Here is a 60,948-nt window from a genome sequence, read left to right on the forward strand (position 1 = left end):
TTTGATACCACTGCTGAATATTATTTTATAAACATTCAATATTTCATCAAATGTGTTCTGCCAGTCAGAGTCACCTCTAGGTGCAGATGTGTGCACTGGAATAGGCAGGCAACGCAAACAATAACCGGGGGTGTCGCCAAAGCAGCTAGCACTGAAATCTTAAAGATGATAACATTAAATTTGGTCATTAAAGGGACAGTTTGTAAGAATCAGAAATTGTTTGTTGACAGCTACAACGTTAAGTCAACGAAAGTCAGCGTCCTGTTGCTCGCGCTTGTGCTCGCTCTACATAGACATGAAGGAGCATCGCTCAAAACAGTGAGGCGACACACGTCAGCTAAAAGCACAATATTACTCTATATTTCAGCTGCTTGGCAGTAATGTTAGCTGACCAGACCAAGGTCTCTCCATGAATCAATGCTGATCCTAGTGTTGGCTTTTCCTGCCTCAGCCTCCCGACCGCGGCCGGAGGGAACAGGGGAGACGCCGGAGTTTTGGTCGGAGACGATAACGTTTCTCTCTGCGGAGCCCCGTCACTTCACAAGACACGGGAAACCTCTGTTGGTCTGGAGGAGCTGCAGCAGTTATTTCTGCACAAACGTCCACTGAACATTCACTAGATATTCTCAGAGCTAAACTAACTCTTCTGCAGTGTGGAGTGTGTGCGCATGCACGTGAGAGGTGGAGCGAGAGAGTGAGAACGCGCGTGGTGTGTGAGTGAAGGCAAGCAGGCCGGCAGAGGAGCAGAGGAGCAGAGACTCCGGTCCTGGAGACCAAAGCTACGGTCTCCCCCACGTCATCCGACTGCGGCCAACACTGTTTAACAGACGGGCTTCACCAGATAGAACTTTGCAGTTTTGGTGCATCCGCCTAGTTTGTGTTGGAGTCTGAGTCTGAACAGCGTAGCCACATGTGAGCGCGCATGGGACACCGACCCACAATGATTTATACGTGTAAGAAGTTACAAACAGTCCCTTTAAAGAATTGTGACCCAGATATGTAGTAAGCGAGACATGTAAATATACAGTATGATGATAGAACTGTTTCTTAATGACCCTAAACATATTTTAGCATTTCTGATCTGCAGTCTGTGAAGTTCACCTTACGACTATAGCTGTTATCGATAAGTCTGTGATACGGTCAGAGTTATCAGTTGGGTTCTACTTTTTAAAATAATTTTCAATACAGTCATATTTTTTTGCCTCCTCCGGGTAGGGAATGAGTCCTTACCCCAAGTGAAGGAGTTCAAGTACCTCGGGGTCTTGTTCGCGAGTGAGGGGACTATGGAACGTGAGATTGGCCGGAGAATCGGAGCAGCGGGGGTGGGGTATTGCATTCGCTTTACCGCACCGTTATGACGAAAAGAGAGCTGAGCCGGAAGGCAAAGCCGAAATGGGTTTCCTCAGGAGGGTGGCTGGCGTCTCCCTTAGAGATAGGGTGAGAAGCTCAGTCATCCGTGAGGGATTCGGAGTAGAGCCGCTGCTCCTTTGCGTTGAAAGGAGCCAGCTGAGGTGGTTCGGGCATCTGGTAATACTTGGCCACATTAGAACAATGTAACGTCACTTACACAGTGTCATTCATTCAGACTTGTGTAGCACCAAATAACTGCACTGGTACTCCTCGAGGTGAAGAAGGTTTAATAGGTATAAAAAGCTGCATGTTGACATTGGATAGCCATCAGCTCCTGATGCTCGGAAAGCCAAACTTTACACAACAAATTAAAGTCTCTCGTGTTCATCAAGAAAAGCTCTGCACACAAGCCCCAGTCTGCTTGTCATTAGGCAGTGTGAACCTATGTCAACCAAACACTGCAATACAACACTGTACTCATGATACTCAGCATTGGTATCAAAGTCAAGTTTCTGGTTGGACGACACTGTTCCTGTATGTTGTGTATGCATTGAATTGGTCTGTACCTCCAGTCTGCAGCACACACTGCTGTGAGTGTAATCGAGCATGTAAGAGAAAGTATAGTTGCTGTTTGACTGTATGTATGCGCAAATCCACTGTATGTGTGTGCGTGTGTCTGTGTTTGTGTGAAGGAAGGAAAGAGAGCGACTGTTTATGCTGGCTTGTAAGGGCGTCTAGCTGCACTTGCAGGACTTGACCTTCATGTTGGAGAGCTGCTCTATTTTGGGGGTCTTGCCAATGTAGTAGAGGATGGTGAGGGGCTCCAAGTCCTGGGAGACGCAGCAGGGCGACGCCGAAGCTTCAGGGTTGATGGTGTTATACAGGCCTAACACCTAAAACACAAGAATCAGAGCCAAAACATTCATGCTCAAGTTAATGACCCCACCAACTCTAATCTTGTTTAACCTTTGACCCCGTCCCTCATACAGTACCTTGGAATGCTGGGTGTCGGCACTCCACAGATATGGACAGGCCCCGGCACAGAAGTTGGCCTCATAGCCCTTTGGCTCGTGGATCCATCTCCAGCCCAGGTCCTTCTTAAAATCGATGTAGAGTGACCGTAAACAGCAGTTGTCCTGAACGTTTCTGCAAAGAGGTGAATGGGGAGAGGTGAATTGTGGTGCAGGAGGAACTGAGTTTCTGCTCCGGTCTGACTTTGGTGCATACGGCTCAGTACAGATTGAGGGTGGAGACAGGATCAGACAGCTGAAGAGTCAGGTATTGGTAGACTTTCACCCCCTCCTTTTTAAAGGGTCTGTGTCCACCAAAGTGTTTTTTTCCCAGCTGAAAATGCCATGCTCTCTTCTAAAAAACGCCCAGCTGGGAGCGCTTCAGAGCGCACAAGGTAGGGTAGTCTACTTGCTCTGAATGAAGAGAAGGCTGAAGCACGTAAGAAGAGAAGACAGTATTCACCGACCCATATTGATTCATACGTGTAAGAAGTTACAAACAGTCCCTTTAACAGAGCGCTCGTTTATTCAAAATTCAACAAAACACTCCATAGGGTAAGTGTGCAGTAGATCTGATGAGCAGATCTCGAGATATGTGAGGTTAGATGAGTGATGTTTACCTCTCTAATATGATGCAGGTTCCTACATGACTACAGCTAAACCAAATGAATCTACAATTATAAGATCATGATTTGATTTCTGCAGCCCGTAAAATGGTTAAGGGAGTCTGTCTCACTCTGCCTTCAGGAGCTGCTAACACGCGGATGAATTTCATTACTGTGGCTTTTGAAGGAGAGCTTTATACCCATGCATAGACAAATGTCTAAATGGTCTGGAGTGTGAATTCCAGGTTAGTATACCTGGAGCAGTAGGCAGCATCCAGGGCTCTCTTAGATCGATGGTTTGTGTGCTGGGACTGGGACTGGGACTGGGACTGGGACTGGGACTGGGACTGGGACTGGGACTCCAGCCGGTACGAAGGCAGCAGCATGAGGAGAAGGTGTGGAGCCCGAGTGCTGTGCCGCCGCTTCTTAAACATCTTCAGGTCAACGGCATGGATGAAGCTGTCATCAATACCTGGAAACATAAAATAGATCAATAAGCTGCATCTTATATGCAAGTACTTGTAGCGATTAGATTTATTCTGATCACTATTTATCAGTGTATAGAGGCTGAAGGCATTAATATGCTTCAACATGCTTGTCAGAATGCAAAACAATGTCTGCAACACCCCCGCCCCCCAAAACCTTCCCTAAATCATAATCGTGGTTTGAATTTGACTCAAGCTCTCTTTGTTAATTCTTCAGAGAACTACCTCTGTCACTTTTCATGTGAACCACCAAGCGTAATGCCATGAATGCCTTTCGAGGAGAGACGGTCCAAAAGGGTGCAACGTTATCCCTCTGCATTATGGCAGGCTGTTTGCTCCCACCCTCGTGTTTGGCCATCAGAACAGGTTTAAAGCCACGCTGACGGCGCTGTGAGGCTGTACTCAGGCACAGTGGCTTTGTTAGTATCAGCATGCTAACATGTTCACAATGCCGAATGTTTAGGTGGTGTATCAACTACATCATTAAACACCATCATTAAACACCATCGTAGTCATCCAGTCCAGCCAATGAATTAAAGGCTTGTGAAGTAAGTGTGAGCAGCTGCCTACAACTGTGATATCTCTACACCTTACTGGTGTTAATGGAAGATGTGCATACTGGGCAATCACAACAGTAAGAACCAATGGTCTTGGAGCTGAGAAACCAGGTAGGGAAGTCAGACACTATTATTCATAGACATGAACGAGCATCGCTCAAAACAGTGAGGCGACACACATCAGCTAAAACCACAATATCACTCTATATTTCAGCTGCTTGGCAGTAATGTTAGCTGACCAGACGAAGGTCTCTCCATGAATCAATGCTGATCCTAGTGTTGACTTTTCCTGCCTCAGCCTCCCGACCGCGGCCGGAGGGAACAGGGGAGACGCCGGAGTTTTGGTCGGAGACGATAACGTTTCTCTCTGCGGAGCTCCGTCACTTCACAAGACACGGGAAACCTCTGTTGGTCTGGAGGAGCTGCAGCAGTTATTTCTGCACAAACGTGGAGTTTGAGTCTGAACAGCATAGCCACACGCGAGCGCGCATGGGACACCGACCCGCAATGATTTATACGTGTAAGAAGTTACAAACAGTCCCTCTAACATTCTCTAAACTGTAAGAGCAACCGTCACAACTGTTTGATGTGACATCACAACTCAACAGGTTGTAACTCACCCAAAACACTTCATTCATGTTTCAAAACCGAGTTATTGTGTCAGTAAATTGGCACCAAAATGAAAAGTTGTTTTGTCATCGTGTGAGCCGTACTGCTCAAAACTGTTTAGATGTTTTTTCACCATCAACCCTGGAAGTGTTTCTTACACACATATGTTGTTGTTGCTGTTTTATTCTACTTTTTGTTGACACTAACTGCTTACTGTACTACACCAGAATGTCTAGCAAGAATGCTGTTGTCTATCTCACTGAGCTGTTTAGATTCCCATTTCAACAGTAGGTCAAAGTTTGATCAACAAGACGTGCAAAGTGGTTATTGTGCCAAATTGTAAGAGCTGACTCTTTTGCACACACGTGCCAAAACATGTTCAGCTCGCTTGAATGAACGACAAATTCAAATCAGCTGTGAACAACAAACTAACTTGTTCAGAGATTTGAGTTTATTGTTTTGAAAAAAAATAATTCTCATTCAAGAATTGAGCCAAAGCGAATGAGAAAAAACTGGGACTTGTTGACATTAATACAATAAGTAACTTAAAGAATAATAAAAGAACACTTATCCTTGAACATGCCTTAAGAATTTTCTGAATCAAATAACCTGCAAACCGTGCCTCCAGCTCCTCACTCTTGTTGGGAATAATGTAGTTATTTGATGGTACAAACGTGCAGCACGGGCAGTGCAGGCTGATCTTGAATCCACTGTTTCTGTCTGTGGAGAAACAAAAGTCACGACGAGCAGATGCGACGATGTACCGATGCAATGAATGATGAGTAATGTGCTACAGTGATGGAAGGAATATGCACTCACCTCTGTGGTTTAGCCATTCATTCACTGCCTCTGTCACGTCAAAGGACAGCCACTCTCCCTCCGTCTGTGTTTGTACCACCTTGCTGTCAATATATCGCTGTGTTGGGGACGTCAGGTCTTTGTGTCCTAAAATCTGAGTGCAGACAGAGGCATGAAAGGTCAAAATTGTGAAACAAATGATATTTTGAGAATGCTGCCACACAGTCAGATGGCATCTCATTTGTGCTACTCTACCAACCATGAGTTTACCTTGACCTTAACCTGTGGCCATGTAGCACAGTGGTAATTTACTGCTAGGGGTGTCCGTCGATGTGTGTCATATGCTCAACATAACCCAAGCTGCAGGAAACACCCCAACATATAAGTGTTAATGGGCAAAAACAGATGAATGTTAAAGCAGCACAGTCTTACGGCGAAGCGTGTAATAGACCCGCCTGTCCACCAGAAAAAAGTGTGTCGCCAAAATGTGAATATTAGATAGATAGACAGATTGATAGATCGACAGATACTTTATTCGTCCCTGTGGGGACAGCAAGGGAACATTTTTCTTTTGCATCATGTGGATGGCAACGACTTGGAGGTGTTGAATCGGCCTCCAAATTCTCCAGATCTCAATCCGATCGAGCATCTGTGGGATGTACTGGACAAACAAGTCCGATCCACGGAGGCCCCACCTCGCAACTTACAGGACTTAAAGGATCTGCTACTGACGGCTCGGTGCCAGATACCACAGCAGACCTTCAGAGGTCTAGTGGAGTCTATGCCTCGACAGGTCAGGGCTGTTTTGGTGGCAAAAGGGGGACCTACTCAACATTAGGCAGGTGGTCATGATGTTATGGCTCATCAGTGTGTATATATATATATATATACATATATATATATATATATACACTTGTGTGACCACCGTGTGACTGAGCTTTTCAACATGCTGTCTTTGCTTGTGGTAAGGCGGTACGGTGGTCAGCACTGTCGCCTCACAGGACCGCAGGTTCAAACCCGGGTCCTTCTGTGTGGAGTTCTCCCCGTGTTAGCGTGGGTTCCCTCCGGGTTCTCCGGTTTCCTCCCACAGTCCAAAGACATGCAGGTTAATTGTTGACTCTAAATGTCCCGTAGGTGTGAATGTGAGTGTGAATGGTTGTCTGTCTCTATGTGTCAGCCCTGTGATAGTCTGGAGACCTGTCCAGGGTGCACCCCGCCTTCACCCAATGACAGCTGGGATCGGCTCCATGCACTGCAGGTATTAACATAATACACAATACATAAACATAGAAGACACACAAGCAGCCACAGTAGCTTTGGAGGACAGTTGGTCGAGGTATTGGTTGAGGTCTAGCAGCCTGCTCTTTTCTCTCTGATTGATTGGCCAGGTCTGGGAGGGGAAGTGAGAACGTAACCAGATGCTGGACAGACCTCTGCTATTCTGCTATTCTGCTGTCCTTCAGAACCATGTGTTTGTGTTGGCTCATCTCTGCCTAATGTGTAAAACACAATCCCTGCTGCTTTCATTGAGATCTCATGTTAGGACTGGTGTGGGAAACCTGACAGAGGAGACACTGAAGCTCAGACACAAACAGTATATATAGAGAAAAGAATCGCAGGTATACAGTATGTTGGTGATAAAACAGATTTTATGATGTGGTGGTTTGAGGGCTAACAAAGAGAGACCTCTCCAAAATACTAAAACAAGTGGCAACGAGGAAGGAAATATATTAAAAAGCCTTTGTCGCAGAGGCTAAATCATTAAAAAACAACATGTTTCGACCACTGTAGGTCTTCCTTAAGGTTTAAAAACAAACAGACAAAGCAAATGTGGCCTCACCTACAGTTTATGGTATCAACAACCAATGGGAGGCAATCACATGATCACCATATTATAAAACATTACAAAAAATCACGAAGAAATAACAGAGAATAATTTATGTCTACTCTGCAAAACAAATGTGGGAGCCTGTACAGAAAGAAGAAAAATATATATAAATACTTCTTATTCCCAGAAAGCATGTAAAGTCTATATCCTCATTAAGACCAGGATACTTTAAGACAAGGTTCCCCAATTAGTTTTCCCCAAGGGCCAAATTATGTCAAGCATGCCAAGCCAAGGGCCAAAACATCCGTTTTTTTCCCACTGCGTCAGAAGATCCTTGTGTTCCGCTGACATTTCCTCCAGCAATGCTTTGAAAAGACGATGTTGCAGACTAGAACTCTCCCGAACGAAATTCACCAGTCTCGTCACAGTATCCATCACGTTTTTCATTTCCCCACACAGTTTAGTGCACAACGCTGATTTGTGAATAATGCAATGAAATGTCAAGAGTGCTGGATTTACGCCGGCAAGCCTGCTTACCAAGCCCCTGTGTTGTCCCACCATCGACGGAGCCCCATCGGTGACAACGGATACAAGTATTCTCACATACAAGCCATTCGTCTCGAAAAACTGTGTCAACTTGTTAAAAAACTATTTCCCCTGTCGTGCGCCCCGGGGAGAGAAAGCAAACAGAGCAGCTCCTCCCGTAAGATCTTCCAATCAAAAAATCTTGTGAACTCGGATAGCAGTTCGGTCACAGGACGAGTCGATGGCTAGTGATATTGCTTCTGCTTTCTTTAAAGGGACTCTATGTAAGAATCATAAATGTCTCGTTAACAGCGACACCTGTGGCCGTTAAGTCAACGAAAGTCAGCGTCCTGTTGCTCGCGCTTGTGCTCGCTCTACAGACATGAACGAGCATTGCTCAAAACAGTGAGGCGACACACGTCAGCTAAAAGCACAATATCACTCTATATTTCAGCTGCTTGGCAGTTTTTCTGTGTATAGACATGAATAAGTGTGTGTGTGTGTGTGTGTGTGTGTGTGTGTGTGATGAATGTGTACAAGGTGCATGTTATCGGGTCTCCCTCTCTGAACCCTTCCTCCCTCACACATTTTCCGGCGCTGTGTTTGCATGAGAAAGTGTCTCTGTTTGGCGCTGTGTTTAGCCCAGCTGTCACCTCCTTGTCTGGATGTAAACATAACATGGGAACTGGCTGCTGCAGACAGACAGACAGATAGCCAGGGGTGACTTCAGGGCCAAATCACTAATGTCAAACCTTCACTGTTTTTTTTTTTAATTTTATTTTATTTAACCTTTATTTAACCAGGAGTAAAAACTCATTGAGATTAAAAAATCTCTTTTCCAAGAATCTCCTGGCCAAGATGAGCAGCAGCACAGTTACACGGTTGCAGACATAAAACAAACGAAAACGAAGACAAATTGCAGAAAAGTGTCGAAAAAACATTCATCAGCATTCAAAACATCTGCAGCCAGATGTGCTTGTTTCCAAGTGTTTTAGAAGCACTTAAAAGACATTCAGTGAGACCAGCTGTTGAAATTTCAGGTCATTTTGTAGCTGATTCCAAGAAGAAGGAGCAGCATACTGGAACGCCCCTTTTTCCCAGTTCAGTACGGACTATGGGGACAGTTAATAGGATTAAGTCCTGGGAGCGAAGACAGTAACTTTCCGTACTTTTTTGAAGGATATAGGTTTGTAGGTAAGATGGAAGCAGACCAAGAATATCCTTATAAATAAGAACATGCCAGTGGTTCAGTCTACCGGTGGATGAGGCAGACCATCCTACCCGAGCATACAAAGAGCAGTGGCGCGAAAGGGCTTTCAAATTTGTAACAAATCTCAGTGCTCCATGGTAGACAGTATCCAGCGTGCGTAGGCTCTGAGAACATTCATGCATGTATATAACATCACCATAGTTCAGCACAGACATAAATGTGACAGCTCGAGAGGAAAAGCAACACTTGTTTCTAAAATAAAAACCCAATTTCAACTTTAGTTTTTTCACCAGCTGCTGAATGTGAGGCTTAAAAGACAGAGAATCATCAATCACAATTCTACAGTCTACAGACCGGTCTCTAGAGAGCTCCAGCCGGCTCATAGCGGTCTGTGAGCGTGACCGCCCGGCTGGAGAGGTAGCGACCCCGGCAGGCGTTAAAGCTTGCTGTGACGGAAGTTTGTGGAGCTTCTAAACTCCGAAAACGTTGGAACAAATGTTCGATTCACCGTCTAATATCGTAAAACTGTCAATATTCTAAATCTACATAGTTGATTTCTCGCCTCAAACATTTTCAGAAGTGAATTTAATGATGAAATACATAAAAATGTAAAAAAACAAGCCGTTTTTGTTGTAACCGCAGACTGTAGCGGTCCAGCACTTTGCATTGTGGGATATAGTAGTAATCATCACCGACTCATTCAAATTTCTTGGCGCTTCAACACAGTCTCACGGCAGTTCGTGAAATGGTCACATCATTTAATCTATTTGATTTGTGTACATAGACACAAACTTCCTTTTTTTTTCATGACGCTCAGCACAACTTTCAACACGTGTCAATTTCTGCTCCAGTCTTTTCAAAATAAAACTACTTAGTTAGATTAAGGAATAGATTGAGTTGGTTAGGCTTAGGCAACAAAACTACTTAGTTAGGTTTAAGAAAAGATTGCGGTTTGGGTTAAAATAACGCCGGAAGTGCCGTAACTTAGGTATGGAAGTTAAGGGACATGAACAACGGTCTCCTGGGTGAAAGTCCATCCTCCCTGACCTCCTCCCTACGAGGCGTTTGGCGCTCTTTATACTTCCCGGTTCACAATTACGTGGATTACCCATGAATTGATTTCGTGCTGACCATCACAAATTCTTTTTTAAATTTGTGTCAATGTACACAAATCAATACATTCAATTTCGTGACTATTTCACGAGCTGCTGTGCGACCAGGCTGGGCTCACAAATGGAACAGACCATATTACCAAAAAAAGCCCAGCAAAGACTTTTCCTAACACAGCTCAAAAAGCCTCCTCGGTCAGTTTTACACAGCCATCACTGAGAGCACCTCACCTCATCCATAACAGTTCGGTATGGCAGCATGTGAATAAAGTCTGTTGTGTTAGTCCTGTGTCTAACGTGATGTTGATTTCTATGTTGTGATACTGTTGTTGAGCTTACCCACCATGCTGTACCGAAAGAAAATTCCACCGACCTTGGTCATGTGGTCATTAATAAATGATTGATTTGATTATCATTGGAGTCAAAATACTTGCTGAATCTGAACAGTGCAAATGATGTCTCCTCGTGTATGATTGATTGTAGTTCTGCCTTATGAATCAACATTGCATTTTAAGTCCTAATTACTGGGGCCCTGCATTTTGTTGCGATTCTAATATTGGAAGTTCTAAAATTAAACTGTCTTCATAATCATCCTCTTCTTTTGGGCTGTGGAATATCTAATTATCCATCCTCTACAAGTTGCTTTAAAGGTCCCATATCGTGCTCATTTTCAGGTTCATACTTATAATTTTATGTTTCTACTAGAACATGTTTACATGCTGTAATGTTAAAAAAACAACTTTATTTTCCTCATACTGTCGGCCTGAATATACCTGTATTCACCCTCTGTCTGAAACGCTCCGTTTTAGCGCATTGTGATGGAATTGCAACAGAATTGCGTTGCTAGGCAACAGCTTGGGTCCATGTTTACTTCCTGTCAGCTGATGACATTCACATACACTTCAACAGGAAATAAACTGGGACATATTTAGAATGTTTACGTTTAAATCTGTGTAAAGGGTCTAAATATTGTATATTTGTGACATCACAAATGGACAGAAATCCTGACAGCTTGTTTCAAATGCAGAGTTTCTGAATACGGGCTGTGTGTATTTCCCTGTGGATTGAGCGTTTCGATACTTTCTCATTTATACAGGACTTAAGCCTGCGTTATAATAAAAAAACATGAAAATCTCACTTTTTTATAATATGAGACCTTTAAAAGCTTCCCATACAATTTGTATTCAAGGATCAGAAAATTCATGACAGAGCTTGTACCCAAGCTTCTGTCCAACAGTGATGACGTGTCACAGATAACTCTAGAAACAAGATAAACCACTAGAAAGCCACTATTTCACATTTTCCAAGTCACAATGTTAAATAAATCAGGTGCCAGACCCTCCTACATGCATGAGATCTCATATATGGTTTTTTTAAGACACATCATGTACAATATGTCCCCTATAAAAAATGTAAAATAACAATGTGAATAAGTCTTAAAAGCAAGTAAAAAGTAAAGTCAAAGCATGAGCCTGAATAAATCCCAAGAGTAACTCTCAATGTTAGGGATCCCTGGCAGCTCCTGATATCAGCAAAGAGAGAAAGGGTGTGTACCTGGTAGAGTTCGATGCGCTGCTCGGACACTCGGGCCCCGTGGTTTTGAAGACGGAAGATCCTGAGCTCAGCCTTCACCAGGTTCGAGGCGTTCGTTTCCATGGAAGACACGTCAAACGTTAGCCGCCTGAAGTAAGGGTTGAAGTCGTCTCTCCTTCGAGAGATGACATCTACAAAAAAAGGAGAGAGAATGGCTGATTTAGGATATAGTATGACAGAGAGGACATTTAGTTAATGCTCGTATCTCATCATTAGATTCAATTGGCGTCTGTCGGAGTCAACATAAACCCACTCACTGTTTGAATCATACTCTTGACCTTGTTTTGACATATGGCATTGGAATTACATTACGTTACGTCCCCTCCGTCCCCTCCCCGACAGTAAAGATCAGAGTCAGCACTCTGCACATGTTTCCTCACCGTCACATCCCTACCAATGACCATTACAGGCATTGTACGGTGACTTCGGTACTGTAGAAAAAGAGTACTGTCACTTTTTAAAAATGTTGGCATCGATTTGGTACCGAAGTATCGGTTCTCGTGACATCCCTACTGCACAGTATATAAGGGAGGACATCCTCCCTTGGGTTGTTACCATTCAACAACAAGAAAAGTTAGTTTGTTGTAGCAGCTCTGAAGGACCCGTGCAGCAATCCGTCGCACCACTGCAAATTCGCATCACTTCAGTTAGTTTAATAGAGTAATGCACACTCAAAGTCCTGGAGAATATGTACAGAAAAATTCAAAATGGCTGTGGTTCTTGAGGCTTTTTTGTAGAGCACATGGAGCTGGACATGTGAGCCAAATTTCAAGTCAATCAGACTTAAGATGTGATGGGGCTGGCATTTAAACGTTTTCACCTGAAATTGAAATTCTGTCAACCAGGTTTTGAGGAACACGTTTTGGTATTTGTGGCGCCCCCTATGGGTCTAGCTGAAGCTGCTTTGGTACGCCTATTCCCAAACACGTACTGAATATATCTACCGAGATGTATGATGATTGGAATAATGGTCAATGAAATACGGCCAATTTCCTGATAAGCTCCGCCCTTTGCGAAGGTTGGTCATTGGTCAACATCTTCAAAACGCGATGAGATATCAACAAGCTTTTGATAACCTTTGATGAGCTTCATCCAACAATGATCCAGTGTCCGTTCGGGGCTTGACCTTAATAAACAAATCTTTGAGGTGTAAAAACTGTGGAGTGTGCCTTTAAGGATCAGCCTGAATGCTTATTATTACTACTGGACTTTTAAAAGGGCCAGTTGAACCTTGACACCCTCAACCAAATAACACGACCTGCCTCAGTACAACAGCAGCCTTGCACAGTAGCAGCAGAACAACCCCCCTCAGATACTACTGAGAACCATGTGTTTGGAACTGTTTGACATGCGCTTACACAGGACCGGGGTGACACACTGACATCCATATGTGTTGCCTTGTCTGACAGATGCTGCGGAACATACACACATGTACAGTGTAATACTGGAAACCATGTGTGCGGCGGAGGAGTGTTTGACAGCGTCCCACAGCAACGATGAATTAGGGGCCCCGCGGGTCTTAAATTGATGTCTGTAACGTAAGGCAGAAGCAAAGGATTAGCAAGACACTGTGGTTTGTTTAGAAAGAGAAGACAACCACAGCAACCAGCCACACACATGGACTGGGACCAGCTGACAAAGGCCAACACAGAGAGAGCAGAGAGAGAGTGTTTTCAGACATTTTTTAATGTGGTTGAATATTGCCATTGCTTTGATAATACTGTCTCTGATTAACGACCATAATGACGATATGAATGAGTATCAAGAATCTTTCTATATAACTTTGAGACTGAAAGTCAGTCTTTGAATTCCATAAACTGGGTATCACTGTAAAGCTGAGATTCGTGTGGATCCAATGAGCCCAACTGTATTCATGTGTGATGATGTTAGTCCCCATAGGAGACATTTATCTGTAGTGAGACCATTTTTTGAAACGTGACCTCACTGTATAAAATGACCTGTGGTGACCTCTAGGATAATCACAGCCTCATGAAACTGTACAGCCACAAACTAGAGACCTAGAGCATTCAGAGGATGGATGGCTTTCCTAGCTACATTAACAATAAGGGGGTTTATGAGCAGTTTACACAACACAAGTGCTCGACATCCAATCGCCGAAAAATACAATTCTTGCAAAAATCTCCAAATGTCAAAATATTTTGATCCCAAATCACAGCACGGCTTTTTCTATGGTGTTCCTCGAGGTGTTGGTGGCTTAATGTGGTATCTTGGAGGGATTGTTTTTATATTTTTTTTAAATTCTGAAGTGGTAAAAATTTTTAAATTTAGCACCAAATCTGTGTAACAAATGCTATCAACCCCAAACATTGCTGCAACAACTTATGAGACATGATAGAGCATGGGGATGATCATCATATACTTCTATTAAAAGCCCTTATACACTTTCTGATTCATGACTTAAACAACCTGACACACAGTGCTGAGCTGCATCTGACAGCAGCTGACAGGTCTCAGTTCACTCACACCCACTGAAATAATCTGACATGTACACAAGTAGAACTAGAATGGCACTCGGAGAGATCAAACCTCCGCCAAGCTGCCCGAGTACAATTGCCCCTCCCCCCCTCTCCGTGCAGCTTGCGCCATCATCCACGTGTATTTTTGTTTATGTTGAGATCAGCTGTACGTAGCGGAGCATTGTAAAACACTTCATTCAAACTGGACAGAAACAAAATAAAACTCACTTAAACCGTCGTCGTTACTCTTTCCAACAATCACCAAGTGTGCTTTGGTCGAACTCGACTGTAATTTCACAGAGTTTAATGAGAAAAAACGCAGAATCTACAGGTATCCCCCCTCCCTCCGGCCCCCACTCTCGCTCTGTCTCTCTCTCTGCTGGCAGAAGGAAAGAGGCAGGGTGACGCGTCATCAGTTACACTGCGCATGTCTTAAAGCCTGTGGTATTAATGCACAGGTTGAGCGGAGTTAAATAAATAAATAAATTCCCGAAGCTGGATCATGATCCGGATCGCCACCAAAATTTCATTCAAATCCATCGCAGACTTTTGGAGTAATCAGACAAACCAACAAACCAAAAAACAAACATTACATAACCTCCTTCCTAGGCCTTCGGCCTTGGCGGAGGTAAAAATAAAACCAGTATGAATATAGTGACCAGGTCTATTGACTGCGATCGGGGAGGAACCTCCACACCACATTGGAGCTGGACTGCACTGACAGGCCAATATGTGATTTCTGCCAAGTTCACAGCAGGGCCTAACAGGCTCAGTATGAGTGCTGAGCTGCATCTCAATTGAATCTTCAGGTTCCCAGCTTTCAGATGATGTACACCACTTCTATGTGACATCTGCTGTTGACCTGCTATCTCCCCCTAAAAACCCCCTGGACCCTCCTAAAAAAGACAAAAACAGGTCTATATGGGTCTAAGGGGGTTAACTGTATACTAGTTAACCAGCACTTCTACAAGCAATTTGAAATGTTGCCAAAAGTGAAATGGAAACTTCAGAGATGCAATCCACCGATGAATGTTATTACCACAAGCAGATCAACAAGAACCTGATCACACAGAGATGCAGGGCCCCACAAACTATACGACTTTATGGGAGCTCGTGACCTGAATGAACTCTAAAGCAATTATTTGATCAAACAAGCACACATCAATGTTTAATCCCTCCGCTCCTTCCAGCGACGATCAGTGGCAAATATTGAGCAGTACGAGTAGCCGAGGCAGATCAGCCAACACTAACAATGCTCTTACTTGTTTCCTTCCCGTTCGCCAACGGAGAGAAAGTCACACTTCCAGCTCTTGGAGGAACCAGCTGAAGGCGAACTGTTTACACATACTGCTGCACGGTCTCATGAATGAGGCTGCTGTGCGTCCAGCGCTGCACTAACACAACACTGGACGCATTGAGCAGAGGCCACACTGACATATGCTGTGGATGGCAGACACACACACACAACATCCACTAGTCATGATGGACATTCACTAATAAAGCCTAGTACTTGGGTTGGACTGATATCTGCTTTCTCGAAGGCTGATATCAATATTTAATAACTCTGCATTGAAACACAGACTAAATTAAATAAAACAATCTTTTTGGTGGGTTAGCAGCTCTTTAAGGTCGAGTGAGACAGGTCAGGTTTCAGTTCACTCACACCCACTGAAATAATCTGACATGTACACAAGTATAACAGTCTGTTGAATGTGATCGGGGAGGAAAAGAAGAAAAAAACACAGATAAAAGAGTCTTTTTTAGTTTATTTTGGGCAAACAAACGAACGTGTTTCAGCTGTAAGCCGTCATCAACTATCCGTCAACAAGGAAATAAAAGCCCCTCGTCTACAGACCGGTCTCTAGAGAGCTCCAGCCAGCTCATAGCGGTCTGTGAGTGTGACCGCCCGGCTGGAGAGGTAGCGACCCCGGCAGGCGCTAGCTAGCTGTCACGGCTTTTTGTGGAGCTTCTAAACTCCGACAACGGTGCAACAAATGTTCGATTCGCCATCTAATATCGTAAAACTGCCGATATTAATAATCTACACAGTTGATTTCTTGCCTCAAAAATTTTCTGAAGTGAATTTAGTGATGAAATAGCTAATTAAAATTAAAAAAACAAGCCGTTTTTGGCTGTTGTTGTTGTAACCGTAGCATGTAGTGTTCCAGCGCTTTGCATTGTGGGATACAGTAGGTGAGGCAGACTGGTCCGATGCATACTGGAGATTTTTTTCAAATCAGTACGACATCCGGGTATTTTTGGCATACTGTAGATTTTGCTTTTGTTCGCATACTACATACTGCATTTTGGCCAAATCAGTACGTACTACTAGTATAGTATGCGGTTTCGAATACAGCAATCCTCTCTCGCAACAACAGAGGCGTGACCAAAACAGTCAGAAACAACCAGCAATACAATGAAAGATATATATATATATATATATATATATATATAAAAGCCACTCCATAAAAATAGAATGGTGACAGACTCATCAATAACACATAATTGATATACATTTTCTGTAGCCTCTATTGAAGGAAGACATAAATTAAATAAATCTATGCTTACAAACTGTACAATATAACCTCATAAATGCTCATGAAAGGCTCGTGGGCTGAAAATATCCAGCACTGTTAGAGCACAGAAAAAAAAAACCCAAAATACAGGGAATCAATCGCATGTAAAGTAGAATTAAGAGCTATGACCCCGTAAGACAGTAAAAACTTTTTCCAGAGTGTACAGTGAAAATGCCATAAAAAAAAAAAAACATAGAAAGATGTATAAAGATATCATATGAAATATAGTAGAAACATGTGTTAAGATATCAAGAAAGATATGTAGACAAATATATGCTAGATATCATAGAAAAATGTCATCAAGAAATATACCAAAAAAAATCATGGAAAAATATATTGAAAAATATCATTGAAGAATGTACTGAGATATCATGGACAAATATAAAAAGATATAATATAAAAATATGTAATGTCAGATAAATACAAATATGTACAAGAATAAATCCAAGTACATAATTCATATGAAATATAAATAGATTATAAGAAGCAACTGAACAGCAGTTTGATCGGGAGGAACCTCCACCATATGGGAGCTGGACTGCAAAAATCTGACTTTTGCCAAGCTCACAGCAGGACCCAACAGCCTCAGTATGCTTCAGGCAAACAACGTGTCATTGTACAACGTGTCATTGTACAACGTGTCATTGTACAACTTGTCGTCCAACCATGACTAACTGAGCTAAAGTGTTCATACGGGTTCACCGGAAGGTGATAAGCCCGCCATCATAGCCTTCCCCCATAGCATCCCGATGCCTCTCTCCAAGAACTCTGTGTCGTTGTAGTCTCAACGTAATGAATCGTACACATGGGGGGATAACAGAGCCCACTTTCAGGCAGTCCCCTTTGAAAGACATTCATGGAGTTGCCCTAGGTTGTTCACACAAAAAGCAACGGAAGTAGTTTAGAGTAAAGCTTGTGAGGAAAGTCAAACGATGCCTACTTTAACAACCCTACATACCTGACCATTCACTGTGTGAAGTGGGTGTAATTAAGATAAGATATTCCTTTATTAGTCCCACAGCGGGGGGACATTTGCACATTGTTAATTTGTGTAATTGTCAGAGATCATCTGAGGCCTGTACTACGAAGCGAGTTCAACATATCCAAGGTATCTTCTCGTTATCTGGTTTAACTAACCCTAACAACCGAGATCACGCTAAACGGTCTATGGTATAAAAGCGGATAGAAACCTTTATCTAATTGCGTTGGAGGACTGCTGTTGGAGTGCAGTCATAAAGAAGCTTCTTGCTGCCTGCAGATAACCCAGCAGTTGGGTTAAAGTGACCCGGCTGCTGGGTAGGTTCCACCACACGGTATCGGAAGAGAGGAGGACTGCACTGTTTCAACTGTCAAAGAGAATGACCCAGCCAGTAACCCAGCGGCTGGGCTGCACTAAAACTACCCAGCATAGTGGGGAAAAAACCCAATAAAATGACCCAGCAGGCTCAACCCAGCGTTTGGGTAGATAAAATAACCCAACATTTTAGTATGTACAGAGCTAGAGTCAACCGAAATGTGGAAAAAGTTAAGGGGGAGTTACATGCTGGAACTATTTCTTGACAAAACAACACTCCTAAAGTCTGTTTGTCACAGTTCAGTCAGCAGGTTTGATATCATGGACCAAAACCAAAAACGTTTGGTGAACAGCAATGTATGTTTTTTGTTTTTAATCTTTGGACAGAGCCAGGCTAGCTGTTTCCACCTGCTTCCAGTCTTTATGCTAAGCTAGGCTAACCACATCCTGAGTCCAGCTCTGTACCTAACACACAGACGATGAGATTGATATCCATCTTCTCATCTCACTCTTGTAAAAGAAATGTTGACACTTGGTTATTCTAGCATGAGGAGATCTGCAGGGAAATTCCAGAGGTTGGTTGACAGTGGGGGTCGTGAGCAAAACACGGCTCGACTGCCTGCAGGCAGCGGTACGCATCAGTCAGCCGGCATTACCACTGATTTATCCAAACTTGACATGAAAATGATCCACCACAACTGGCGCCGCTGTGGTCGGTCTGTGAGTGTATGTGTGTGTGTGTGTGTGTGTGTGTGTGTGTGTGTGCATCGCTCCATCATATTGACGGGACTAAGACAGGAGTGAGGTGAGTGATGTCATATCACACAGTGACATGGATGCTGTTCTTTCATACAGTTCCTCCCTCTGAGAGAGAAGCTGATGTCACATGAGAGCTGTCACACACAGCCAACACTGGGCCCCCTGATTCCTGTAATCAGTCACTTCATTACTCATCACTCCCATTACCTCAGATACCAACGGCAAAGCACTAAAACATGTGCTACAGTATGTGGACATAACACAAGTTAAAGTAGTACAGACAGTTTATGAGTGACTGTCCTCTGTTGGTTAAATTAGCAGTTAAACAATGAGAGCATGGAGACCACAACCATGTACTTTATACCCCTGCTAGCCCTGGCTCTGGGGCTTCATGTTAATGTTTTAGGCTAGTAGTTACCAACATTTTTCGGTAATGCCGCTCGCTAACGCCGCTTGCAAACGCCGCTAAGAAACGCCGCTTGCAAACGGCACTATCACTTGCAGGCGTCCGGTCGGGACGAGGCCCTGACTATGGATTGGTTGAAATGTGGCAGTGGCAGCCGCCGAGTTCAATGAATGGAATGGAATATTGGTCAATCTATGCGCTTTCGCTAGCAGCACATCATTCAGAAACTGAGAGTAAACTTTCTAGAAAATGCTTCAGAGCTCTGTGTTTGCACTTGAATACGACGAGAAGAGGGCCGGACAGTGGGCAACTTGAGAGGCGGGCTGTAGGTTGCCCACCCAAACAGAAATTAGAAACGAAGCTGGTATTTTCTGTGCTATTTTTCCATTAGCTGAACAACCTTTGGATGGGCTGAGCCCACCCCTACCAATACCCATTTCCAGCACGAGCTTCCAGCACGAACTGCAGTACGAAAAAAAAAAAAAAGCAAAATGATGTGGGGGTGGTGGCCAAGTAATGTAATCGGTATATGCCCGAACACCGGTAACACGACTACCGCTGCAAGCCTACCTTGGAGTTCATAGGAAACCTGTGTGAGGATCCATCAAATGCAGGCTTTCTTCCTGGAGGGAGAGGGCTGAGAGTGCTGTGCTTGGCTGCTCTCTCCTCCCCCGGCCGGCAAACTCTGACTGGTGGCTTTGTCAGCAGAAACCACTGGCTTCACGGTTCTCTTCCGCTCTGCAATGACAGAGTTAGTACCACTCGTTCCGGACTTCTGGCTAATCTGCCATTATGACATCTTTTCCATATGAAATGCAATGTGAAAACAGCATTAGGCTGCAAGAAACCTATAATTAGAATGGTCACTCTTAAATATCCTTATTTCTAATTGAGGTAATTTCTGGTAAATTGAATTACAGAATATTATCCTTCTGGGTATGTTCTGGAAGGACTTCATAGACTGTTATAATTGCTCTGTATAACAAGGCTTGGACCCAAAAGCACGACTCAGAGATCAGGCAGGTGAAGATAAAAGTTCAGTTGTATTGACGGTCTGAACAGGCAGGCTAGTAAGAGAAGGAGTACTAATCCAGTAAGAGATCAGGTCAGGGCTGGACTGGGTCAAAAAAAAAAAATCAGCCTCGGCATTCTTGCCATGACCGGCCCAATCACACTACCCATCATCACGTTCCCTTATACCAACCGTGCCACACAAGGTTTAAGAGAGAGGAAACATGATCAATACTTTCAACAGGTGGCATTGAAAAATGGTATACTCCACTGAGATGAACAGGGCTTTCCACAAGGATATGGAGTAGCCAGCCAGCGGGGGGGTCCTGGGTGGCGTAAGAAAACTTTCAGCCATATTTTTGCCATGGAACACTAGTAGCAAGCACATGAGACGATCTGGCTGAGAATGAATGGAAATGGACTGGTATATATATACGGCAAGGCTAATAGGGAAGTGGGAATAGGTGTGCAGGAGGGCAGGGAAGATCAGGTGATATACAGGGGTTACTGCAGGGCTGCATAGACTCCCGCATTACATTACATAACATAACATTACAAATACACAGATGCAGACAGCTCGCTCAGCCTCTCCCACCCACACCGCCAGCCTTCAGCTGTGGATATAAATGACAGCTCAGGCTGATCGGAATACTTAAAAATATTCCTGAATTCGGATCACCACCACACCCCTCCAAACAATTTCATTCAAATCCATATCGAACCTTTGGAGTAATCCTGCTAACAGACAGACAGACAAACCAACAAACCAACTCCGGTGAAAACATAATCTCTTTCCAAGGCCCTTGGCCGAAAAAATTGAAATCTGCTTCTATCCACCCTGTGTGTTGCCTTTGTGCTCTGCCTGTCGGCACCTGTGTCCGATCAGACTTGAAGCTGTTGTTGGCACTTACTCACGTTGTTCCCTCCTATCTAGATCCTTGCTTGTGTTGTACGAACTCTCAGATGTACGTCGCTTTGGACAAAAGCGTCTGCTAAATGAAATTGTAGAACTGTAGAATAATTGATTCCCAAACTGTCTGGAGTTATGAAAGCCCCAAGAAAAGAAAAGCTCTCTTTATAGTAGCTAGATTTTGCATTCCTTGTTTTGGTGTTACATAAATTCCTCAAGTATCTGTGGGTTTCTCAGTCAGCAGAATCTTTAGACAAGTGGTATTTGGCCCAGGCTTCATCCCTTTATTTGAAAAGGCTGATTAGGGTCAATGTCTACCTTTAACTTTTTTTTTTTTTTTTAATTAAAGTGCAAGAAACATGAAAACTAATAGTGCATTACAAGAGACCTACAAATAGTGCAGTGCAAGTGATCAACGTGAAAAACAAACATATAAAGCATCTGAGAAGATCAAAGAAAGACAAGTGCATATGCCAATAAATAATAATTAAAAAGAAGTTAATGTTAATAATAATAAGGAGAGGGAGAGTGGGAATAGAGTGGGTGAATAGGGTGGGTTGTTGAAAAAGAAGGTTCAATGTTTGTTTGTAGCCTGAACGTGAAGATGCCTGTGCCGTTTATAGCCTGAGAAAGATGATATCTGGGTGTTGTTGTGCGTGATGTCTGCTGGTAAATGAAGCTTTTATCAGATTAATAATAATAATAATAGGCAAATTATGATAAAAGCAGCTATCATATTTATAAGACATAATTATGGCAACATAACAACAACAATAATAATATTATCATTATTATTAACACCAATAATAATCATAATAAATAATAATAATTCATGATTACCGATTAACAGTTAATGATAAACAATATAGATAACAACGTATCCGCATCAGATGAAACAACAAGGGGAGGCAGAATTTGGCGGGTAAGCATGTGTACAACTGTATAATTATGTGGCACTGCAGAGAAAGAAGAGAGAAGAAAAAGAAAGAAAGAAAGAAAGAGAATGAATGAAACAATATGTGTATACCCATTCATCCTTGCATTGTGGATTGGAGATCAGGCGATGGTGGAGGTTAATTTATTAATGAATTCAGACCAGGTTTTATAGAAAACAGCTGTTTTATGATCGAGGGAGGCAGACATTTTTTTCCAGGGATATATGATCTATTAAAAGATTCTTCCACTGTATGATGTTTAGGTTTTTTTGGGGGGTTTTTTTTAACGTTTTTGTGCTCGGTGAGGTTATATGAAATCCACACGTGGCTAAATATGACCTTTGAATTGGAGTAGTACTTGGGGGGGGGGGGAGGGTGATGATGCTTCACTATTAAATGGTTAAAAACAGTTGGATTTTCATTAAATATGGGGGTTAATCTGGAAAAGGCATTTGGAAATGCACATGCAGTGTCTATTGTTAAAACATACATTTATTATTAATAATAATAATAATAATAATAATAATAATTTAATAAAAGCAAACATAACATTCAGATCTGATGTCATTCAATGTTCAATATATTTTACATAAAAAACATGGTATATCCATGGTAAATTACAGTGTTCGAATTACACCGTGGAGGGAGGCTAGTGTACACAGAACTGTACTGTACTTTGTTATTGTCTTCTATAGTGGTTATTTGCATAAAAACACAATTCAAATGATTATGAATATTTAAGTATTTGCTTTGATTAAAAAAAAAATCTTGGTAAGTTGTTATGAAGTAAAACAGTTCATAATTCTCTCTCTCTCTAATATCTATTTTATATTGATGTGAAAACATCTCCTTCAAACAACTGGATTTATTCAATTTAGTTATTATTATTTATTCATTTATTCTCGACAACAACTTAATTTTACGAGATTAAAATTGAACACATAATGATAACGTTATAATTTACCTTCACCCAATGGTCATTTTTCCTGAGCAGACTTTGAACACCTTATAATAATAACTCAATGGCACCTCCGTTAACTTTAGTAGCTCCGTTATTTAACCCAGTCAGGACTGTGCTGCCCACCAGCTGCTAACAGCTAACGTTACTAACTCTCCTCCTGCTGATTATAACATGGGTTTGTTGTGCACAGTGTCACATTATCACCCCCTTAGGTTTAGTGGCGCTTTTCTTTCTCTCCGCTGTGTCTCCAGTCAAACAAAGTGAAACATGATACGCCGTGCGTATTAGTCATTGTGCAGCGTAACTGTCAGAAAGCATCAATAAGATGAAAGCGATAGTCACGGAAGCATGAGATACCAAGAAAGTGGACAACTATGGTTCTCTATTCCCATCGCTAGTGTTTTCCCTGCCTGCCAAAGTGGTGGGTGTCCTGATGATTTCAGACCCTGGTCATAACCTAATGAAAGCTGCTGTTACAAAATCTGCAACAGTGTGGAAAGACAGTCCCTCCCAGCAGCCTCCTGACATCAGCTGAGTTGTGGATTTGTTGTGTCAGTTACAGGTTGCAGCTGACCACACTCTCTGGTCTTTCCACACTGAGCCGGACTCAATGGTTTCTGAGAAAAAAGATGCAATGATTCAGCTGCGGCTGGACTCAACTCTACAGGGCAACTTTACGCACTGTCAGGGAGTTGGAGGTTGCATGAAAGGGTCATTATAGTCTTGGCCAGGGGCTGAGGAGGACACCTGCAGTGGGCAAACATCTGACCTTAAAGAGAGGAAAAAACAAATTCAGCTAAAACTGTTTCATTTGGAGTCGGTTGGTGAGGATTTAGGCAGCCTCGATACTCCACTTCAGCTCTTTTGACTAATTCTAGGCCATGAAAGGATTTTTTTTACCATTTCCAATTTTAGTTTCCAAACCTCTGTTCTCTTTCATGACCTGAACAGGTGGCAGCCATATTATTCAGCTCTATCCATGAGCGGAACAATAACAGATTCAAAGTGTGGGAATACATAAATGAAAACATTTGCTGCGAAATAATTATGCTGTGATCCCAAGTTGTTAGGAATTCAGCTGTGACTGCATTAGCAGATGTATTGGCATGAAGAAATCCACATGTGCACGTGTCTCCTCAGCACTGGTAGCGGGTTCTGGCACCGACATCATCATCATTATCATCTTTCTCCTCACACACACACATATGGTGATATTATTAGATGTTTTGTGTAATATTTGAAACCTTTCAGTTACCATGGAGACCTTTACTGCAAAAACATGTCGACTTAATAAAACATAACATTAAGCTGTATAGATTTTATGAGGAGATATTCTGTAATGTTTTTTCTCATTGTAAGCATGTCGCAGTGACCATTTCTGTTTGTGCAAAATTCCCCAGAACTCAGATTTATTACCGGATGCAAACTGTGTACTACCTCAGAATCACTTTTACCATTTGAGAATGGAAACAGGGACTAAGTATTGGTCTGCAGGGTTGAAACGCTGGGACTGACTTGAGGGAAAACTATTTGACCTACTTTTGAGTATTTCTCACTTCTGCAAGTCAGACAGGGGAAGAGCTTTCATTTACACTTTACGGGTGTCCGTCGATCCATAAACACAAAAACACGTGGATGAGTCCCGTGGATGGACTACAAGTGAGACAAAACATTTACACCTTTTTATGGATTCTCACTCTCGTCACTCTCCCACTCGCCTTCTCTGGCTAAAATATGTCTCAAACCAACTCTCACAGTGCTTTGGACAATCTCATTTCAATACATCGCTGATGCTTCTTGTGTGGCGGTACTGATTCCCCCAGACTTCAGCTGATCAGGCAAAAGACTGAGAACCAGTTCCCATCCACATAAAAATACTAAATAAAATGCCTCCTTAAAAGGGACTGTTTGTAACTTCTTAAATGTATAAATCATTGCAGGTCGGTGTCCCATGCGCGCTCGCGTGTGGCCACGCTGTTCAGACTCAGACTCCAACACAAACTACACGGAAGCACCAAAACCGCAAAGTTATATCTCGTGAAGCCCATCTGTTAAACAGTGTTAACTCTTCCTGCTTCAGCCCCTCAACCATATTCAGAAGACGCGGGGGAGACTGTAGCTTTGGTCTCCAGGGCCGGAGTCTCTGCTGTACTCTGCTCCTCTGCCTGCCTTCACTCACACACCGCGCTCGTTCGCACTCGCTCTCTCTCTGCACTCTCACGTGCATGCTGCTCACTCCACACTGCAGAAGAGTTAGTTTAGCTCTGAGAATATCTAGTGAATGTACAGTGGACGTTTGTGCAGAAATAACTGCTGCAGCTCCTCCAGACCAACAGAGGTTTCCCGTGTCTCAAAAGGGCCTAAAACAGACCAGAGTTCCTGGCTTGGCTGATAATATATGTTGCAGTTAGTAAAGGAGAGATCAGAATGACCCTGGGTGTGCAGTTTCCCACCTCTCTTAAGCCCTACAGAAAGGGCATCGTCACACCCTGATTGGCCAAGAGGGGACGCAGCATGTTAGCGATCCCATATAAATGATATTATAATATACTACCTCAGCGGTAGTAGGTAAAGCACAGCAATGCCTCTACTTTCTGAGGAGGCTAAGAAGAGCTAACCTCCCCCAGAAGCTGCTGCTCAACTTCTACAGATGCACCACAGAGAGCATCCTGACCAACTGCATGACAAGCCTAGTAGAGCAGCTGAACCGAGGCTGCCAAAAAAAGCCCTGCAGCTTATTGCAAAAACAGCACAGGACATTGTCGCACTGAGCTGCCATCACTTGACCACCTTCACAACACTCGCTGTATGAGAAGGGCCAAAAACATCATCATCAAGGACATCACTCATCCCAGACACAACCTGTTTAAGCTCCTCCCACAAGGCAGGCGCTTCGGATCGATCCAAACACGCACAAACAGACTTAAAAACAACTGCCATAAACCTCCTGAACTCCGACATCTCCTCTGTCTGAGACGAACACGCGGAATAAGAGCTGTCGGAATGTACAATACTAAACATGTATGAATCTACTGTCACAAATGTGAACTGTTTACGGACATGTGCAATAACAATATGTTGGACACTTAATGCAATAATCTAGCATCTGGCAAACTGGCATCTCGCCAATGTACGTATTGTATTTTTATATTGTATTATCTTTTATATTTTTTTACATTTATATTGGATTATCTTCTCATTAGCACCTATGGGACTATCACAATCTAATTTCGTTGTACTACACAATGACAATAAAGGGCTTGAATCTTGGATCTTTAATACTACTTTGATACGATTCGGCTTCGATCCGATTCAGTTCAACTTAATCAATCAATCAATCAATCAACATTTATTTGTATAGCCTTTTACAACAACCAAACGGTACCCAAAGTGCTTCATATTAACATCAAAAAATAATAACAGGAATAAAAAAGCGTAGGGAAAATGTCACAGTGCTACTAGGTATTAAAAGCCAATCTAAATAAAAAGTCTTGAGCTTAGATTTAAAAAGTGCTCGGTCAGTGATAGTGCGTATATCAGGGGGTAACTTGTTCCATAGTTTGGAGAAGTAACAGCAAAAGCACGATCACCCCACAGCTTATACCTCGACCTCGGGTCTTCTAAAAAAAAGTTGACCAGATGACCGCAAAGCCTTGTTATGCTCGCGGAGAGTTAAAATCTCGGACAAATAAGGCGGGACGAGGCCGTTAATGGCTTTAAAAACAAACATCAAGAGTTTAAAATGGATTCTAAAGCGGACTGGAAGCCAACAGAGTGAGTAAAGTACGGGGTGGGGGGGTAATGTGTTCACGTCTGAAAGTGTTAGTTAAAAAGCGAGCAGCAGCATTTTGCGCAAATTGGAGGCACGCGAGGGGAGACTGGTTGAGACCAACATACGGTGCATCTCAATAATCAAGTCTCGAGCTAATAAAGGCGTGAACTGCATTCTCGAGATTGTGGTGTCGATTGAGGAAGGGCTTGACTTTAGCCAGAAGACGAAGCTGGAAAAAGCTCGTTTGAACAACAGAGTTAATCTGTTTATCAAATTTCAAACAGCTGTCAAATGTCACCCCCGGATTTTTTACTGTTGGTTTGAAATAAGAAGCCAGAGCACCAAAAGCTTGAGACTGCAACATTAGTCATGCACGAAGTACCAAACATGATGTATTCAGCTTTACCTGAATTTTAGTTTTATTTAGATATATATAAATAAATGTCAACTCTCTTGGGTTTGAGACTGTATTTATGGTTAAAAAGGTGTACCCAACATGAAGACCAGAGAGCTGTCTACGGGAGAAGAGCTGAGAGAAGATGGAAAATCAATCAGAACCATTCCACAAACATTGGCCATAGCCGGTACAACCATTTGGAATGTCCTGAAGAAGAAAGAAACCACTGGTGTACTGAGCCACAGACATCTAAACGGTAGACCAAGGAAAACATCAGAGAGGGCCAAGGACCACGCTTTCACTTTGCGCACAAGCAGAGCCGTTTCCTCAGCAGAAAAAACGCTCGCTTCTCCAGTTTGCTGAATTCGGCATTTAAATAGCAACGTGCTGGCTTTTAAGGGGGAATTGGTGATGACACTCTCATTGGTTTAATAATGTTACACCCAAAACATACCTATGAGTAATTTAAGAGACTAAATACAACCCAATTTCACCTTACTTTGCGCCCAGATTATGCGCCGCTTAAAGGGACTGTTTGTAACTTCTTACACGTATAAATCATTGCGGGTCGGTGTCCCATGCACGCTCCCGTGTGGCTACGCTGTTCAGACAAGACTCCAACACAAACTACACGGAAGCACCAAAACCGTAAAGTTGTATCTAGTGAAGCCCGTCTGTTAAACAGTGTTGGCCGCGGTCGGAAAACGGGGGGAGACCGTAGCTTTGGTCTCCAGGGCCGGAGTCTCTGCTGTACTCTGCTCCTCTGCCTGTTTGCCTTCACTCATACAACACGCTCATTCTCACTCGCTCTCTAGCTCCACTCTGCAGAAGAGTTAGTTTAGCTCTGAGAATATCGTCTGGTCAGCTAACATTACTGCCAAGCAGCTGAAATATAGAGTGATATTGTGCTTTTAGCTGACGTGTGTCTCCTCACTGTGTTGAGCGATGCTCGTTCATGTCTATGTAGAGCGAGCACAAGCGCGAGCAACAGGACGCTGACTTTAGTTAACTTAACGGCCACAGGTGTCGCTGTTAACAAGCAATTTCTGATTCTTACAAACAGTCCCTTTAACTAGCAAAAGTGGAGATGGACACGCCCCTGTTATCTAAACGACAGCTCCAAAATCGACACTACAAAAATCTAAATAAGGTGGCGGCTGGCTGGAGGGAGATCACCTCAAAGGTGCATTGTAATAGGTAATTGTACCCTCTACCGTGTGCCAAGCATGTAGAAGCACTACGGTGGCCGACCTGAAAATGAGAATGCCCCTGTCCGGCGGCTGAGTGGAGTGACGGGGGGGTTAACTCCGGAAAAGAGCAACGTTATCGACTCCGGCCCAAGAAGTAAAAGTTAACACAGTGGTTTGTCCGTTCTGAGCTACTGTAGAAACATGGCGTATTTACATATGTACAACATACTTATTAACATTATATTCCATTTCTGCCGATAGATCCCCCTAAATGTTACACACTGGTTTCCTACTTGCTGTTTGGCTATACTGTGTGTCATTTCCAGTATATATATCATAATATGAAACATGTGTTTTCCGTTTAAAAAGTACAAACATGGGAAGATAGCAAGTATTATCCATATTTGAAATGGTTAGCCTCCATCTCCAGTCTGATAGGCATGTGTTTTGTTTACACAATGTAACAGAAGTGCATATTTAACAGAATAACACTGCTATGCTGTTATAAATAAATAAAAAGACCACAAAAAGTTAGTTGATTTCTTATTCTGTCAATAAGAAGACAACAACAAGGTAATTATTATTCATCTTTACAATAAGTTATGAGTTCTGTATTATAAACAAATAAAGATAATATTGAAATCTTTACATGCATTTTTGGTTACGACCACTAGAGGGTTCAGTGAGCCCCCTGGACCAACGCAAACTGTGGCTGTGGATGTAGCACGTGATGGCAGCAGCAGGATGAACTTGGAAGTCCACAGAAACATTTTGTCTGCCAATTTAAAGAGAAATGCATCCAAACTGATCAGACAGCAACACCATGACACCAACATACACTGACAGGAGATCATTAGGGGGGGAAAGTAGACTGGTCAAGTCAATATGGATATTGGATATTTAGTCTACTTATTATCCATATAAAGTTTTTGAGGCGAGAAATGAACTGTGCAGATTTTGATCGTTTACAGTTTAACAATGTTAGTTATGTGTCCGGGGAGTTTATTGTGAAGGGAGGAACATAAGGTGTGAAGCGATGACGCGCTGTTATTGACGAGGCTGCAGACTACGGAGCCTCCGTGTTATTCATTTATTATCTTCATAAAGTATAGGAGCAGCGTAACCCTCGGCTACACAAGACTGGAACTAAAGCTGGCAGGAGGCTGTGTAGTCTCACTGTTTAGGTTAGTTTGTCATGTATCTGACTGGTAAACTGATCAGCTGTGAGTGACATCAGCAGAGGACAGGAGGAAGGACTGATACAGACTGATGGAGGACAGAGGACAGGAGGACAGGACTGATACCATAAAAAATTAAACTACAGGGCAAACAGCAGCATCGTTTTGCATGTTGTGTCTTTTGAATAAAAGGCTATTTTTTCAGTCGTATATTTTCATCACCTTTAGTACAGACTGACTGAAACCAAAAGTATCGAGGAGGGCCAAAAAGGCTTTACACAGAGGATCATCAGCCTTGTTCAGGTGAATACTGAAAACACCAATAATTACGACCTCATCAGAATGAATAATAGTGTTCTCAAAAGTCTGTAGCCAGGCGGTCTGTATAGCACCACAAGATGGAGCCTGCTGCCCTGGACAAGGCTATATATAGTTAATGGAGATGATTTTAATACAGTGAGTTGAATTTAATATCGTGTTTGGAGGTTAAATTAAAAAGAGATTAGTAGAGTAAAGCAACACATACACCTTGTTTAGTAGCCCTAGCATCATGGGCATAAGAGAAATCAGGTGGGGAAGCTTCATTTAATGGTAAGAAAACATAAACCAATCATATCCGGGCCGTGTTGAAGAATCAACTCATTTATCAGTAGGGCTTTGGTAGACAACGATGTGATATTATCTGGTCTTTTTAGGACCACAGCTTTCATTAGTAGAGCTGGAAGTACTGAGCCTCACCGCAGTAACTACGATTTTGGTCAAAATTGAGTTATTATGACTGAAATTAAACCTTCGAATATCTGTTGACAGAATTTCCTAGTTCAATCTTGTTCAGTTCTAGAGAAAATAGGGTGCAAAAATTGCAGGTACTACAAAATCCAACCAAATCCACCACGGTAAACCGCAGTAAATGGAGTTAGTGCGCTTTGCCTCGGGTTCCCGGAGATTTGAGATTCTATCCGGCCGAGGAAAATCGCAGTAGGTTACTTTATTACTTTTAGGTTTGTTTCCTAACACTCCAGAGATTTCTGTCAGAAACGAAGCCCTGAAGGCAAACCTCTTCCACGTAAAAGGGCAACCAGAGTTTGTAATTGTTGGAAGACTGACCGAGACAGTTTTACTTTGTTTCTGTCAGTTTGAAGAAGTGTGTTTTACAGAATGATCAGTGATGTAAAATTACTGTTTCTGTCAATAGAGTTTTCTGGCGTTGAGGAGAGAATATTAATTGTATGTTTTGTACATTGATAAATTATAACAATTGTCCAAACCCCTGTTGAGCAAAGTACTCCTGCAAAATGTCCTGTTTCACCAAGACACTGGCCTGGAAGAGCTTTTTGCCTTACCTTACCTGATAAAGTGAATACAACAGTATAATAATACTGGGTAGCTTAAAATGTTCTGTTACTACTTTTAAAACAGACATCTATAAATAAAACTCTGCTCCATGCACAGGTTGTCCAAAGCTCCGCCTCCGCCCTCGGTGACACCCATGGGTGACAAACAGCGATCAGAGGAGAGGGAGAGGGAAAGAGAGAGAGGAGAGAAACAAGCGTGATAGTAAATGACAACAAAACCGTATCTTTGTAGATTACAGCACACTTGTAATGCTCTGCAGAAGGATTCATATTTTGTTTTTCTAATGATTCTGTACTGAGGTGGGTCACACAGATATTGATATTGAAAAGATGCAGCTTTATATATATATATATTTATAATAAATTATAAAGTTCACAAAAAGATAGACCCTCCTTGTCTGGCTGCCTGCACATGCCGAGCTGGTTGCTATGTGTAAGGTACACTATCAGCATATTTATCTCCTTCATCACAGGCTAGCGTTTTATTGATTTCATTATTCGGCTCCTTATTTACATCATTTGCATGTTTACATTTATTGTGCAACCACTGAGAAACTGATGACTTTGCTAACTGCTTGTACTGTTAGGTGGAAGGGGTGTTGCTTGGTGTGGCGAGGATGTTGGTTGCCAATAGCTCTGGTTTCACACTTGAGTGGCCACTTGTGGCCATAACCTCTCTGGTCTCGAGTCCCACATCAGTTAGTTTCTGGATCGTGGTGCTGTGGAGGCAGTGTTTAGTGTATCCTGCGGTTTTCCGGGCTTGCTTGCATATTCTGGGCAACATTGTGGAACCTCCCCGTAACGTAGTGCTGCATGGCGTTTAGAAGGTGGATTTGTATTCTGGAGATAAAAACTAAACTCCATTCAAACCTCAAAGTATTCCACATCTTTCATACATTGTTTGTATTCTTCAACATTTAAAGCAAGCAATCCAGTTTAACATCAGCTTTTCAACATCCAGCATTTAACTGAAAAGTGTCCTAGCAGAAGTTTAAGACATACAACAAATTACAAAGGAGATTTTTAATCTCAATGAGACTTTTCCTGGTTAATTAACTTCTAAAATTCACACTACAGTTTCTTCAGAAATTGCCTTCTCTAGTTTGTGATTGATGTTCTATTTCAGTGTCTTTTTTAGGAGACTATTACAGTAACTGTAACTGTAAGTACAGATTTCTTTTTTCAACCAAAAAACAGGCAGAGGAGCTGCATGTAGCCTGAGAGACGTAACCAAGGGGGAATTACAGCTGCAAGCGGCAGTTTGCGGGTTCAAGAATTTTTTCGCTCAACAGAAGGACGCCGCTGATTTGCGAAAATTAAAGCTGCGAGCAGCAAGTCAGGAAAGTTACTTTAGCTGGTTTAATTCTGAGGGGTGAGACCAATCATAAACTTGTTTTATCATTACAATGTATGCAGCCTTGCAGTAATTGTACAGTCAATGTCCTGCCAGTCATTGACTGTAAATGACTTATGGCCAAATTTGCGCCATACCCATGCACATGTTCGGAGCTGATTGCGCCCCCTTTAGAGCGATTTCAAAATAGTTTTACACACGTGGATCAACATTGTTATGAAATATATATCCTGTGAGTTTTGTATTGATTGGACAAATAATTTCTGATGTGCAGTCTGATTTGTGTTATGCCACGCACATTTTTTTCATTTGTAGTTTCCCCTAGTGGTTGATTTGAAAAATACTTTCAGGGTATGTTTCAGGTACTCTTGTGGACATATCTTGCAAGTTTTGTGATTGTTGGCCAAATGGTTGTTGCCTTAACTCTGTTTATGTGCTGAGCCACGTCCTTTTGAAATTCATTGTTCAATATCTTCAAAATGCAATGATATATCAACAAGTTTTATGCAGCTTTTGAAAACGTGGTCCGATTATAATCCACAGAAAATTTGATAAAGATTGGATCTGTGGTTTAGGAGATGTCCAAAATGTGTTGGTCAAAGAGTCTTTTTTGTAGAGCACATGGAGCTGGACATGTGTGTCAAATATTAATTCAATCGGATTTACGGTGTGAGGGGCGTGGCCTTTCCGAAATCGTGTGTTTGGGCGTTAATTACAGCGCCACCATGCAGCCGATTGGAGTCATATTTCTTTGGAAGCACATGCACATCATTTCCAGTTATTGGGCCAAGTTTCATGTTTCTAGTTCATTCCAGCTCACGGCAAATTGAGCCTCTGCGGCAGACAACAAATAATAACAAACCGGCACAAACTCAACAGGGTTCTGCCCCTTGAACCCTAATCAAGCCCTGACACCAGTGCAAAATAATGTTTGAAGGCAACTATCAATATTTTTATCAACTAAGATCTTCTCTCATCTGGATTTTGGCAGCTGGACAATAAGAGGACAAAGTCTGGAGAGATTTTAGTGAGATAATCCACCTAAAACATGAACCCCCCCCCCCCCCCCCCCCCCCCACCCATCCCCAGTGTAAATTAGACCCTTGGGCAGCAGCAAGAATATGAGAAGGAAAAATCATCACATGAAACAACATATGATTATGATATAAGGTAAATGTTTTCACAGTTGAAGAATAAAGAATCTGTGAATCAGATTGTTGTACGGCTTATAGAGTTGATTTATGGAAAAGGAAACCGGACAAATTGAGAGAGTAATGGCGACAAAGCAGAGGAAGAGGAATGAAAGAATGATAAAGAGTGCAGCAGATAGGAGCAGACGTCTACAGACTCACAGCGGCCAAGAGGAAATGAAGGAAACAGCAAGAGGATGGGGGACAGGAGGAGGGGGAAGGAGGTGTTGGGAGTAAAGAGAGTAAAAGAAAAAGCCTGAGAATGAGACGAGAGGCTGAGAGCAAGAGAGGAAAAGAAAAGGATCTACAGTGAGGGAATGTGAGCTCCCGCCTGTCTGGGTCCCTGCAGACACCTCCGCCCAGCCACTCACCTGCCAATAGTAAATTGAAAACAACTCTGCACATAATCCCTGGGAACTAAAAATACCCAGCGCTTTGAAGGCCCCTCCACCACAGCCTGTCAGTCTCCACAGGCCCAATTCCCAGCAACAGATAAACACACATATACACAACGCAGATACATGCTGGTTATGCACTGTGACTGGGATTATTCAGGCATGAATTAAAACAGAAGCACACAAATGCGTACACAGAGATAGAGGGATGCAGATTTACCCTGCATGTGCACATATGCATGGGAGGTGGTGGGGTTTCGGAGTGTTTGTACAGCTGTACAAATACAATAAAATAATCTGATAATCTGCACCTACCAAATCATCATTTCTATGTTTTCAAACTGTTCAAAGCTGTCTCAAAAATTAATCAATTTATGCACCGATTCACCAGTGAATAAATTGGAACAAAAAAGGTTCCGGTACTCTGAATTAGGGCTGTCACTATATACATTTTTCTCAATACGATTATCATGATAACGTTATTATCGCGATATCATTAAAGAAATGACGCAATCACTTAAAATACATCTTTAACTTTATTTGGTCCAACAGACCTCAATTAGGTTAGCCAATTTTACTTAGCACATAAATTAGTTAGTTAGTTAACATAGTCATTCACCGGCGGGGTCCCAGCTAGCCAACACCGCCCAGCTCCAGCCGGCCGGCCAACACGCTCACTCCAAGTCATTCAGAATTGCTCTGGGTGACTACATCAGCTGGCTAGCAGGTTGAAGCCGGGCAGTGCCGGCCAGCCGGGACCCGCTGGTGGTGACGGGTGGCTCGGCTTGTTGGAGCCGGGTGGTGTTGGCCAGCTGGAGCCCGCCAGTAATAGCAGACAACCCAGCCAGCCAAAGCCAAGCAATGCCAGCCGAGCGGTTCACTATCACTGGCGGGTCTTGGTTGGCTAGCATTGGTTTGCTTCAACTAGCCGAGCTACCCACCACCACCAACGGGTCCCAGCCAGCCAACACCACCAACGGGTCCCAGCCACCCAACACCACCAACGGCTCCCAGCCAGCCAACACCACCCAGCTTTAGCTAACGTTAGCTAGCCAGCCAGCTCACGTAGTCATTCACTAACCAAGATTGCTAACGTTATACTCATATAACTCAACTGACATGTTTAGCTATGCCAAAATTACAACTTAGTTGCTCTACGGTGGCGAAATGAGCAGCATGATGATTGTGACGGTGACTATGCAGCATGTTTGAAGTACTGCCTCCTTTGGCTAATACTGTAGCCCACATTCCCTGCACACTGGAGCAGTATCAAGATGGACTTCTTTTGTTTTTGGCCAACCCGAAGAATTCCCACACTGCAGAGTTTACGTGTTTAGCAGGGCGTCATTTTGACAGAATCACAAAGACAAGACGAGCGCTTGCTTGTGGTGTGTTTACTTTATAGTCTGTTTGTGGCGCGCGTGTAAGATGTCATGTCTGCGACAAGCTTTTATTTACTGCCTGCGGGAGAACACAAAAGAGAAATAGCTAAACCAAGAGATAAATGCCATTGTCCTTGTTAAACACGATATATCCTGGCTGGATTATTTACATGTTATTACTATTTTCATGTTTTTAATACCGCGATTACCGCAAAAAAACGGTATAGAGCGACACCCCTACTCTGAACCAGCAGCTGCGTGGCATGTGTCTGCTATCTTAGACATATACTGGTAAGATTGTTGTACATCTCATGTGAAATTTATTAAAAAATATGAAAATAAACAAATTCTTAATCAGCATATCACAACGGTGCAAGTAGGGATGCTCATTTTTAAAACTTTTCTTAACTGATAACCGACCCTCGTTAACCGATTACTAACCGTTAACCGACAAGATTTGTGCCTCGAACCAGCTGCAGTTTGACGGGAGTCCCCAGTTCACCGTCCGGCTGTTAAGGTGGACCAGCTTCTCTCCTTAAAGTGACGAGCCGCTCCTCTGAGCCGCTCAGCTTTTGAGTTAATTATTAACATTTCTTTTAACTGTTTTTACCGATTGCGTTAATCGGTTAAAATACTTAATGTCGGTTAACAGTTAAACAGTTTATTATGGACATCCCTAGGTACAAGTAATTTGTTTTTAAACAATAAAAATTCAGTAAATTTCCTTCATGATTGGAACTAGAATGTGCAAAATATGGTTAAAGGATACAAGCATGTTATGGAGACGCCATGTGTACAGTAAGACTGCTACTAAAGACAAGGCCTGAATATTTGGGACCAGTGCACCACCTCTAGCCTCGGTGGGACTGAAGTAACTGAAGTCCACAGGGGGAGCACCCTGTCATTGTTTGGTGTTCAGTTGGACTGACGTTAAACTTGGCGTGATCAAAGCTGTCAAATACTTGCTGGAATAGCTCACTTCCACTGTTTCTGTATAGCAGCCAGGCAATTAGAAAGCATGGCAGAGACACACACACATACACACACACACACACGGTGGTGTGTGTACATGCAGAGTGGCAGCAGAGCAGACAAACATTGCCTCATTACTCAGTGAATGACATACACCTTCGTGACCACAACGCCACCAGGCTCTGCTTCACCAACCTGTTGCATAACCCAAGACTGAGCACCGGCACAGCCAGAGAGACCGTCCAAACCCCCCCTCATCCAACGCCCGACCGCAGCCTGTGCACCAAACATCCTCCACCCCTTCCCCCCGCAACTCTGCTAAGACTATCATCTTACACAGGATTTGTGCCGTTGCTGTAAACAATACAGAAAGTGCTGGAGGAGAACTTGTTATTCTTTTAACTCTCTCGCTCAATTGCTCTCTTTCTCTCCCTTCTGTTACGCAATGCTGCTTGGCCACAGTGGCTGAGCAGTTCAAATGGCAGCGGAGTCCAGGTCTTGCATAAGTGAACAGAGATGGGCTCTCAACAACAACCCCGTGGTGAGGTCCGTCACTCAGGCAAATGCCCCGAGGTCTTAAAGTTTTCAGCTCTCCCTGCAGCTGCCTTCTCTCTCTCTCTCACTCCATCACAGGACGAGAGGATTTCAGCCCAATATGGAAGAACCGGATTATGAATTGGGAGACAAAAACAACAGTCATCACAATCGAACGCTGGCACTTTACAGGAATGAAAAATGACGGTTAGTTACTATGCAGTCTGTTTGCAGCAACGCAGTAATAACACCATGACTGCTAGTTCTATTACTGCCCTGAAAACTACACGATCCATCATAGTGACAATGACACGAGCTGAAGAAAACAAAAGGCTAAGAAAGAGTTTCTGCTCCTGAAGAGCAGAAGACTCAGTTCCACTCTGCGTGGAGACGATGAAAAAGGGTCTGAATACAAACTGAACACTTTACTGAGGCTTCAGTATGCTTACTAAATAGCAGTTGTAATAGTGTTGGACGTATCTCATTTGAGACAAAAGTGTTTTTGTCTTTCTGGTCACGAGGTGGAAATCTCCTACATGTGCGCAGAGCTCTTTCTATGTCTGGTGAGATGGCTTTCCAATGTTTCCTGTTTTTACAGACTGGACATTAAAGGTGCTAAATACGGGATTGGGTCCATTTTAGGGATGTCCATAATTAACCGTTAACTGACATTAAGCATTTTAACCGATTAACGCTATCGGTAAAAACAGTTAAAAGAAATGTTAATAATTAACTCAAAAGCTGAGCGGCTCAGAGGAGCGGCTTGTCTCTTTAAGGAGAAAAGCTGGTCCACCTTAACAGCCCACCTTAAGAGGCTGAGCCGGAGTTGCAGGATACAGGAAGTTGGCTCCGGTCTCCGGCTCACTTGAGCGGAGCGGAGGAGTTGTAGTTTCATAGCATTTATTCACCGACAGATAAACTGTACACACACTGCTACACCTACGTTCACAGCTAGAACGCCACCAACACACACACGGTCTGTTGGAAACTCGAGCACGAAGCCTCCGGCAATGCTAGAGCTGCGAACGTAGCACAAATACACACACTGTTGGCCACTCGCTAAAGTTACGGCGGGCAGACACACAGCTGACAACCTGCTGAACTAAACTAAATGTGCGGTGGAGACTTTTACTGGGAAAGTGGCTGCATGTCCGCGACACTACACGCAGCATCGTAGCTGCTAAGTTAACGCTCCCGGACGGTGAACTGGGGACTCTCGTCAACCAATATCTGTTGTGCTCCTGCAGCTGGTACGAAGCACAAATCTTGCCGGTTAACGGTTAATAATCGGTTAACGAGGGTCGGTTATCGGTTAAGAAAAGTTTTCAAAATGAGCATCTCTAATATGCTTGTTTATGGCCATAATTTAACTTTCTGTGAGCTTTCTTTTTGTGAACAACTTTTTATGAGTTCATGTTGACAGAAAAGAACATGTATACATATGCAGATGTAGTTCCAAAACAATTAAACTTAAATTGATTAATTGTATATTGTGCAAGTACAAAACAATACCTAATGTACAAATAGTAATATGGAAACATGCATATCAATATACAATATACTTTAACATAAATTGGTATGTCTACACAAGCAGATACAGGCGTAGCTTGCACCTACAGTATGTACACATGACCTAAATCCAAATACTCCAATATCCATATACTGCACACACATGCTCATATGCACGTACGCACCAAAGTTAACCCCCCCCCTCCTTCTGGCAAGAGATTCAAAAGCTAGAAGAGCTTCTGACCAAGACATTATGGTATTTTCCGAAACACCATGAGATCGTGCAACAGAGTTCTACAGTCAAAATATCTAACAAGTACCACCAATGGTTTAATGACAGTGTGTGTGGTGGTTTCCACCGTACTACTAGGATTTGCTTTGCAGCAGTTAGGCCGGACAACCAAATCCTTTTTTCATGGACAGACATAGGGACCTGAGAATTGTCATTTAGTAAGCACAATAAGGGGCGACGTGGAATCTCCTTGTTGAGAATTTCTGATGAAGATTCAGTGACTTGTAACCAAAAAGACCGTACCTAAACATATGCGTAAAAGTACCTATACAACCTTTTGGACAAAATTGACAAAGAGCAGACGGGGCTAACTTGATCCAGTGTCTAATTATAAGCGTTAAGTAAGCTCTGTGTACGAATCTTAGGTGAATGTTTTGGTAATCAAGATTTTTTTAAGCATATGGTTTACCAAGCTATTTGGAGAACACGCAGTGACTTGGAGAGCTCCATGAATGAATCTAGAACGGGGTTTTAATTGTGGATTATTACTATTATTTACAAACTACCACACGTTTCTTAACCTTTCTCTGTCTAAAATAAATATAAATTCTATTTATAATGAAATGAAACGCAGCCGCCACGCAACACAGCCGCCACGCAACCGCCACGCGACGCAGCCACCCGCCACGCATTGTTCATGCGGGCGGTCTGGCCGGGGCGTTAAGTAATTTGGTGTGAACTACGCATGGACTGTTTTTCCGGTTCAGTCAGCTGAGGTTGCTTATAACAGCAACGGAAATCCTGATTTTCATCAATTGCATTTACATTTCTGCAAATTCCATGATATTCCGCATTTTACAGCTGATTCCATTTTTATCATTAGATTCTGCAATTCTGTCTGTATAAGCCTTATCACCCAGCCCGACTGGAAGGAAAAACGTTGAAAGACTTGAATCCCTCCTTGATTGCTGACCTGAAGTTACGCTCCCAGACATGTTTTTTGCTTGTTGTGGAGGTAGGACAGACGGCTTTAGTCCAATGCTCACAGTTTGCGACTGTAGTACACACACTTGCAGACATATGCCTTTAACTCTCCACACAAAATCGGGTCCACTCCTTTCAGTCTCTCTGTTTCATATTAAAAAAGTGACACATCCTTCCTGTAGACTCTTTAAAGGCCTGATTAGATGCAGATCTGAAACTTGTGCCAAACAACACTTTCTGTCCTGCACCCCCTTGGAAATTTACACACCACAGGAATGTCTCTTCATACTGCTAATACCTGAACGGACAACAGTTCACTCTGCTCTGAGATTACCAGCTCAAAGTCTTTTCATTGTTCAAGCAGATCTGTTTGTTTCAGTTCCCCTAATTTGCTTCAGTGGGTGTTCACACTGATACCTTAGTTCATGATATTCATAGTTCATCTCTTGTTCATGCTGCAAACTCAAGTGTTAGAAAGTCCTCACATCATGCTTTTAATGTAATTTTGCCAACACAAATGCTGTTGCTTTCTGAGCTTATGCTTTCTTTAAATGCTCACCGAGGGTATTGGTGTTCTGACATGATATTTACAGCAGTGGACACTCTGTGTGTCACTGTCCCGATGTACTCATGCAGGACTTGTGCTACAATGTGTGTGTGCATTTCAAGGGCATTTCCAAAGCAAACAGCAGTGTAAATAAAATGCCAAATATGATTAAAGACAAACATTGGCTGTGAAAAAGCAGGTTTTATCAGTTACTGAGGGGAACAGTCGCACGTGTGTTCAGCCATGCTGAGCAGCACGTCTGCCTTCAAGCAGGGATGCACCGATACCGATAACGGATCGGATGTTGGGCCGATACTGACTCACACAGTTTATATAGCGCTTTTCTAGTCTTCCGACTACTCAAAGCTCTTTACACTACATGTCAGCATTCAGCCATTCACACACACATTCATACACTGATGGTGAGACTGCCATGCAAGGAGCCAACTTGCCCATCAGGATTGGATCTAAATACTCATTCACACACCGATGGCTCAGCCTTCGGGAACAATTTGGGGTTAAGTGTCTTGCTCAAGGACACATTGACATGTGGACCGGAGGAGCCGGGGATCGAACCGCTGACCTTCCGATTGGTGAACAACCTGCTCTACTCTCTGAGCAGTTCAATTCACTATTCAATTGTCTTATATGTTTATATACGATATACATTACAGACTGGAATTCCTGTTTAGGTTTGACCAATTCATTGCTTTGTTGAGGCTCCTTTACAGACATGCAGTCACATGCAGTTTTGGGCAAAAACCATGCAGTTCATTGAATGCAGTTTGTATGTGTCATTTTCGCTTGTACTAAAATGGTGTATTTGAATATTTCTGCAAACCGGGGTCCTTAAATTCCATATATTGGGTATCACTGTAAAGCTGAGACTCTTGTGGATCCAATGAGCCCAACTGTATTCATGTGTGATGATGTTAGTCCCCATAGGAGACATTTCATTGTAATGAGACCATTTTTTTAAACTTGACCTCACTGTATAAAATGACCTGTGGTGACCTTTAGGATAATCACAGCCTCATCAAACAAGAGACCTAGAGCATTCAGAGGATGGATGGATCAGACTAGAGACCTAGAGCATTCAGAGGATGGATGGATCAAACTAGAGACCTAGAGCATTCAGAGGATGGATGGATCAAACTAGAGACCTAGAGCATTCAGAGGATGGATGGATCAAACTAGAGATCTAGAGCATTCAGAGGATGGATGGATCAGACTATAGACCTAGAGCATTCAGAGGATGGATGGATCAAACTAGAGACCTAGACTATTCAGAGGATGGATGGATCAAACTAGAGACCTAGAGCATTCAGAGGATGGATGGATCAAACTAGAGACCTAGACTATTCAGAGGATGGATGGATCAAACTAGAGACCTAGAGCATTCAGAGGATGATGGCTTTCCTAGCTAGATTGACAATAAGGGGGTTTCTGAGCAGTTTACACAAATGCAGTTATTGCATAAATCTCCAAATGTCAAAGGTTTTGGAAACCAAATCACAGCATGGCTTTTTCTGTGGTGTTGCTCGAGGTCTTGGTGTCTTAATGTGGTATTTTGGAAGGATTATTTATCATTTTTATTAATTCTTGAATGGTAAACATTTTTTTTAATTCAGCACCAAATCTGTGTAACAATTGCTATCAACCCCAGAATTGCTGCAACAATTCATGAGATATAATAGAGCATCGGGATGACCATCACAAACTTATTACAACATTTTCTACGCTCTTATACACTTTCACAATTTATTGTAATTGATTTATTAATTAATTAATTTGTATTTCTTACTAATGACTAGAACAACTTGACACAGTGCTGAGCATCTCAAATTAATCTTCAGGTTCCCAGCTTTCAGATGATGTACACCACTTCTATGTGACACCTACTGTTGACTGTTTATCTACCCCTGAACATCACCCCGACCCCTCTAAAGAAAAGGTCGGAATAGAAAGGGTTAATGAGTGTTGATTGGTAGATGCTGTAAATCTCTATGTTGTCTGTATGCTTTTGCATACACAACAGCTCCATGTAACATACAACATAGCACCTGAGCTAATTGATATGCATTGTTCCCGGGTTGTCTGACTTGACTTGAATTGACAAAAGGAGGGTTGAACATGGGTCAGATAACCAGGTCCAACCTGGTCATTGGTGTGAAAGAGGTATTTGACATCTTCTGCAGACTGGGTATCTGCAGGTTTCAACAAGTCAAATTTAAGACTTTTTAAGACAGCCATCTCCGGGGAGAGGTCTCGCAAGGGGATCCTGCCACACCGAACAGCCGTCTCTAACCTGCCGAGTTGAACCCCCCGGGCAGACTGCGCAACGGGGGCCGTTACCGGCCTCGCACCGTCCACGGGCTGAGCAATGGTCAAAAGGACTCAGGCCCCAAGCGACACCGGGCAAGCGGTCTTCCGTACGCCACATTTCCCCACTCCGCCCGTCGGACGGCGATTCGGCGCTGGGCTCTTCCCTCTTTGCTCGCCGCTACTGAGGAATCCCGACAGGCTGCACCTTCCGCGCTTGTGAGTGTGGTTTCAGCCATGGTTGTATTAAGAGAGGTTTCAGGTTTCAACGTCTTCAGCGACACGCCCCCAGCGTCTCAGAGCAGAGAATACTGATGATTTTCCCATGATTTTGAAAGCTAATTTTATATACTTGCCGATTTTTTTAATTATTCAAATTTGGCTGGGTGGTTAGTAACACATTTTTCTGTGGTGCGACAAACCCAGAATGCATATTTATTTTTGCTTTACACCGACTTTAAACATATTCTTTGCATCATTCAATAATCCCCAAATCTTACACTGCCGATGCACAACAGATATAAACATCATGTAGGAGTTGTGTGGGTTACCAAATATGATGCAGCCTGAACACAAACCCTCAGCTGATTCAGCCAGACTCCACAGTGTACGTGACTCTAAATGATTGTGTTGTGTTGTTTTTTCTATCATACAAAAATGCAAACATTAAAATTCGTCCATCCTTCTAAAATGTAAATATAAACGGAAAACTAGTCACTTGTGTAGACAGTGTTGTGCAGACATCCAGCACACAGTGGGGTCAGCATGTTCACAGGCTACTGTAGAGAAAGCTGGAACTCTATAGCACTCCAGAGACACTCTGTCCACTCTGCCCCGTTATAGCCACACTAACAGGGAAGCACTGTGTCAACCAGCCCAGCACACACAGCTATGACATTTACTATACACGACTATATACATATGACATACATACTGGCTACCTGTCCTCCCTTAAAACTCTGCTGAAAACAATCAATGATATGAAGTCATCTACCTGCACCTTTGACTTTCTACCAACTTCATTTTTGAAGGAAGTTCTCCCCACCGTTGGCCCTCACCTTCGCCTCTCCCCTCCTTAAAAAAACAAACCTAGACCAGTGGAGGCTGGTCCATAGAAGCAGAGGAGGTTGCTCCTGCTCATTAACATTTATATCAAATGTTTGTCTCTTCTTTTTTTAAATATTATTGAACTTCTGATTTAAATGCTTCAACAGCAACACCTGCAGGGCAGGCAAGATCTTTATCTGTGATTGGCCAAAACAGTAAAATGATGCTCTAAGGGAGGTCATCCTTCCTTGGGTTGTTACCAATCAACAACCAATAGAATACAAGATTGACATTGCATTGGTCCAATGATGATTTCCTAATGTCATCTTCAATCTCTACCTCTGTATTTGTACTGGCAGTAAAGTATCAGACATCAGCATCTTAGGAAAGAAATTATAACGTGCAAATTGTGAATTACTTTTAAACACAACAAAACAAATCTTTTTTATTTAGCTAACTACAGCAGCACGTCGGACTGCTGCATGCCACCGTATCCCGCCATGGGTCAGCACGGACAGCTGAGCGAGGGCCGAAGGCCGAGGCTGCCTGGGGCGCGCGGTAGTCGGACTCCGTCGGGGAGTGGATAGAGAGAGATCCGCTCAGACCTCGCTGCTCAGGCCTCGTGGTCAGCTGTCCTGGCTGGGCCACACCGGGCTGCAGCCGCCCCAAGTCCCTACGTTTCCTGAGTTTCCCGGCTTTGCCTCTGCCTCTGCCCCCAGGCCGTCCACCCAAGTTTCCCGGCACGGCCTCTGCCCTGTCCTGATTATTTTCATTGTCAATTTCATTTAATTTTAGTTTGATTTGGTCTATGAAATGTTGATCAGTGTTTCCCAAAGCCCAAGATGACGTTCTCAAATGTCTCGTTTTGTCCACAACTCACAGAGATTCAGTTTTAAACCAGAAAATATTCTCATTTAAGAAGCTGGAATCAGAGAATTTTGACTTTTTGTCTTAAAAAAATTACTCAAACTGATTAATCAATTATCAAAATAGTTGCCGATTCATTTAATAGTTGACAACTAATCGATGAATCGTTGCAGCTCTAATAAATCGTGTTCATGTTTAGTTAGTAGTCTTCTTATTTATTACAAGATAACAACTTAACTATAACATTATCTGGAGACATCAAAACTATTGAGGAGTGGCATGTCAATATGTCACAATGAAGGGCAGTACAGTGGGTTTCTTCAGGGAGAACAAAATGATCAAATGGGTACTCCAGTGATTTAGTATTGCACTGTGTGTGTGTGTGTGTGTGTGTGTCGGAGAGAAGAGAGAGCAGAGAGCACAGCTGGTACTGCTGTATCAACATTGCGGAAAATGAGTATTGAAACCATTTCAAATATTCAGCATTGATATGCGTCGATACTTTGATATCTTTGACAACGCTACAGCGTATACCAGCTGTAATTAGACCCCTCCCTGCCTGGTAAACACCCAGATTATTTTTTTCGAACTCCACTCCCCCAGTTTCTGTGATACATTTCCAAACAGACCTTAACATAGAGTCTCTCCTGCTGGAATTTTCCATGCAGTGAGTGGCAGCCAGGCTATACACACACACACACACACACACACACACACACACAATGCCTCATAGCTAACTGGGTTTAAATAAACGACTGTGAGACCTGGCACAGTGTCTCCAACCCCCCTTCCATATACACCCCTCACCCCTCCTCACCTTCCTCATTCCACTGCCCAGCATTTCTGTACGGCTTCCAGGGCCGATGTGCCCCACATTGCTGCCTCTGAGGATTTCCTGGCACCCAACCAAATAAGAAGTGTGTGTGTGTGTGTGTGTGTGTGTGTGTGTGTGTGTGTGTGTGTGTGATATTCACTTTCACAGCAACTCTCACGCTCACACGTCAAGTGAAAGAGACTAAATAAATAGAGCCTATCAGCTGAAGGGGTTCACTGCTTGATCTCTCTCCTGTCAGCATCTGTCTCCAGATGTGAGGGACCTGCCCAGTGTCACCAGTTCACATGAATGGGACTCAATTCGGGCCTCTTTCTCCTCCCTGCGTGCGTGTTGACTCAGTGTTATTTATACCCTGTAAATGCTTTCCTGACTGCACTTGGCATCAGGCCACATCTATTCATATTTAAGGTATTTACACAGGAGGCAGGGCCAAGGATAACATTTAATGCAAAATACACCTCGGGGCATACAAAATGTCATGCTAATTTATTTTTGCTTCGGTTCGAGTGCTCACATTTCTGATGTGAATGGGAAAACCATATTGGGGTTAATGGCTCTGCAGTTTCATTTAATATGATTATTTTGTTTCTACAGCCGTGCCTTTCGTCTGATGTGTCTTTGATCTGCAGAAGGATAAATTCATCTTCTCCTCATGGGAGGTCAAAGGTCAGGGTCAGCTACAGAACAGCACCACTGAAGCTGTCAGCAGAGAACTGAAACTTCTGCTTCAAGGATTATTATGCAAACGTGGCTTCCTCTGCAAACTGCACTTTGTTTCAAATTCCCAAATGTTTTTTAGCAGATCTACACATCTCATACACACAAACTGTCAGCTTTTCTATCACATCCTTTGAGGTGTCAGCGAGAATGTTGGGGAAACCTTTTAGGCCGGGCATCATCGTGCACTACTCCATACAGAGTGGTTGTCCACACTTTAATAAATGTAAGGCTGCTCACTGATATATATACATCGCTCCACCACGCACGGACAGAGCCTGGTAACGCCAAGGATCAACAGCATAGCGCTGAAAATACATTCCAGGATAAGATACTGTTAACAAGGACAAGTGGGTCACGAATGTATCTAAAACCGGTACAGGAAGATCTTCACCAAGGTGATTTAAAAGTTGCCAGACAGACACACTTTTTGGACAAAATCAACGTGAGCTGATTGATGCTGAAAATGGAGTAAGAGAAAATGTCTCAATTTGGTGAAATCATACACAGCTACTAAAGTTTGTGACCCGGCAGCCATGTTGAGATCAGTTGAAGAAGAAATACCAAGCACCGCCCACCAGCCGGGTCTAAAGCTTTCTCATTTTACAGCTAAACGGTGCACTGCAAGATGTTTCTGCACACATTTGAGGAGAGAAATAAGCATTACAGTAACAGAATATTCAGCGCTTCCTTGAGCGTTTGACTGTTTGATCGGAGTTCACGAGTGATTGACAGCTGCTACATCCAATAGGAACGCTTTCTCTCTGAAATGACCTGTGAAGTTTCCCACCACGGGCTAGATTGTTTAAAGTCAAACAGAGTCATGAGGAGGAGCAGAAGTCTAGTTATCTCTCAGAACACTTGAATTACAATATGCTGAAAGGTTATTCTGGAATTTTTTACCCAATGATGCCAAAAAATATACTGCCTACTGAAGCTTTAAAGAGTTAGTTCACCACATTACATGATAAGTATTTGGTAAAGGGTAAAGACTTAAAGCATAATTACCCAAGACTTAGTTAACATTGTCATATGTATCAGTACATATAAATATTTACTGGTTCCTACTGGTACTTAAAGGGACTGTTTGTAACTTCTTACACGTATAAACAATCCGGATCGGTGTCCGTATGCGCGCTCGCGTGTGGCTACGCTGTTCAGACTCAGACTCCAACACAAACTACACGGAAGTACCATAACCGCAAAGTTATATCTAGTGAAGCCCGTCTGTTAATCAGTGTTGGCCGCGGTCGGAGGACGCGGGGGAGACCGTAGCTTTGGTCTCCAGGACCGGAGTCTCTGCTGTACTCTGCTCCTCTGCTTGCCTTCACTCACACACCGCACTCGTTCTCACTCTGTCGCTCCACCTCTCATGTGCATGCGCGCACACTCCACACTTCAGAAGAGTTAGTTTAGCTCTGAGAATATCTAGTGAATGTTCAGTGGACGTTTGTGCAGAAATAACTGCTGCAGCTCCTCCAGACCAACAGAGGTTTCCCGTGTCTTGTGAAGTGACGGGGCTCCGCAGAGAGAAACGTTATCGTCTCCGACCAAAACTCCGGCGTCTCCCCTGTTCCCTCCGGCCGCGGTCGGGAGGCTGAGGCAGGAAAAGCCAACACTAGGATCAGCATTGATTCATGGAGAGACCTTCGTCTGGTCAGCTAACATTACTGCCAAGCAGCTGAAATATAGAGTGATGTTGTGCTTTTAGCTGACGTGTGTCGCCTCACTGTTTTGAGCGATGCTCGTTCATGTCTATTTAGAGCGAGCACAATCAACAGGACGCTGACTTTCGTTGATTTAACGGCCACAGGTGTCGCTGTTAACAAGACATTTATGATTCTTACAAACAGTCCCTTTAAGTATTTTGTAAGTACTGGGTACCTACAGGGTATTTGAGAGGAAAGAATAAATGACGTATGCTGTAGCTATCTCTCTGAGTTGTTTTGCCTGCCTGCTACAGTAACTGTGAGTTTACCACACACTTTATGTGCTTCATGTAAAAAGAGTTATTTGTGAAGCAGCAACATACTCTAAGCTACTATAAAGTAATGTTCAGGAAATCACATCATTTTTACTCGTTTTTTTTTCTTCTTATGGACAAAAGCGGAAAAGAAAGAGACAGCAGCTTCTTCCTCATCCTCTTCATCACACATCTTCAGGACACCAAGAAGAACAACACATCAAAACCCCCAAAACCTCTAAATCCCCCGTAAGTACCCAGTACTTTCAGAATACTTCTTACAGCATAAGTAATGTCTCCTTTCCTCTGAAATATCCCGTTAAAGTACCCAGTACTTACAAAGTACTTACAAAGTACTTACAGGGGACTTACTACTTACAGTGATTATAATGTTAGTATAAAGTAGTTCCAATGAGTGCAGATATCTAACTCTTAACATGAGTGAACTAGAAGGGCACTCAGCACTCAGACCTCCGCCAAGGCCCGTTTCCATAAATGAAGAGTAGATGCTTGTATCCGCCCTGTGATCCGGATCCGCTCCCCATCATGCTGCAGCAGGAGGAGGAGGAGAAAGAGGAGGGGAGGAAGAGGAGGAGGAGGAGGAGGAGTAGGAGGAGGAGGAGAGGAGGAGAAAGAGGAGGAGGAGGAAGAGGAGGAGGAGGAGGAAGAGGAGGAGCAGCAGGAGGAGGAGGAGAGAGGAGGAGGACTAGCAGCAGCAGCAGGAGGAGGAGGAGGGGGAGGAAGAGGAGGAGCAGTAGGAGGAGGAGGAGAGAGGAGGACGAGTAGGAGGAGGACTAGCAGCAGCAGCAGGAGGAGGAGAGAGGAGGAGGAGGAGCAGCAGGAGGAGGAGGAGGAGGAGGAGCAGCAGCAGCAGCAGCAGGAAGAGGAGAGAGGAGGAGGAGCAGCAGCAGCATCAGCAGGAGGAGGAGGAGGAGGAGAGCATCCAGCTGAGCACGATGGGATGGATTTTTCCAAAACAATCACAAACACACGTGCCCACGTGGAGGTGCTCTGTGGGACTATGAAGTGTTTAAAGTTCAGACACACACACACACACACAGATCTATACTACTCACTCTCTGCCGGGTAGAAAGGCTGCATGTCGATCTTGTGCACCTCCTTGGCATAGTACTCCTCCTCGCTGCGCTGCCGCTCGCACGTCGCCGCCCGCTCGTTGGCCTTCTCCTGCAGCAGGTCCCGGGTGCTGTTGTAGATGGCCACGATGTCCCGGTTCACCTCCTCCGGCTCCGGGAAGTCCTCCGGTGGACCAGGCAGCTTCAGCTTGCTCAGGATCTGCCCTCGGATCGCCTCGATGCGCTTCTTCTTGAACTGATCCATGTCCAGCGTGCTGCATGTGGACAGACTGAGCGCCACGGTGGCTAGATCCAGAGTGAGGAGGAGAAGACTGACAACACACAGGTTCATCTTCTTCCAATAAAATCCCCAATAATAAAAAAAAAAATTAGGAAAATAGTCACTGGAGAGATTTCAGACGCATTTCTTTGGGTAAAAATCTAAGTGGAAAGCATTTGTGCACACAATATTCATGTATCCTCATACATATACTGCCTTGATGACTACACTTTTGGTTAGAAAAGTACAAAAATAACTTATTTATTTTGTATTGACAGATGAAAGAAAAAAATTTAAAATTTAAAATTTAAAAATTAAAAATTAAAAACAAAAATAGCAAAGTAGCCTACAGATGAAAAAAAAAACCAAAACAAAACAAACAGCAAAGTAAATAAAGATTAAATAAAGGGATTTTGTGGGACTTTTTTTCACATGGATAACCAAGTTAGTAAACAATTGAAACCTCTTGGGGAAAAAAGCTGGAGCTGGCACTGTGTAGGATAGATACCATTTATCAAATTAATTGTGATGAATTTATTTTGAAAAAATAGCACTGTTGGTTCAAATTCTCCAGTTTCAGTAAAGTGTACCTGAAAATCCATTAAAATCCATTAAAATTCATTCAACTGTCTCGTTAGAATAAACAGAGATGTGGTGACGGTGAACGAACAGTGCGTAAAGACGCAGAGGAATGTTTCCATCAGACGAATCTGAGATATATATACTGTATATGGATGAAAAACAGGAGAGGTTTATTATCATCAGCACACCTCCACCTCCACCTCATCAGAGCAACTCTCTCTCTATCCAGCACACTTCAGTGTCTTCATCTGAGATTCATTACTTTGTTTTTATTCCTCCAGACGAATCCCACTTTAATAAACATCCATGAACTCAGAAAAAAAAGCTGAACTCAAGAATCCATTCCACGATGGAAAAAAGTCTTCTTTTTTAAAAAAAAAAAGTAACTCCAAAGAAACAGCTCCTTGTTTGCGTTGCGACTGCACACAGCGACTTTACGCGTCTGCCTCAACCCATGTAGTGCTGCTGGACGAGCCGTCTTTTACGCGTCAGGAGGAGAGACTTCAGGAGGCTTTTAGAAGAGATTTATGAAGGAACTAGAGTTACCTTCTTGCTGCCACTCCGTCTGCTTCAAACCGAGGTGGTGTTCATCACTGTCGGAGAGGAGAAACCCTTCAATTCAACTCCTAAACTCCACAACTCAACTCGACTCCACTCCACGTTACCAGCCTTCTTGTTGTGAACAGCAGTCAGTCGCTCGCTGCGTCTAACGGCTGATGGTCCACTGGCCGCTGCTGCTGCTTTGGCACGCGGGGTCCTAAAGCCGGTCAGTTCAAGGCATAGGAAACTTTTTTCTGCAAAAAAAACCCCCATCTCTCACATCACAGCCGGCCAATAGAGTCACACACAAAAAAAACATTACTACTACTACTTATAATAATAATAATAATAAAAATTATACAAATTGTCAATATTTATTTTGTATTAAAGGGACTATTTGTAACTTTCAGAAATGCTTGTTAACAGCGACACCTGTGGCCGTTAAGTCAACGAAAGTCAGTGTCCGGTTGCTCGCGCTTGCTCACTCTACATAGACATGAACGAGCATCGCTCAAAACAGTGAGGCGACAAACGTCAGCTAAAAGCACAATATCACTCTATATTTCAGCTGCTTGGCAGTAATGTTAGCTGACCAGACCAAGGTCTCTCCATGAATCAATGCTGATCCTAGTGTTGGCTTTTCCCGCCTCAGCCTCCCGACCGCGGCCGGAGGGAACGGGAGACGCTGGAGTTTTGGTCGGAGACAATAACGTTTCTCTCTGCGGAGCCCCGTCACTTCACAAGACACGGGAAACCTCTGTTGGTCTGGCGGAGCTGCAGCAGTTATTTCTGGACAAACGTCCACTGTACATTCACTAGATATTCTCAGAGCTAAACTAACTCTTCTGCAGTGTGGAGTGAGCGCGCATGCTCGTCTGTTGGAATAAAATAATTGTTAATTATTTAACTGAAAAGTAGTTATGTGTTTTTGATACCTTCACTTTTTTGCATCAAATTATACTGGGATGTTTGCTGAAACTGATTGGATGTGGCACCACAGCCCCACCAAGAAACATTTCCACCAGCCGCCACTGCATCCCAGTTAGTCACAAGTTCAATTTCTACTAGTATTCAAACCCCATTACAGCCTCACTGTGTGTCAGTAAACAGTGATAATGTCATGGTCCAGATTAAATAAACTATCCTTGAATATCAAAAATCCAACTATATTATTTTCAGTGGTAAAAAAAATCATATTCTAAGGATTTATCTATAATTAAAATTGAGTCTGTTGAAATGCGTCAAGTGTCATCTACAAAAGGAAGTGCTGTTAAATCCCTGACAGGTGCCTCAACGGTGAATGTCTTTTCCACTCATCCGTCAGCTGATTGGATTGTGTCAGATGTTATCGGACATGTGCTCCTCCAACCTCATCTCCTCTGTGATCTGAGCCCGCTGTGTACCAGCGAGAAAATTCCACTTTTTTCATTATTTGTCATATAGCCCGGTGTCGGCCCTCCGTGCTCTGCTCAACCAAAGCCTGCCATCCATCAGGCCTGACAGCCACTCCCTGACTCTCCACATCCAGAAGCTGCTGCAAACCAGATGGTGTCACTAAATCAGTAGCCACACAGACAGATGTGTGTTTGTGTGTCTCAGGCTGAATGTCCCTTTCAACACCTGTTCCACAAGAAGACATGAGGATAATACAGGACTGGGATTTTTTGTTTTCAGGACAAGCTACTCTATCCCTACCTTAACCCTATCTAATCTATCTAATCTATCTAATCTATCTAATCTATCTAATCTATTTTATCTATCTAATCGTCAGAACAGTTGAACTTCATCATCTTTACCACACAGATCACCTCCTTGGTGTTTTTTGTCTCCTGTTGAATACAAATCTTGGATTTGTTTGACTAACGGCGTGTCTGCATGAGCAGCACCTTTATTAAAAACAAAAGAAATCAGCTCCCACACACCGTAAAACATTTATGGTAAATGTATTCAGTAGCTTTGTGTCGGTCAAACATTTCAGAGTAACTTCACAGCACTGAACATCACTACAGCAAGTTGAGAAGTTACACCACTGGAGGTCAGCAAAGACCAGATTTTCAGAGGGTGTTAAGTTACTATTAAAAGGATAATTCCACTTTATTGCAACTAAGTCTTATTTTCAGAGCTTTTGGCCATCCCATCCCCATCAGTCATGATATCCGTGTACCAGTCGGGAGCCCAGGGGGCAAACATCAGCTTTAGGCCCCTATAACTGAACATTTTGCCAAAGCACCGCAGTTGAAACACTGGCACATTTACAGAAATGTTTTAATGGGCATTATCTTTTCAAATAAAGAAATTAAAATGCAAAACTTCTCAGTTCACTACACTGGATTCCTGCTGCAGCTTGAGTCTGCTTGAAGACTCTGGTGCTAGCCCAAAAGGCAGTGAAGAGAACCACTTCTTCCTTCTGCCGTGCCAATCAAAACCCGACACTCTGGCACAACCATTGCACTCCTCATGCCTTTAGATGAATGGCTGACCCATCACACCAAGGTCCCCGTGGTTGCTCTTCTCTAATAAATGCTTCCTAGCTGTCTATTGTGTCAAAGTTGTCTCAGGTGTCACTCCCTTTGCATGCACATCCATCCACCCTAAGCTCCTCCCTAAGCTCCCTTTGCTACAGTATAACAATGGTTAGCCTTTGGCCATTATTCACACTAGACGGAGCACTAGAAGTCGCTTGTCAGGATTATATAAATATAGGTCATTTGACATATTTTGAACCAGTGTTTCGGTCCACTCCTTTAGTCTAGATCAGGGGTCTGCAACCTGCAGCTCCGGAGCCACATGCATCTCTTTAGCTCCTCTCCAGTGGCTCCCCGTGGATTTTTAAAAATGGAAATGAATAACTGTCTTTTGTTTACATTTTAATTTTTATTTATCATTGTTGTAGGTCTATGGTATGATGGTACGACGGAGTATAAGGGCCGCATTGAGGGAAAAAAAAAAAATCTGAGATTTTGAGAATAAAGTCATTTGTGTTCCAGCAATAATGAAGAACCTTATGGTAGATGACACATCCTCAAAGTACCCATTGTCCGGTCACTTCCGTTGACCTTTTTAAACGTGGAGGCTGCAGCGCTCGTTCCAGGCTGGTTCTCCTCCACAGCTGTCTGGGAGCTCTGCAAACATGAAGGAGGAGTCTGGTCATGACCTCACATACGCATGGAGAGCGCAGGGTCTCTGAGTCTTTGATGTCTCTTTGAGCAGCAGTGGTTTGTAGGCAGGGAGGCACACATGGCACGCTGATGGCGAGGTGCATCAGGCGTTGCATGAGATTTGTCGAGGCAAAGGCCTTCTTTCTCAGATTTATTTGTTCATCCAACCTCTACCCCCTCTCTCTATTGTCTCTTTTTTTCCCCCACAGGTGTCAGTTCAGTAAATCTTTAGCTTTGTCTTACATCATCAACACCACTAAAACATCAACACTTGCTTGTTTGTATTGCATAACCAAACTACCAAACTAATATGGATATACACTATTAATTGTATTATGTCCTGTTTGCGAGGTGAGTGTATTATAGGACAGACAACAATGTAAAAAGTGGTGCTGATATTATTACTTTTCTTTCACGTTTCCATGAGATCCCTGAAGTACCTGCTGGGAAAAGCACAGGATGGTTCTCGTTGTGTTTGCACACCTCGTTGTGTTTGCTCCATTACTACCTTCCTTTCCTACCTAGCTATTCATTTCTATCCTCTGCACCTCCCTCTCTCCCCTCTGAAGTGGAACCCCTCTGAACCCTGCTGTGGGTTCAGCCTCTTAAACCCCATCCATGAGTGTCTTCAGTCCTACAGCACCCCGCTGTAGATCAAACCACCACAGATGGACGTGCATGTGGAGTGAAGAAAGAGGGAAGAAAGACGGCCAAGCCTCATTCTGTATCAGCTAGAACGGCCTCTCGCAGGAGGATTTCCAAGGCTTTGAAGTGGAGTTTCATACATTCAGACATACACACACATATACGGTGTTCTGACTGATTTACTGGCATGCTCACAGTCTCCCTGAGCCTCCCAGAACAATCGTATGGCTGACAGGACAACAGAGGATGTGTAAGGGTATGGAGCCTTGTGTAAAGCTTGGGTGTCACACAAAGTTAACAACAGTCGAATGCGCGTCTTTAGTGGAATTTTACTGGCTTCCTAAAAAGCCAAGCTGACAGGTCCAAACCAGACGAGCCAGATGAGAACCTCCGGGCGACAGCTAGGCCAACCTGTGACGTAGATAGAAGACACCGCTATTTAATAATCATCTATAGAACATACAGTATGTCTTCAGCTTTCATGATCTGTAAAACAACTGTATGTAGTCCAAACTACGTCTTATTACCAAGTATTTTAACAATAAAGTCGAGTCAACAAGGAAATATGTTTTTAGAGAAATTAGATGTTTTTTTACTTTAAAGCGTCACATGAAGCGACGTCTGTTTCTGATGACAGCAGCAGCTGATCACAGCCGGAACAGCTGTCAGTTGGTTTTAACAGCTGTAGAGACTTTTGATGGAGTTTGTGTCTGAACTGTCCTAATACTAATAAAGACACACAGCTATTAGAAAGACCAAGAAAGTGGATCACATCAGTCCAGTTCTGAAGTCTCTACACTGGCTGCCTGTCTCTCAGAGAATTGATTTCAAAATACTGCTGCTGGTTTACAAAGCACTAAATGGTTTAGGGCCAAAATACATTTCTGATCTTCTGCTGTGTTATGAACCATCCAGACCTCTCAGGTCATCTGGATCAGGTCTGCTTAGTGTCCCCAGAGTCAGAACTAAACATGCAGAAGCAGCATTCAGTTTTTATGCACCAAATATCTGGAACAAGCTCCCAGAAACCTGCAGGACCGCTCCAACTCTCACTTCTTTTAAAACAAAGCTTAAAACTTTCCTGTTTGCGGGTGCCTTTCATTCTGACACTGCACTATAACTTTTACTCTTTTGAGTTTTATGCAATTTTAGCTTCTATCCTAGCTTTTATTTTTAGCTTGTTTTTATTTTCTAATCTTTAATGTTTTAATGTTTTTATGTTTTTATAACTGTTTTAATTATTTCTTAATGTTCTTTTGCATTTTGTCGCAATGTTCTTGAATGTTTCTGTAAAGCACTTTGAATTGCCCTGTTGTTGAAATGTGCTATACAAATAAAGCTGCCTTGCCTTGCCTTGCCTTGCCTATTAACAGTGGCAGAGCAGCAGTGTTTCCTCTCTGTTGCCTGTTACCTGTTTAACAAACACCTGCACATGAATAACAGCTGCAGTCTGTATTTCTACTGTGGACTGAGTCCTGCTTAGAGGACCAGGAACCATCTCTACTGGCACAATGCCTTTATATTATTTATTCATTACTAGCGTCTGTATTTATTGATATTCTGATTGTGAATTCATTATTTAATAACCCAGAATATGATGGTGTCTTTTGGACACTGGAAATTATTTATTAGGCTGACTGTTTCAGGGCAAATTGAAATGATGTAACTCATATCAAACCTGACGCTCAGGAACTATCAGCCTCACATGTGACTGAATGGAAATGACGATAAATGATGTAAAAAGTGTTTGTTGCTGACAGACATAGTCTCCTTCTCTCTCTGACTTTAATAGTATCATTAGTAAAAGTTAATGGGGGAAATAACAGATCATAATTAGAAAACTCTTTCTAAGTTTGTAAGTTAGCACAATGAAAAACACCCTGTGAAACAAAGCAGGCATCCATCATGGGATAATAAAAGACTAGTTTGGTGTAAGGGGAGGTTTTGAACTTACCACTTTGATTCAGCCACCAGATGGCAACAGACACCAACACATAATACATCAATCTCTTCCTCTGATTCTGAGGATTACAATGATACTTTATTCAGCCATTTCAACATGGATCTCTTTGGTCATATGTGAATATTAATCAGTATTCATTGTGTTTATTACTATTTCAATGTTGTTGGGATATTTGTTTCATTTATAACATGGCTATACATGGTAGTGTTAAATAAATAAAAACACAATAAATAATATTGTTTTGAAGTAAAACTGTGCCAGAGTCTATCTGTTATGGTACTGGGGTTTTTGTTGTAGTTTGTTTCTTGTTTTATTTTGAAAGTCACTCACCTCTTGGGTCACGTCTGGTTTTGCTTACTGCCTTTGTTTTTTTACCGCCTTTATTGTTGTCTGCCCCGCCATGATTTGTTCCACCTGTTTCTAATCACCCTGCTCTCCTTGTGTATTTAGTCCGTGTGCTTCCCTCGTTCAGTGTCAGGTCGTCTGCTTTGTACTCATGTTCGTCCTGCAATCCTGCCTGTGTTCCTCGATCCCATTTTGCTTCATTTGATTGTCCACTTGACAATAAACGGCCATTTTACGCCTGACTACATCGGCTAATGTTTCTTTCCTTATCCCTAGACTTTACTGGGACGTAACATAAATGGGGGCTCGTCCGGGATATTTTAATGAATTCCCGTGATTAATAGTAATTGTTAAATTGTTTGTGGACAATCACCATAAAGATTCTCTGCAGTGAACTAGTTATTGATTGGATGATGGCTTCGTTTGAAACAGTTCGTTGCTCATCCCACTTGGGAACAAATTGATAATTGTCGCAAAGATGAGCTGCGGATTATTGCCGACCACTTCAAGATCTCTGTCTCCAAACAATTGTTAAAAAAGGAGCTTAAGGCTCAATTAGTCGGTAAATTGGTGGAATTGAGGGTTCTTGATATACCGACTCCGGTTCCTGAGATTGCTGTAAAAGACCATGGCACCCTGAGTGAAGCTGTGGGTGGCAGTAGCCTTACTGAGGGAGAAACTCCCCGTGTAGCAGTCGCTATGACCCTCTTTCCTCTGCTTCAGCGGGATATCACGATGAGGCCCATTTGAAAGTCTGCTTGGCATTCATTTTGGTGACAGGACCATTGATCTAACTTGCAGTGACCTTGTCAGTCCTGTGGTTTCCTGAATTAAGAGGCCCCCCCTAGTGAACATGAAAGTCATTGACCACTCTGAAAGGATCAAATCACCCGGCATCTTCCCACCTCATCCCATAAGTTGCGTTATAGAATCACAGAGTGAGCTCAATTCAAATGATAGAGCATTCTGGGGTACATGGCATATTGCCAGTAGGTGTTTCATCTGCCAATACCTTATTCCATTCATTTCAATGTATGTGCCTCTCTAAGATCCTTACATTAAGTGTGTGAAATACCTGATGGCAGTTGGGGGTTCCCGTACTTCCAAAACAGACTATGTCCTACATCATGATCACCTACTGTAATCAATCCAAGCAGCTACAACACCCCCACACAAACACCCTGTATACAATGATAATAGAAAATTTATATTTTTAGTGGTTTCATGTTTTTCCATGTGAGAAAGAGGACTTTTGTTTTGTCTATGGGTTGGTTTATAACGACTGGACTTAGAGGGGAGAATACCATGACAATGCAGAATTTGAGACACTCAAATGAGGCGAAAGTGTCGTTAGTATCTCTCTCAGAGGATGTCGGAAGTCATAAAGCTGCCAGGAAGCAGGTGTTTCCAATCCTTTTGCACATGGGATAAATAATGAATGCCATAAACTTCAATAGGAAATCCACATAGCTCCACCCTGTCATTCTCCTATATCAAAAGGCTCTGGCAAGAAAGAGAGGCTGGTGTGACAGGGAGGAAACACAAGGGAAAAGTCTTCAAAACAAATTGAAAAAAGCTGCAGCATCTGGTCATGACTCTCCCTTTTCACTGCAATCGTGTGTTTCCCCAAAGTTTAGTCAGCAAATAGATCCCCATCCACGCTTACACATAGATACTAGTTATACATCCCAATGACACAATCAAATCAAAATGTGTTGCAGTGTGATTGGCTGACTGAAATCATAACGTGTTGCTCATATTATCGGATTCCTTTTTGTCAATAATGTCCGTTCTTTCCTTCTTTGTGGTATGCTTTTATTTTGTGTTGCTGTAATGACCCGCTATCCCCACTGAGGTCAAGAAAGATTAAAGAAGTATACATCTGATGAAAGCCTAATGTTTTTCTTCTTATCAACAAATTCCGTGTGCAGAACCGAACCAACAGTAAATGTATCCTACTGACACACACTGCGTTTGATTCAAAGCCTGATATATCTTCTGTCTCTGTGCCATAATGCTGTTGTCCAAAAACTATTAAAAAATCCATGAGACACACTGGGCGACAGTAATAAAGGTTTATTATTAAAGGTCACTGTGTCTGCTAATCATAACATTTCTGCTGATCTTTACCTTGCCACTAACTCTCCTCTTATTCCAGAGCCTGTCACTCCCACCTCCCCTGCAGTAACCCTACTCTTCCCACCATCACCAGATCACCTGACTCCCACACCTGTTACCTATCCCCTCGTGGCCCATGCACGTCCACTCATTTCCTGCCAGATGTCCACTGTGTTTCCCCGTCTTAGCGTTCCAGCCTTTTCACTCTGCCTGATATTGCTTACATTTTTTTTTCCCTTTTGGATTTTCAGTCTGTTCCCCTTGCCTCTTGTTTGGTCTTATTTCCCACGGACCGTTTGCCAACACATTTTCAGTCCCAACTCGTATAATACCGACGCTCGGTCAGTGGCCCTACGCTTCAAACTATGACGTTCTAGGTACCCCTACCCTCAGGGATGGTGTGTCAGTTTCCACTCGATACAAAGTCTTTTCAAAATACGCTTCCAACATAGGTTTACTTAGTTTTTTTAGGTTTACTTGGTTAGGTTTAGGAAACAAAACTACTAGATCGCGGTTTGGGTTAAAATAAGTATGTTTGTTATGTAAGTAACATAGGTGGCGTTAAAGGTAAAAGAAGTCAGTGTTGACTTGGTTTCACACGGGACACAAACAGCAGTGTGCTCGGTGAAAGTCTGTGTTTGACCCGTCCATCCGCCCGGCCTCTTCCCTACACGGACAGGAAGCCAGTTGCTCTGTGTTTAGGCTGAAATGTTTGTTGTTGTACTACTTATTTTGACCACCAGAGTGCACCATTACCTCATGTTCTAAGTAGGACTAAGCATTCAGGTGTTTTTCCAGGTGAGATTTAATTTCTCCATGCAATTTCTCTGTTTCAACAATAGACATATATACATTACATCTGCATTAATTCTGGAGCAGTAAATACATAATGTTTTGGGGATTTATTTATATTTTTTAGAATATACTTTGTTTTAGCTATTGCTGTGCTTCTCAGCAATAGGGCGCTGCCATGTTGAGGCGCATCTCAGACGCCTGACTCTCGCAATACTCAGTCTCAGACTGCCTCTCTCCTCACCTTTGGGAAGCGAATGCGTACATTTGCTATTGGCCCGAATCTTTTATTTCCAGATGTGGGCCACATCCTGTACATCATGCCCAATGTGGCCCGACTTCAATTATCCAGTACTCAGCCTCACCTGTTATACTACAGCTATCGGACCACGCTCAGCCATCATGACGTCACCCGAGTCCGACAGTGTGCCAGATGTCCCCCCCAATATTTCATCACACATTGCTCGATATGCTGCACTCCTGACCATTGTAGCTTCACTCAACACCACACCTGCCTCTACATCTAAGTAGATCATCTAGGTTAGGTGAGTGCAAGTTAGGCAAGTAGGTACGCATTTGAAGTACTGGTATGAATGATTTTTGAGAGAGAGAGTCTAGGGATTGCGGCGACAGAGAGTCTAGGGATCGCGGCGATAGAGAGTCTAGGGAACGCAGTGATAGAGAGTCTAGAGTCTAGGGATCGCAGCGATAGAGGGCCTAGGGATCGCAGCGATAGAGAGTCTAGGGATTGCGGCGATAGAGAGTGTAGGGATCGCGGCGATAGAGAGTCTAGGGATCGCAGCGATAGAGGGCCTAAGGATCGCAGCGATGGAGAGTCTAGGGAACGCAGTGATAGAGAGTCTAGAGTCTAGGGATCGCAGCGATAGAGGGCCTAGGGATCGCAGCGATAGAGAGTCTAGGGATTGCGGCGATAGAGAGTGTAGGGATCGCGGCGATAGAGAGTCTAGGGATCGCGGCGATAGAGAGTGTAGGGATCGCGGCGATAGAGAGTCCATGGATTGCGTTGATAGAGAGTCTAGAGTCTAGGGATCGCAGTGATAGAGAGTCTAGAGTCTAGGGATCGCAGCGATAGAGGGCCTAGGTATTGTAGCGATAGAGGGTCTAGGGATCGCAGTGATAGAGGGTCTAGGGATTGCAGCGATAGAGAGTCTATTGAGTTAAAAACATTTAAAAACAAGGATGAGGGAATCATTTCAAGCCTTAATGCTTAAGGCTTAATTTTGTGCAATAATGTAGGAATATCCTCCAATGAAACAGGAGTAAAGGAGTTCAGGATTGTCGAGCAGGAAGCACCAATGGTATGATAGATTGATGTGATGGGAGGATGTTTGCTCTGATATTGCTGACTTTATCCACAAAACATTTAAGAAGGTTATTGCGATCAGTGTTGGAGAAGACCGGCACTTTTGGAGCGGAAGGAGAGACAATAGTGTTTATAGTCTCGAAGAGAAGTTTTGAATTTCTTTCGTTAGCTGAAATAAGGTTGGCAAAATAAGTAGATCTAGCAGTCCTCATCACTTTCATTAAAACTGATGGAGCCGATGGACCTCTAGTTTGGTGGCTTTCCATAAGCGCTCCGTCTTCCTACATTTTCGAGTTGACTCATTAATCCAAGGTGAGGATTTGACAGAGGGGACTTGTCTGGATTTGAAGGGAGCCACTATATCCAATACAGAGGAGC

The 60,948-nt window shown here is 43.0% G+C and overlaps 1 protein-coding gene across 2 annotated transcripts; it reads right to left on the minus strand.

The window, feature by feature from the left end:
• Positions 1 to 1,406: 1,406 nt before the first annotated feature.
• tgfb2 (transforming growth factor, beta 2) lies at positions 1,407 to 50,433 on the minus strand. 2 transcript variants are annotated; one of them, XM_037785850.1, is made up of 8 exons: positions 50,232 to 50,433; positions 48,827 to 49,175; positions 11,641 to 11,810; positions 5,436 to 5,568; positions 5,226 to 5,336; positions 3,221 to 3,437; positions 2,343 to 2,496; positions 1,407 to 2,243 (listed from the first exon to the last, which is right to left on the minus strand). In XM_037785850.1, exons 2-8 carry the CDS (start codon positions 49,173 to 49,175, stop codon positions 2,085 to 2,087), a joined length of 1,293 nt encoding a protein of 430 aa, XP_037641778.1. In that variant the 5' UTR covers positions 50,232 to 50,433; the 3' UTR covers positions 1,407 to 2,084. The 2 variants fall into 2 exon arrangements, with proteins under 2 accessions (XP_037641778.1, XP_037641777.1); XM_037785849.1 differs by having other exon boundaries at positions 48,827 to 49,178.
• Between the last annotated feature and the right edge of the window lie 10,515 nt (positions 50,434 to 60,948).

The sequence above is a fragment of the Sebastes umbrosus genome, chromosome 11 (assembly GCF_015220745.1).
Source record: "Sebastes umbrosus isolate fSebUmb1 chromosome 11, fSebUmb1.pri, whole genome shotgun sequence".
NCBI lineage: Eukaryota > Metazoa > Chordata > Actinopteri > Perciformes > Sebastidae > Sebastes > Sebastes umbrosus.

What these genes read in the sequence shown, in the direction of transcription:
- tgfb2 (XM_037785850.1), bottom strand. Translation starts at nt 49,175, where the DNA reads ATGAACCTGTGTGTTGTCAGTCTTCTCCTCCTCACTCTGGATCTAGCC. An exon ending in GCCTTTCTACCCGGCAGAGA is followed by an intron (nt 11,811 to 48,826) that starts GTGAGTAGTATA and finishes CTTTTTTTGTAG; the next exon opens with ATGTCATCTCTCGAAGGAGA. An exon ending in TGAATGGCTAAACCACAGAG is followed by an intron (nt 5,337 to 5,435) that starts GTGAGTGCATAT and finishes GTTTCTCCACAG; the next exon opens with ACAGAAACAGTGGATTCAAG.